This window comes from Rattus rattus, chromosome 2 (assembly GCF_011064425.1).
Source record: "Rattus rattus isolate New Zealand chromosome 2, Rrattus_CSIRO_v1, whole genome shotgun sequence".
Classification (NCBI taxonomy): Eukaryota; Metazoa; Chordata; class Mammalia; order Rodentia; family Muridae; genus Rattus; species Rattus rattus.
The window spans coordinates 52,632,120-52,704,208 of NC_046155.1; the positions used below are offsets into that span (position 1 = coordinate 52,632,120).

Genomic DNA, 72,089 nt, shown 5'->3' on the forward strand with positions numbered 1-72,089 from the left:
AGTGGAGTGGAGGAAGGCTATGTTTTGACAGGGAGGAATGAGCTGACTTTGAATAAGATCTCAAGATAGAGACTGAACCCAGATAATAGAGATATGAGGGGAGAACAGTCTAAATGTGTAAGAAATGTGGCAAGCCTTTGGGAGAAAATCCACTTCCCATCAACCTAAGAGTGGCAGGCCTTTGAAGTCTTTTTCAGAACCTGTGTGGTATTTTAGATCGCATCAGCACTGCTACCAGGATTCCTCATGTTTTGTGTGTTCGTTTTGTTTTGCTTCGTTTTGTTTTGTTTTGTTTTGTTTTGAGACAGTTTCATGTAGCCTGGGCTGCACAATGCCAAAAATGGCCTCAGACTTCTGATTCTATCTCTGCCTCTGTGCTGGGCTTACAGACACGTGTGCCACCCTACCTGGTTCTTATGCTGAGGACTGAGACCTGGGGTGGGGTGGGAGGTGCACCAGGCTTGTGCTTTGTGACTGAGCTGTATCCCTAGCTTCTAAGTGTGTTGTTTTGTTTTACAGATGGGACTGCAAGATGCTTTTCTACCTTAATGGGAGGGGCTAGGGAAATAGTATTCTGGGGAAAAATTGTAACAAGTGGCTCGTGATTCTCAGTAGCAGCCAAGAACCATGAGAGCTGATATTTAAAATAAAACTTTGTAGCCTTTTCACAAGAGTATAACTCTATTCCTTGACGTTATTCCTTGAAACCTAAAGTAGACACGCCATGTTGGCCAAACTGTGGAGAACTACTTAAATTACTAAGCCATGAAGATGGCTTTTTCTTTGACAATAGCGTACTTGATGTGGACTGTAAGTCCAGTTAAATAGACACTCGAGAACTATGCTGTGAGTCCAGTCTTTGTGAGCCACAGAAAGACAAGAGTGCTGCTTCGGGCCTGAATGTAAAGATAGCTAGCAATAGAAGTGGATCCTTCAGACGTGTGAGTGGCACAAAACCAATACTTAAAGTTTACTCTCTAGTGAATTACCATGAAAACAGGCTCAGTTTCAAAAATATTATAAGTTGCTTTAAATTTTTATGAAAACAAAACCTCCAATTTTTCCTGGTTTTTTTTTTTTTTTTTTTTTTTTTTTTTTTTTTTCGAGCTGGGGACCGAACCCAGGGCCTTGTGCTTGCTAGGCAAGTACTCTACCACTGACCTAAATTCCCAACCCAATTCTTCCTGTTTTTAACACTGAATGCATACTTATTAATTCCTTTGAAGTGGAATGTAAGGTATTACATGACTTTTTCAAAGACTATTTATTGCCCACTAGTTTCAAAAATTAGTATCTTAAGCCTTAGTATCTTAAAACCTTTATGGAATTTTAAAAAAGTATTATTCATATTTCATAACTTTCTTATATTGATGGAATATAATGCATGTGATCTGTAGTCCACATTCTGTGTATCTTCACAATGTAAAAATAGAGTAAGATTAAGTAGAGGGATTTGGGTAAGATAGGCTCTCTCTCTCCAGACTTGTTTATTAAGAGAAATGATAGGTTAAAACAAAACAGGAACACCTCATACTCTTTTAAACTTTGACACTCGCTCTAACTAGGGAATAATCGGAAAGACAGCATTTCTTATAGGAATTAATAGTATTCATATGTTAGTGTTTGTTTCTCAATGTCTTTATAGATTCTTCATTTTCTAAAGTCAACATTTCTGTTGCTGTTTTTTAAACAGACTTCCATGAATTAAATGATGAAGTTGGTTTAATGATATCTCTTCCCTATGAGTTTGATATTGGACTTCTAAAATCCTCTTTGATTTTCCTATTTTTATTAAAAATAAACAGCTTGGAAATTTGGGCTGCCTCTGTCCTCACTGTTTCTTCCCTATCTGTGTGCCAGGACAGACAGTCATCTGGAAGGTGAATGGCACAGGTCAGAAAGCACCAAGACACACCCACGCGCGCGTGCGCGCGCACACACACACACACGCACACACACGCACGCATGCACACACGCGCTCATGTTTCCCACTCTTATCAGCTACTCTGCTTTCTAAACTAAGTTCCATTTCTGTGTCCAGACAGAACCAGCAGATCTATACAGCAGCTCATGTCTGACACCGTCCTAGGTAAAATAATGGAGCATGTGTAATCTAGGTACCAAGATCTAGAAAAGTCCTTTTTAAAGTTAAATATTATAATTCTTGCCTAGATTCCACTTTGTGGATTGTTGGATTTTGCAAATAACCAGGAATGTTTGTTTGTTACTGATCTGATAAGAATTCCCAAGTGACAAACTGTTCGTTTCATTCTTCTGGTGTCCAGATAAAGATTTTGAAGATAACCAGTCCATGAAAATACATATCTTACTAAAGAGTTCACATTTAAGATGGGAACCTTGATTTGAGTCTGGCATAGCAGAGAGGTTGAAAAGTTTTGCCAAAAGATCTTAACAACTTTAAGTCTATCTAAAATGACTCAAACTTTGGAAATATGAGGTGAAGAGAATTCTAGTTCTAGAGCCAAACACAAGAGTGTGTGTGACCTTGGCTAAGTAATGTTTTGTCTCCACTCGTTTCCCGTTGGTAGTTTGAATGAGAATGGCCCCTGGAGGCTCATAAATCTGAACATTTAGTCGTCAGAGTCCCTGTCTGTCCCATGTCCCACTGCCCCACAACCATTGGGTGGACTGTTTGAGAAGATTACGAGATGTAACCTCATTGGAGGAGGTGTGTCACCAGGGCGGGCTTTGAGGTTTAATAAGCCATCGCTATTCCAGTTGCCCAACTCTCTGCCTGATACTTGACGGATCAGAGCTCCTGCTCCAGCACCGCCCTGCTCACCTGCTGCCGTGCCCCCCCACCCCCCCCACCCCCCCGGCTGCTCACGTCGTTTCTTCACACGGCAGTAAGACACTTCCTTTTCAATAAGCTGAGGTAACAATACTACATCTCAGGGGTATTATGCAATTCAATGGTTAAAACATGCTCCATCCTTAAATAGTCATAGCACAGGAGTTCAAGAAATGTTGAATATTTTGAAAACATTCCCCTCTTGCCACATTTTTATTCCAGTGTGATTTGGTGAAAACACAAGAATAAAATAATGCAAAGTGGCTGAACAAAGAATGAATTCAGGTAAACAAACCCTTAAGAAGAGGGCAGGTTCTCAACAAAAGGCGATTAGAAAGAGCCCAGTTCTGTGACCAATGAATATGAGGGACTTAGCACACCTGCCATAGGCAGAACACAGGACAGGGTACTTTTCGCAAAGGGCAGTAATGGGTAGAAGTCCTCAGAGAGAAGCAATGGGAGGGTTCTGCATTTGAATATTTGAAATTGCCCAATAGAAAAATAAAGGGATTTAGATCACCCAGGAATGAGTAGAGGTCTTCAAAATTAGTAACTCAGCAAGGCTTTTGTCTGTTTCTTAATTAAGTAAAGTCAGGGGCTTGGGGATTTAGCTCAGTGGTAAAGAGCTTGCCTAGCAAGCTCAAGGCCCTGGGTTCGGTCCTCAGCTCTGAAAAAAAAAAAGTAAAGTCAGATATCAGGGTGGAATCCAGTAGCTACATGGACTTGACACTCAGCAGCACTAAGCCAGCTTCTTCCAGGATCTCATAACCTGAAGGGACCAATCCCAGCAATGCCAGCATGCTGCTAAACCTGGAGATCTGGTGTACATAGTTTCTCTTGTAGAGAAAAGGGCAAAAATGCACGCATACAGAGCAAGAATGTCAACTAAGTGGCCACTGAAGTCCACCCTTGCTTAAGTGAAGAGGGCATTTCATCAAAGTACTATTTTATGATTTGCTAGCTGCCTAACATGTCCGCTGTGCAAGAAGTGAGCCCCGCTGCAGCACGTTTTTGTGATTGGAATTCTTGCTGAATCATCCTTCTGGGGTTTTACAAAGACCATTTCTGTTCACAATCCAACATGATAACATTTCTTGCTTCATATTTCCTCAGAAACTTTTCAGTCTTCCATACTTAGCAAAGGTTACAGCATTGTGAAAAACACACTGTCTTGTCCTTGTATCAGATGTTTTGTTTGAATTACTACTCTGTTTTTCATTGGTTCTGCAAAGCTTAACTCTGCAGAAGTGTGTTTTCCGCACTGTTATGATAGTAAAATGTTTCCTAAATAGGTATTAGTTAGCATGGAAACTCCATCGGAATAGTTTACTCATGCTACCATACCCAGTACAGCTAGATATCAGGAAGCAGCAGCATTTTATTATATCCTGAGAGTTCTGGGGCTAGAAACTCAAGATATTGCCAATGGTTCCTTCCAGAGGTTCTGGAGAGAATGTGGCCAGGTCTCCTTTCTGGCTTGACACAGCAGGCTTGTGGCAGTGTATAATCCAGCAGCTCAGTGTAGACCCTCCGTAACTTGTGATGAGTAGGATTGCTTCCTGTAAATCCTTCATTTCATAAGCCTAACCTAATGAATGCTATGCAGTATACCACAGTGTTCATAGTACGCAGTATAATAGAGTGTACTTAGAGCAGCTGAGTGCACTGACTGTGTGCGCTCGAGTGGCTGACTGAAAGCAGTGCCTTACTGCCTGCCCAGTAGCAAGAGAAAATGACCCCGGACAGAGAGAGAGGGCTCAGTGCTTAAGAGCACTTACTGCTCTTGCCTCCAGCACCCACCTGGTAACTTAAAACTGTTTATGATCTCGGTCTCAGGGGACCTGCTGCCCTCTGCTGGCCCAGGCGTGGCTGCACACAGCTGGTGCACAGACATACATGCAAGCACCTACACACATGAAAAATAAAGGAGGAAATTTTTTTTTTTCCGGAGCTGGGGACCGAACCCAGGGCCTTGCGTTTGCTAGGCAAGCGCTCTACCACTGAGCTAAATCCCCAACCCCAGGAGGAAATTTTTTAAGAAGAGAGAGAAGGGGTTGGGGATTTAGCTCAGTGGTAGAGCACTTGCCTAGCAAGTGCAAGGCCCTGGGTTCAGTCCTCAGCTCCTGGAAAAAAAGAAAGAAAGAAAAGAAGAGAAATACCCCATATGGTGAGCAAGGTGCCATTACTGTATGTTTACAGAATGTTGTTTTACTTAATAGAAACTTAAGAAAAAAACAGAGATCATCCCACTGTATTAGGCCTATAAAAAAGATCAAAATTCAAAGTATCATTTCTGCTGACTATATATTGTTCTCACAATGTCATGAAGTTAAAAAAAAACTTGTGAGTCAAACCATCCTAAGCTGGGAATTCTCTATTTCCTTTTGAAATATCCAACTTTAGCTGTAGGGCTGGCAAGACGCTCAGCAAGTAAAAGCACTTGGTAAAGAGCCCTGCGGACCAGCGTCTGCTCCTAGAGCCCGCCCCGCCATAGAGGAGAGCACTCCTGAGGTGGTCCTCTGCTCTACAGGAGCGCCTGGGCACACACATTATACACACGTGCACGTACAAATAAATCACAAAGGAAAGAAAAACCTGAAATCTAAAGGATTATAATTTTGGCAAATAAAGATTTTGAAAAAATACCTTTGTGAAACAAATTTCTGGGGCTAATGGAGAATCTTGGTTTTATGGACTTCCCTTAAAGTCCGTCGTCAGGTCTCTGTCCTCGCAGGTTCTAACCAAGGACCCTTGGAATGACTTCTAGGCTCTGTTCTCTGGATTAATGTTGCACATCTTTGCCTCACATTACATTTCCAAGAAGAAAGCAGACCATGTTCTGATTCTGTGGGCTTCCTCACCAGCCCAATTATAAAGGCTGGGCGATCTTGTTTAAACCAGACCCCTTTGTGGTACAAATCTGTTTACTTACAGCTATATTTTATCAACTATGGTAAAGGAAGCCAAAGTCTACAACTGAAGTCCTTGAAATAGTTCAAAGTCTGTTAAATGTTCGTGTGTATTTACTTCACTTTTATTTTTTAGTTGTGTGTACATGCATGCATGTGCACATGTAGGGAAGTGCCTGCAGAGGCCAGAGGCTCCCCGGAGCTGCAATAACAGTGGGTGCTGGGGCTGGACCTCAGGGCATCTTAGAGCAGGGTGCGCTCCTAACTGCTGAGCCATCTCTCCAGCCCCCTCCTCCTCCTCCCCTTCTTGACGTCAGGCCCTTGTCTCATTGCCCCACCTGCAGGCCTCTCCTATCCCACAGTCACAGGACTGCCCTAGGGAGAAGTTCAGACGTGTGCTGTATGGTAACAGCTCAGCTCGCTAGACTTTGAGGTAAAAGTTCCCTTTATATGCCCGACTCACTTTTAATAATGTGCTTTGTAGGATGGATTTCTTCAGATTGAGGAGAGTTTGAATGTTTTTTTATATCTATAATACAAGGATTTGGGAGATGGAGGCAGGAAGACTGAAAGTTCACGGCCAAAAAAACCAAAAACCAAAACAAAAGACCAAAAAATCACACACTCACACCAAAACAAGTAGCCAAAATTTTTTTAGCTTAAGAAATAGATGTAAAATGGGAGTTTTGGGATGTTTTCTATATCACTTGTATTTTTAATATTCATTTAAATTTTTTTCTGAGGAGTATGGGTAGTGAGCTGTAATATTTAAGAATAATTGACTTCGGGGTTGGGGATTTAGCTCAGTGGTAGAGCGCTTGCCTAGCAAGTGCAAGGCCCTGGGTTCGGTCCCCAGCTCCGAAAAAAAGAGAAGGGAAAAAAAAAAGAATAATTGACTTCAAACACAACTGAAGAAAATGTCAAAGCAAGGAGTTTTGATGTTTTGAAACTCAGTCCTGTACAGAGTTAAGTGACTGAAGTTCGTGGTGTCTGTGGGAGCTTGTCCTTACCCAGGAGGAGTAAAATGAGTCAACTCTGAGGAGTCGCTAGAAACTAAACTGTGAGCCTGGACTCTCCAGTGGCCCCCACCCCACCACACACCTAAGCCCTCGTCTGTCATGAGAGGTTACCTTCTGGATTGTCTCCTGGATCTCATGCAGTGACAAACTAACCTGCGGGAGGCACTCTCGTGTCACCCGTCCTCTGGTCTCCCCTTACTTATTTCATTTCCAAATATTCCATGTTGACAATAAATTATGACTGTAAACATATAGAGAGTGTGTATGAGAATAGGTGAGATGATCTGTGTAGAGCACAACATCTGGTTATGAGAAAATGAATTACTGATTAGAGTTTCGTCATGTCGGAGTGTACGTGCTTCTGTCTTGTACCCGTGTTCCTGGACTGTCAGAGGACAACTCTAGGGAGTCTGTTCTCCCTGACACCTTGTGGGGTCCCAGGTTATAATCAGGTTGTCGGGCCTATGGGCAAGCACTTCTACCTTTTGAGCCATGTAATCTCTCCGCTGACTTTCCTTATTCAACATAGTCAGGCACTGTAGGTCAGGCTTATGTGGAATGTATTGTGACCTAAGCTGGCCTCGAACTCATGTGCTGGAGTCACAGGCCTGAGCCACCACACTAGACTCCACGATTACAATGATAAGCCAGTTTCCCTCCATTTCTTCTCTTTTTTCTTTCTCTTTATTTTTGTTTGTTTAATTGGTTGGTTGTTGTTCTTCTTGAGTCCCAGTCTTGCTGTGTTAACCAGGCTGGCTTTCCCTCCGCACCCCCCTTCCTCTGTCTCCTGAGCACTAGGAATGTCTGTCTGTCACATCCTTGTGCATGTGATGTATTGTACCTAACCCTTTAGATCTTTTCCAAGCTTGTTTCATAGTAAAGCCCTCAAGCTTTCAAACTAATGCTTACTTAGTTTTAGAGGTAAAATGAAAATGTTCACATTTGGCTGATAGCCTATAAGTGATACATTAGCAGCTATCTATGCAGTTAACACCTACAGCTCCCATAATACTAAGCAGGCCTGTGTGGTCTTCTGAACCTTCCAGAAAGGCCCCTCACCCTGAGTACTTTTTCTCCTTGCTTAACTTCAGAATTATACGGATACACTGCAGTACTTTACAGCCCCATCCATAGCTGCTGGCACTTCCTCCCTCAGTCTGCTCATCTCCTACTAGTGTCTGTCCGTACACACTTACTCACATGTTTTATTCAAGAGTAACAGAGAAAAAGAGCAAGTTTATAAGGTGTATGGTCATGAGGAAGTGTAGGGTGTCGTGGGAGCGCCTGCTCCAGGAGGGCTGAGGTGTGTAGGTAGAAGCAAAAGCTCGTTATTAATACCTCTGCGTTTGTTATGCAATCTGGAAAACAAATTTGGGCTAATTCTCTAGTCGACTTCTGCTTCTAACTTTTTAAAGACATTAAGTGAAATGGCATAATAATAAAATGTTAATGAGTGCTTCCATGTCTTTAATAACTCAGCATTTAAGGAAAACTTGTCTTTTCAGTGTTTGGATCAAACCATTCTGTAATTACCTCATTTACATGTTTGTGCATACTAAGTTGATAGACCAGGAAGGCCACTCATGGACTATTGAGCTGTAGCTCTTCCCTTCAGCACTAGTCTTGTGCCAATAGCGTTATCAATTATAAAGAATGTTGTGATAGCCCTGTTCATTTATCTTTCATTGAAGAAGTAAATTTAGACCGTGGAATAAAATGAAAGTAACGTGTAACACTCACACATGTCATTACTATGATTTTGTACCAATGTATGATGCCTTGAGCATTGTACTGCTCAAATCCAACACAGTCCAAGAGAACTGGCAAGGTATCAACAGCCACTGTGGCGACAATGTGCAGTGTGGTATCAGGAGTTAAAGCGTTCCTCTTTGGGGGATGTAGAAAGTGCCCTCTGCGCTGTTTGATGGCAGGTTTCCTTGTTTCCATTTTTCTTAACTACACGTTCTGATCATTTCTCAACTCTACTGACAGCTGTATCAATGCACATGAAGCTGTGTCCAACAGATGAGAGCAACTGAAACTGAGAATCCCTGCTTAAGGCTGTGCTTTGATGCCACTTGGGCAGGGTCTCAGTTGTTTCCTAGAACTTCAGATATGCTCACTGTTCCCTGTCGGAAGAGCTGACACAATAAACAGCGCTTGTTTCTTAACCAAGTGCTGCTTTGAACTCTGATGAGTGTGATTGTTATTCCAAGTGTGGGGCAGACGGCCGAGACTTGAAAGCACAGCGTCTCTCCTTATTGGAAAACACTTAAAACTACCGAGAATTTGAAGTTTGGAAAGACGTTTTTGTAAGCAGTCACTTTGTTTAAAGCACTGTGGTGCAGGTGTGCTGTGAGCAGGTTACTTAGGAGTCGTAGCTGCAGCCAGTGCCTGCCACTGTGGGGATCTACCAGAGGCTCCACTCCAGATGTGCAAGACGGTCGGGAACTTGCCTAGTGAAATTTTTAAGGTGATAATTTTATAGGGATATAAATTGCACATCATATCCTTTTCCTATTCAAAGTGTATGACTTGGTGAGCTTCGTTGTTTTGAAGCAGACTCTCAGGAAACCCAGACCAACCTGGAACTTGCTAGGTAGCCAAGGATAGCTTCGAACTTTTGGTCCTCCTGCCTTCACCTCCCAAGTCCTAGGATTATAGGCTTGTTCCACCACACTCGGTTTATATAATGCGGGATATAAACCGGGGTTTCATGAATTCTAAGCAGATACTACCAGTTGAGCTATTCCCCAGCGAGTTTTTTCATGTCGTTAGAATTATATGGTTATCACCATAATTATAACATTTCATCATTCTTTATAAGAAATCTCACTAGAAGCCACTCCTTATTTTCTCCCAACCTTAAACAATCAATAATCCAGATTCTGCGCTGCAGGCCTGCCTGTTCTAAATAGTTCATGTAAATGTGGTCTGTGGTAACTGGCTGCTTTTACTTTTCATAGTGTTTCAAGAGTCCACATGTTGTGGAATGTCCACACTTTTTGTTTATGTTGTGGCTGGGGACTGTATGTGTGACATCTGTGGACCTGTGTACATGGATACATGCACCTGTGTTCATGCAGAAGCTGGAGAAGGATAGGGAATGGCCTGTTCTTTCACTGTCTTACTCTCTTAAGGCAGGGTCTCTGACTGAAGCTGGGCCTAGGCTGGCAGCCAGCAAGCCCAGTGAGCCAACCACAGAATGCATCTCATGTCAACCTCTGGCCTCTACGTACACACATGTATATGCAACAGCACACACGCATGCACACGTGAACCTAACCACACACATGCATATACACAGGAAAAAATGGAAGTTGCATCTCTCTCTTCTACTTACACACCCCTTGGTTTTCTGTGCAACCACACACACATGCTCTATAGATCTTTCTGTTTGGTTTCTCAACTGACTAACTTAGAATTTCTAGAGCAGCACATTGAAACCTGTGGCACAACCCAGGACTAGATCAGTCATCAGTGCCATCAGTATTTCTTTAAAAGGTGGGGAGAAAGACCTTAACATGGAAAATATCAGGATAACCATCAGAGTATCAGGTCATTAACTTACTTCATTATATATCCTGTTTTTATGTAAATACAGCAGAAAATGGTTTTCTTATTGTGGATTGCTATTTTTTTTCAAAGGGTCTGAAAGCCACCGTTCTAGGATACCACTTCTGTGTCATATCCTATTCCGTTAACATCCATGCTACATTGGTACCATGTGGATACTGGGCATGAGACTTTTTAAAGTCGAGTTTTATTTATTCTCAATGTCCTCTTCCCAGCCCCAGCCTCAGCCCCAGGGCTGAGGATCAACTCCAGCGCCATTGCTGCTAGGCAGGTGCTCCACCGCTGAGCTACAGTCCCACCCCTAACGATGCCTCTTCAGGTCTCTTATCACACTCATGTCTGTGTGCATGTATGCAAGTCAGAGGTCAAATGTCAGCAAGGTCAAGATCAGGTGTCTGCCCATGGAGTCATTCATTGGCCACACTCCTAGTGTCTTTATTTCTAATCTGAACAGCCAAAGAGTGTACCAGAGGGAAACCCACAGGGCTGACAAGTTTATAGTGTTAACTGCCAGAAGTCTTTACATTTTATGTTAAAAATTATACTTTTTCAGCTGGCAGAGCACTGTTCAAAGATATGATACTAGTTTGCACTGGTTTTCACTAGTTTATACTATTTTAAAGTTCAGGTGTGCATTACTGGTAGGGACTAAAAACATGCCTAGATAGATGGGTATGGTATTTTTAAAAGGTGTGGTCAGTTTTAAAATGAAGGGTCCATGGAGCTAAAATTTATCATTTATCATCTGGATACAGAAGTATTTATGCTTTGAGTGAATCGTTTGGGCAAAGAGTAGAGACTCCACCACTAAGGTGTTCCTTCCCTGGGGGACAGAGATGACCGATGCACAGGTTCCTTTCATCCCAGGACAGTGTCTCAGGGATTTATTGCTGTGACACCATGACCAAGGTAACCAACTCATAAAAGAAAACATTTACTTACAGGTTCAGAGGTTCAGTCCATTATCACTAAGGCAGGAAGCATGGCAGCGTCCAGGCAGGCATGGTACTGGAAGGGCTAGGGTTCTGTATCTTGATCCAAAGGCAGCAGCAGAAGACTGTCTTCTGCAGGCAGCCAGGAGGAGGGTCTCTTCTGCACTGGGTAGAGCCTCAAAGCACATCCCCACAGTGACATACTTCCGCTAATAAGGCCATACCTCTTCCAATAATGCCATACCTCCTAAAAGTGCCACTTTCCATGGGCCAAGCATTCAAAGTACCACAGGCCATGTTTAGTTGGTTGGCTGGCTGGCTGGCTGGTTTTGGATGGAGGATCAAAGCTTTCCAACATTGATAGTGAACTGACATTGGAAAAGAACCTGCTAGCTGCCCACCTCATTAATTAGGATCATGGGCTACTGGCTTCAACAGACCTAGCCAGAAGTCTCCATCAATCACTTGGTAGCTTTTTACTTCACTTCCTCTTCTGTAATGTGAACATGGTGTCTGCAGTTAAGATTTCAGTAAGTAAACAAGCCAGTCTATGTGCCTCACTCAGCCCTGTGGCTGGCACATAGTCCAGCACTCCGTGGTAGGTAGGCTACTTTTTGATTAGAAAGAACGAATAGAAAGTTTCAGAGTTTTTTAGGCTAATAATTAGCTGAAATTCCTAGACCATTTCTTTCCATGACATTTAGCTTTGTGAAAGGTCTCATGGACTACAGTCATATTTAAACTGCTCTGACTACAGAGTAAGTCCCTCTCAAGATCACACTTGAAATTAGTGTTTCCCCAATACTGCATTCCATCCTGTATCCCAGAGGGCTTTGGTTAGCTTAGGAAAACTGCTATTATAACCACATTCTACATCCCACAACTCGTTGAATCATCATGAGAAGTCTCTGTGGTACTGAATTCCAGGTGTTATGGTCCATGCATTTTTATTCAGATGCAATTTAGTTATATTGGTTAAACTATTTCAAAATGCTTTCTGATACTGAAAATGTCTAAAGGTAGGGGTAATATAAACTTTACCCTCTGCAGAGCTGATCATAAACTTACATCACTGGAAATGGAGACTGCTAATTTTTTTCTACTCTTACAGAATATTAATGTTATTAAGATTAAACTTTAAAATTAAAAGTTTAGACAATTATAGCTGCACATGCAATTATAAGAACCAACAGGGAAGCTGTGTACCCTTCATATATTTCCCCCCATTAGTAACATCTTACAAAATTTAGGGCTGGAGAGATGGCTCAGCGGTTAAGAGCACTGACTGCTCTTCCAGAGGTCCTGAGTTCAAATCCCAGCAACCACATGGTGGCTTACAACCATCTGTAATGAGATCTGATGCCCTCTTCTGGTGTGTGTGTGTGTGTGTGTGTGTGTGTGTGTGTGTGTGTGTGTGTGTGTGTGTGTGTGTGATGACAACTATAATGTACTTATATATAACAAAATTTAAATGGAAGAGGGGTGGGAAGACAAAGTCTAGAGAGAGATATCACTAAAGACCTTTGAAAAAAGCATGTGGCAAAAGGTACAGCTAGTATTGTAAAAGCGTCCTAAAAGCATCCACATCGACGTATAATTAACTTAGACTAGGAGGCACCGTAGAGTAGTGGGTGGGAGGAAGTGCCTCTCCCAGGCACCTTAGGCTAATTTTTAGCCCGGTGCTAGGAATGGGTTACATCTCTTTGAGTTGTTGGTCCAATAGACTCTAAAACACTAGAGGCTGTTGCCATTGCATTGATTACCCTACAGAACTTGATGGGAAGACCCTATTGCTGAAAACAACGTTTTTGAGTCATAGAACTTGGAGAAATGAGACTGGTACCAACTTGGCAGTGTCATACCTACTGGCTACCTTTCTTAGTGCTAGAAGATGCTATCCATGCTATCAGGGGAGGAAAGGCATCATCAGTCGTACCCAGATGTGAGCCCTAAGAGCTACAGCAATGTCTTGCCTATCAACACATCTAATTCTGGGAATGCTGGCCACTTTCTGAATGCATTTAAAGCCCCCCTCTCATGATCTCATGCCTGGCACCACAGACAGCGTCAAGAAACCGTGGCTGGGTTGGTCATATGTACTAAAGGAGAACTTACTGCTATTTTTCTGTCAAATGGATGTAGAAATAAACTTCCTTCTACATTCGTATCTTTATTCCCATGGATAGTGCATCTCACAGCCCTCATCAGAGAAGCTCATTTCTAGCTTCTCTAGCACATACTCTCCCAGGGCTGGGGGCGCCAGGAAGAATCTAAGAGCCAAGCAGAGGATGAGTAGTGAAGCAGTGTTTTCTGGACACAACAGAAAAGTTGCACATATGAGCTTGCATGGGTAAGATCAAGCCACTTACACTCCTACCATGGGTGGAGCAGGGAATCGCTAAGTCTCAGCCCTAACTACTGAGAGGAAGAGAGTCAGTTTTCTACAGGGATGTGGCCTGTGAGAGAGTCTCCTTGCTCCAGTAGATGGCCCTAAACACATGCAAACACTGGTCACCAGTGCTTTAAAAAAATGAAATTGGGAGGAAATGATGGAGGGGAAGGGGTGATAGGGAGGAACTGGAAGGGAGAGAACGGAGCGGGCTTGGTGGGAGAACATCATATGCCCTTAGGACATTCTCATTAAGACACTGACCTAAAGCTGGGTTGCAGTACCCGCTCAATAGCAGGGCTGACACTGACCCTCTTCAGGTTTTCTTGTTTTGCTCATGGTCACTTAATGCATATATTGAATCTTAACTCCACCCTGAGCATACTGTCCTCTCTCACAGGTCAGCCTCTGCTCTGTTCTCCATTTCAACAGTGTTGCCATTTGAGGAATTTATGTAAATGAATCCAGCACCAGATAACCACTGCAATTAGCTTTTTTTAAAGTGTTATATACTCTTTGATATTATAAACAAACCACAGTAAGTGCCTTTCAGTGATAAAAAGGCGACAGCATCCTTGACATAGGGATTCTAATTCAGTCAGCTTTGTGAAGAATAGACAATTGCTTCTTGATGGTTAGCCATTGCCTATAACGAGCCAGCAGGCACAAGCTGAGACACAGGGAGTCTTGTTGTTTCTGAGACGGCGGTCGATTGTTCCTAGTGTCCAAACTCAGTCACATGCCCAGTTAAGTGGTATCCTCAGAGGAGGGGGTCAGTTGTTCATGGAACTTCTGAGGCTTCTCCTTGACTGATGTGGAGATGAAGTGCCTTCTGCCTGAGTGATGTAGTCAGTGTGGCAACTGCCACAGTTCTGACATCTCTTGGGAAGTTAGTGAATCATTCTGAGGAACCTAGTCCTGTGTGTATCATACATCAGGAAATCATACCTGCTAAGGAACGGAAAGGATCTTGAGAGGGGCAAAAGCTGGGCCTGACACAAAGCCAGCATGGGGAGGTCTGCCCACGCGCCTCACTGGCAGTGCGCGGCGCGTTACTCTGGGGTGTTTTGAGCATCGTTCCCTTTAAAAACTCAGTTTGACCAAGAAAACAAGCACAACAGCAACAAGAGCAGGAGGAAGCTGAAGAGGAAGGGCAGGCCAATCTGTTATCCCCTAAGTAGCTAAATATTGGTCAGCTCGGAAGGTTCCACAGTCGACACAGGACAGATGGCATCATTCCCCATGGTTGGTCCTGTACTGAGCAGAGGTGTGGGTGATGATGTCCCTGCTCTCTCCCCTGCCTAGAGTAGGATGCTTAGCTGTTTCCTCTTCCTGACATGAAGACCTGTCAACTCTGCTGCTCCTGGCCTCCAGCTTCCCTGGGAAACAGTAGAGCAAATTAAGATGCACATATACGGGCTTAAAGTCAAAGCAGGAGAAAGAAGATGTCTCAACCACGTGACACTGGCTTTTTTTATTTGCCTGAATTTTACCAAAGTCTAAAAAAATTTATGTTTTCTTCCTCAAATCCAAATGAGTTGGCTTTAGCGTGTATTCTAAGTTAAATTAGTTTTATTTTTACATATTTATTTTGTTTTTAATTTTGTGTATTTATGTGTGTCCGTGTGCGTGTCCGTGTCCGTGTCCGTGTCCGTCCGTGTGTGTGTGTGTGTGTGTGTGTGTGTGTGTGTGTGTGTGTGTGTGTGTGTACATGGATGGGCCAGTGCTTGTGTTTTGTGGGGCTTTGTGTGTGTGCGTGTGTCTATCTATATATACAGTCAGCGTTCTTTTTCTATTTCTGTTTTTTTTTTTTGTTTTTTTTTTTTTTATATTTTTTGTTTTTTTTTTTTTTTTTTTTTTTTTTATTTTTATTTCTTTTATACATTTTTTTTATTCCTTTCCTTTCGGAAACATCCCCCCCCCTCCCTTCCTTATGGGTTCCTCCCAACCCTCCCCCATTGGCCTCTCCCCCAACAGTCTAGTTCAGGGGTTCAGTCTTAGCAGGACCTACCTCTTACTAGGATATTCATTGCTACCCCAACAGAGTCCAGGGTCACAATAGCCTTTGGGTAGTGGCTTAATCACTGAGCTCTGGTTTTGGCATTGTTGTACTCCAGTCCCTTAAATTAATTTAAAATGTCACATCATATATTTTTTTAAAATTCAGTTCATTTAGATCATGAATTTTTTCTTAGCTCTGAAATAGTAATTTCAACTTAGCATTATAATCTAATGATATTTTCCAGTTTTATTTTTTTTTGTTTGTTTTTTGGAGAGCTGAGAATATTCCATTGTGTTTACCACATTTTCTGTAAAAGGGCATCTTTCTTTCCAGTTCCTATTATAAATAAGGAGAATAGTGGAGCACGTGTCTTTTTTTATGTTGGGCATCTTTTTGGGATCCAGCCATGATCCTCAGTGCACTGAAGAACAAATGGTTGTACCAGTCTCAATCCCACCAACAATGGGCATCCATCACAAAACCTTCTCCATGAGCCCACCCTTTTTTTTTTCATTTTTTTTTTTCGGAGACTGGGGACCTAACCCAGGGCCTTTCACTTAAACTTTCGGGTCAAGCGCCTACCACCGAGCCAAATCTCAACCCATGAACCCATGAGCCCTTTTTTTTTTTTTTTTTTTTTTTTTTGCCCAGGGCTTTTTTAATTTCTTTTTTAATTTTCTTTTTAATTTTACTTTGTGTGTGTGTGTGTGTGTGTGTGTGTGTGTGTGTGTGTGTGTGTGTGTGTATTTTGCTCATATGTATGCACCACATATGTGCCTGATGCAGAGGCCAGGAAAGGGTGTTGATCCTCTGGGATTGAAGTAACAGACAGTTGTTAGCCTCCTTGTGGGTGTTAGGAACTGAACCAGCTTCTCTGGAAGAGCAGCCAGCGTTCTTAACCATTGAACCATCTCTCCAGTCCCTGAAGGTTCTTTTAAAAGAAAATTTGTTTCCAAAAGTTTAAAAGTTGTACTTGGCTCCTGTAGAGTGGATTTACCAAGGTGCTGTAGTAAGTGTCTGTGTGTTTACTCTGTAGAGAAGAAGACTTGAAGCATGAGTTCAGACACCAACCAAGCTGTGATCACCACTCCTCCTCCTCCCAGCATGCCTCACAAAGAGAGGTATTTTGACCGAATCAATGAAAGTGATCCGGAATACCTTCGAGAGAGGAACATGTCTCCTGATCTACGACAGGACTTCAATATGATGGAGCAGAGGAAGCGAGTCACTCAGATCCTGCAGAGTCCTGTGAGTTGACGTAACCCTAAGCCTTTCTTCCTCTTTGGAGCCCTTGCTAGGATGTAATGAAATAGTTGAAACTCCTCAGTAAAGAAGGGCTGGGAAAACGGTGAACTTCTGCTTAAAGACTGAGCGGACTCACGTATAAGAGCTAAGGGAAACTTTAACAGTAGCGAAGTCATTCAATAATGTAGATTCTCTGTGTGTGCTTTCTGGGTGTGAGTCCACCTAAAGACAGACAGTGGCTCTACTGAGAGTTGGAGGATAGCCAATTAAGACATCCGAGCCGAGAACAAGTGCACCACAGTCAGGACTGGAGAACAAGCTAGCTATATTCATGTGCACATTTTGTGTCCCTTTGGGTACTCTAACTTCAACATTCATAACAGTATAGAAAGACTTGAGGATTTGAGGAGCTCTGTGCTTTAGTAAGCTATTGTTAAATAACTCATGTAGGCACATATATATGTATTCCACAATAACTAGACTAAAGTGGATTATAAATTTAGCGTAAGCTGAAAATTTTGTCAACGCAGTAGTTGACAAATCATATTGGAGTAATTTGTTAAGTTTCTTCCAGTGGTTTAATGCAGTGGTTCCCAATCTTCCTTAATGCTGTGACCCTTTAATACAGTTCTTTATGTTGTGGTGACCCCCAACCATAAAATTAACTTTGTTGCTACTTCATAACTAATTTTTCTACTATTATGAATCATAATGTAAATATCTGTGTTTTCCAGTAATCTTAGGCAACCCCTCTGAACCCAAAGAGGTCACGACCTACAAAGAAACACTGCTTTAGTGGAATTCCACAGGTCCCATAAAATGATGGGAAGTGAGTCGCTGGATTTGAGAGGCAGAATGGATTTCTAAGTTTATGTGTAGTGAAGATCGCAGGACTCCTCAGGCCGAGGTGGCTCACTTAGGCTCCTGGGATCTAGGTTAGGGGTCTGCTGCTAAAATAAGCACAGGCCGTGCAGGCTGCATTTCTGGTGGCCTGGTAAATCATTTGGTTCTGTGGCCTTGTGAAGGTAATCACACAAGTTGAGTCCAAAGCCAAAGGGGAATTCCATCCTGAGTAATTTTCCCTCAGCAGTGGCCTTAATGAAAGCACTGAAAGACAAGGGACAAAGCAGTGCAAGCTTTGAAGGATTTTCTAAGTGTGGTGCCTGTTTAAAAGACGCCTTTCAAAGAAAGCAGAGACGAGCCAGAGAGAAGATGGCAGAGTTCGTGCGCTGTGCCTTGCCACAGATAGGAGCTAACTTACTACCAACCGGTTATCATAACCTGCACTGCAAAGCATTGGAACAATGAAATCCAGACCACGTTTTGTTCAGGATTGTAAAACATTGACTTTTTTTGTAGGATAAATGTCCCAGAGAACCAGTCAGTAAAAATGGGAAAAGTGCTAACTACATTTATATGCCAGATTTTTCTGTTTTCCAGTATTCTTCCATTAAAGACATCATAGCTTTGAGAATATTTTATTTTTATTTTTATTTATTTATTTTTTTGAGACAAGGTTTCTTTGTATAGCCCTGGCTGTCCTGGACGTCACTCTGTAGAACAGGCTGGCTTTGAAATCAGAGAGATCCACCTGCCCCTACCTCTTAAGGATTAAAGGTGTACACCACCACTGCTGGGCATAGATTTCCATTTTTAACAAATTAAAAGTATTGACTTTATTAATGGAAAAGAACAGGTATTTATCTGCTCAAAAGAACAGTCAGTTTTTACTCAGAAAAAAAATGAAGAGGCTAAAATTTAATTAATTAATTAAAAGATATAATTTTTCCCCTTAGAGCTTTGCCTAATGAATGTTAAATTTTGTTCATGAAATTTTGGAAAAGCGTGTGACAGTGGTGTTCACCTTTCCTTTGAAGTAGCATTTCTCAACCTATGGTCGTGACCTATTTGGTTGTCACATATCCGATATCCTATGTATAAATATTAACCTTATGATTCATACAAGTAGCAAAGTCACAGTTAACGAAGCAGCAGAGCTAACTTTATGAGTGGGAGTCACCAGGAGGTGGGGGCTGTAGTTAAGGGTAGCAGCACTGGGAAGGCTGAGAAGCACTGCTTTAAAGGGTCAGACTTTCCTCTTCAGGAAGTGGCACTGTGGCCTCTACTGGTTCCCTCCTCCAGGGAGCAAACCATCCCAACCAGCTCACAGTTAGCTCTTGTTACCTCGTGTGTCTGAAGGGCAGCACTGAGAAGCAGGTGAGCTGAGTAGTCAGGCTCGCCTCAGCTTTCCTATCAACCTGCAGCCCAGACACCTGCCCAGGCTGCTGTCACCTGAGGCTCTTCTGGAGCTCCTTGCAGAAGACTAGAGTTCCCGTCACATGCACCTTTTTTAAGGCTGCTAGGAATGGGGTATGTGTTCTCCCCTCCAGCTTCCACCCCCAAGTGCCAGCACTAACTACCCTTGTTCCTTTAAGTGCAAGTTTGCAATGTTTCTGCCTCTATAATTCTTTTAAATTTTCATTGGTCACCTACAAATATATTGAAGTCTACTTATTAGACAAATTTATAATCAATAAAAACCTAAAGCAAAGACATTACTAATTTATGTTTATAAATTTTAAATTTTAAATAAAGTTTTAAAATTTAAAATAATGTCATTTGAGAAGAAAGCAAATGAGAGAAACTAACAGAAGCAAAATGCTCTCTTAGTTAAACTTATACTGTGCACTGGGTGCCTGCTACAAATGTATAGCGGGCTGTGATCTCCAAACAACTCCAACTCAACACATGAACAGATTGAAACCGGAAGCCACCACAGAACTGGCTGAATGGTTTTGGCTTGGTTAAATGGCGGCCTTGGAATTTTAACCCAGGTTCTGTTAGGCTGTAATTACCAAAGCAGGGGCAGGTCCTGCTCACAAGACCTCTCTGGCTTCACTTTTGTGGCTTAAGCTAATCAGCCCAACCCTGGGAGCCTTTCTAGAGTAAGACACTATGGGTCTATACAAATGTGAATATTTGATTTTTGCATATGCAAATATGGAAATATGCAAAAATAGCACTTTACTCTTTCGCCAGAAATGAAAGAACAAAGAATTTGTCTAAATGTTGTGGGTATAAGGAAAAAAAGAATTGTCTTGTTTTAACTTTGAAGAAAAATATTCTCTTTCTAGGAATTTCACGGTGTTTTTCACATTTGAAGCATAGGTAGTGTAGCTCAGACACCCAACACAAATAGTGTTTAAATAACAGACATCCCCGTGCCAGAGCTTATTTCAAACACAGAAGAAACTGGAGTGCCCTTAGGAGAGTAACTGGTTAGAGTCACCACCTTCTTTCTGGTCACTTAGGAAAGTTAAGACACAAATGTTCTTTATAAACTTTATTTGTATGCCAATTTGAAGGAAAGTTATTCCAACCCTGACCGTCATATAAAGTCAGTGCAGGAGGAAGACCATCCAGAAGAAAGTTTTGTTAATTTGTTTTTTCTCCTCAGTAAAACCAGTGGAGATCTAGTTCTAGGTTAATGCATTTCTTAGTAGAGAAACTCTAAGGAAGTCAGTGTGCTCCGTCCTATCGTGCTTTAGCAGAAATCTAATCACATAATTGTACGCTACCATAGACGCAAGTCTGTGATCCCCCACCACACACACACACACACACACACACACACACACACACACACACACACACACACTTCCTCTCTACTAATTATTATGAAGTGTACTATCCAGAAGTGGGTAGAGTTCATCTGATGTCTTTAGCATGAATCAGTATTCTGTTCCCTAAGTCTCCTAAGGTAGACATTACTAGTAAATCTGCCTGTGTGTTTGTTTCATTGTTTGTTTATAGCATTAACTAAAATGATTCCATCCGGTCAGATTCTTTTCAAATTGTTCTTTTATCTGTGTTTGTGTGTTCAGGTGCCCTTGTGTATGTGAGTTCATGTGCACAGGTGCATAGAAGTCAAAGACAGTGCTCCCTCCCCACTTGTTTTTGGCAGGTAGGTTGTGTGTGTGGGTGACCTAAATCGGTCAAGTAGGCTAATCTGGCTAGCCAGCTACCCTAGACATCCTCCTGTCTCCGCTTCCCTGCGGTAGGATTACAAGCATATGCCTCCACCTGTTTCTGTTGTTGTTTTAATATTTTATTAATCCTTTGAGAATTTTACACATACCCACAAAATATCTTTATCATATTTAGTCTACACACCTCAGCCTAACTCTTCTTACTCCTTGATTTTATACCTTCTCTCTCTCTCTCTCTCTCTCTCTCTATATATATATATATATATATATATATATATATATATATATATATGAATGATACACATAAATCCCGTCAAGTCCAATTTGTGCTGACCATAATGTACACATCAGTGTGGGGCCCATCCGTTGTTGTATGGTCAGTCTGCCAAGGGCCACCCTCCAAAGAAAGGAGCCTCTTCCCTCCTCTCGGCCCCACCGCTGCTCCTAGCTAGAGATGGTGGCTTGCAGGCTGCTGCCCCCTCCATGCTGGAGTACTCAAGGGTTGATCTTGTGCAGGCACCACAGCTGCCGTGTGTCCAGAAGACACTGCTGTACCCCAGCCCTCTCCAACCTCTGGCTCCTAATCTTCCTCCTCCTCCTCCTCGAGTTCTCTGAGTCTTAGGGAAAGAGCTGTGATGAAGACGCCCGACTCGTGGCTGAGCACTCACCGCCATTTTACCTTCTGCCCCTGACCGCCCCTGACCAGTTGTGAATTTCTGCACTAACACCATCTACTGCACGTAGGATAAGGGCTGAAAACTCTATTAATCTGTAGGTAGAGAGATACATATTTAAGGCACAGATTGATATTACATTCATTTAGCACATTGTAGTAGTAGGTTCATCCCTGGGACCTATGAGTTCCTGGTCATGGAATCATGGTCGGATTTACAATACCAGGCATGAGTTTCCTTCTGTGGAGCAGGCCTCACATGCAAATCGACAGCCTGTGTGGTCACCCTCCTAGCAATTCATGTTACTATGGCACCCATGGCGTTTGCTAAGCTTCTTTCTATGTAAGTTATGGGATTGAACCACGTCTTCCTGCTTGCATGGCAGACACTTTACAAAGAGGGCATCAGATCACAGTACAGATAGATGGTAGCACCATGTGGGTTCCGGGAATTGAACTCAGGACCTCTGGAAGAACAGCCAGTGCTCTTAACCTCTGAGCCATCTCTCCAGCCCCCTATGAAACTCAGTTTTATAGTCTTACTCAACAATAAAAGAAAATAAAAGGATGCAAGATTCAGATAAGCGCAACTCTTTCAGCATTTTTTACCTAAGCATGATATACTCCATTATTTTAGACTTGTATTTGATAAGGGAGCTGTTTAAACTGTCAGTTTTGGAGACAAACTAAGTTTTCAGGTAGGATTTTAAGTTGCAACATTGAATTACTTCTTTAAAATGTATAACATGCAAAGAAGTTGAAATCTTATTTTTTTAAAAAATGATTTATCCGAGCAGAGGATAGACAGATTTTATGCAATTACTACACAGAAGAAATCAATCCTCCATTTAAATAACACTGACAAGACTGTTTTCTGAATAATAACCCAGCTAATGGATTTTGCCATCCTTTACAAAAATGGAAAGTTGGTATTATGGTAGCTGAGATAAAGTAGACATAGAAAAGGAAAGGCACATGGTTCTCGTCTCCTGGTGCGGCTGCATTGGAAGGACAGGTAGCAGTGCAGCCGGAAGACAGGCGCCCTGAACAGACGGGAGGAAGTCTAGAGTTCAGACTGGACACAGAAGAGAGGGAACGCTGGGACTTCCCCAGCGAGGCCATTCAGGAGGGGACTCCGAGAAGAAGGGTACATAAGACACAGTGATATAAAGGAAGGAATTCTATCTGACACAGCAGAATGAGCAAGCAGGCATACATGTGCACTGTAATGAGAGGATGCTGAAGGTTAGACCTGAGCGTTAGGATCTGAGGGCAGGCAGATAAAACCAGAAAACTCGTGAAGTCCCACAGAGCCAACAGGTTTGTTCATTACTTCTTTTTAAATCTTTTCCTTAATGTATTGCATAATGTATTGGTGTGCAATGCTTGGGTTTTTTTTTTTTTTTTTTTTTTTTTTTTGGTTTTTTTTTTTTGTGCTTGGGACCGAACCCAGGGCGTTTCGCTTCCTAGGGTAGCGCTCTTCCTCTGAACTAACTCCCCAACCCGGGTTTTTTTTTTTTTAAGATTTATTTATTTATTATATACAAGAACACTGCAGCTGTCTTCACACACACCAGAAGAGGGCTTCAGATCCCATTACAATGGTTGTGAGCCACCATGTGGTTGCTGGGAATTGAACTCAGGACCTCTGGAAGAGCAGTCAGTGCTCTTACCCTCTGAGCCATCTCTCCAGCCCGCTTGTTTTCTATTGGTGTTCAAGACTTACCTCATCCATCGTTTAGTACGAAGCTCACTTACCTTGTACTTCTGTTTTCTCATTGGTAAACAAGGAACCTGCTTTACACATCTGCTGTGAAAATACATGGACGCAACAGAGGTGTGGGGCACAGTGCCAGCACACAGATTGATAAACTAAAACACAGGAGATTTTTGTGTCAGTACTTTGAAGATTATAGTCATAATTTCTTGGATTATACTCTGGTCTTTGAAGGCTTTAAAGACTGTCACCCTGATAGCATTCTGGCTTAATTGTACTGTTTCTAGACTGTCACATCACCAGTCCCTCCTTTGTTGTGCTCATGTGTGAAGACGACTTTGTGCTGTGGGTTTGTATGTTGTTACTGGAGACTTAACATGCTCTCCCCTCTGGAAGCCAGGGTGTGGTGGAAGCTTGCTGCCTGCCTACAGGCTAGTGTCTGGCTGTGTCTGATGCACCTTGCTGCATGGGGCAGACATATGGCCTAGTACTCCAGGTCACCACAGTCCACTAATAACCTTAGTGCTGCATCGCCATCCAACCAAAGGCTCCTGTGCCAGGGCTCATTCAACATCTCCAGCCCAGCACACCTCTGCCTGATACTTGGTTTCAGAAGTACAGCCCAGCTCTGATAACGTTAGGAAAAGATCCTCTGCCCAAGTCAAAGTTCTACCTTTAGATGTTTATTCCCTTTAGTTATTAGCTGCGCAGGCTTGAGCATATTTTAGGAATCTTTCATGTGTTCATGTCAGTCAACTACAAAGAATTACTTTATTGACATTTGATATAAGAATGTAATTAATGACTCATCTTAAAGTGCTTTTAATATTTTGTTGATTGGTTTATTGGTTTCTGTATTAGAAACCAATGTATTATTGGTTATAACTATAATGTTATATATTATATATAAATTGTATATATATATACATTGTATATATATTTATATATTGTATAATTAATATAGCATACATTATATGATAGTATAAATATGCAATAATTATTTATTATATATTAGAGTCTTGCTATGTTACCCTGGATGGCTTACCTGGAATTTAATACATAGCCCAGGCTGTTCTCAAGATCAACATCCACCTGCCTCAACCTTTTAAATATTGGGATTATAGGTCTATATCACCATTCCTAGCCCTTTTAATATTTGAAAGTTGAGAACATTTACTGACAACTTCCTAGAATGAACTGGAACCATTTATATCATAGTAATTGTTATACTTGCTTCTGTTTTATGACATAAGTAGTTATCTGAATCACCTTCCAAAAACATGGGACAAAAATTGACATATGTGACAAAAAATTAAATGTTTAGCTTTAAGAGAATTATCATCTTTTGATGTTTTGTCAGTTGTATGAACAGGCTAGGGGTATGGTTATTTACATTAAGAATAGCTTTCTTTGTGACCTACAGAAGTCATTTAGACTTAAAGGGACAGTCATCCCTGATGTCTCCCATGACATCATACATAAGCCAAAGCTTTCGGGTGGTACGTGCTGTATTGTGGGTTATATGGAAGTGAGAACATGTTTACCAACAAAAGAACTGGTGTCTGTGTCCTTACCCCTGAGATCTATTACCTGTGTGACTTTGAATACCTTGTGAATATACATCGTCTTATTTAGCAGAAATTTCTGATCACCTTAACAAATGCTTATAGCTCTCTTAAGCAACAAGTTGCTCTTTAATCTTGAAGCCATTAAATCAGACTCCGAGCAGGTTTCCTGATTCATGTGTGTTCCCTGGGAGATTAGATGAACTTGAACCTGTTTCTAGCAAGTATGTACAACTTTACGGTGTACACTTAATACCTTAACCTCATTCCTGGTTCTTACTTCCTCCTTGGGTTTATTTTTCACATTAGCTTGACTTTCCTTGCCTATGTTTATATATATATATATATCATAATCAGTGTAGTTTTTTAACTGAATCAAAGAATGTTAATTATAGCTGCTTTCAACTGAGCATTTAAAATGGTTTTGGGGGTTGGGGATTTAGCTCAGTGGTAGAGTGCTTACCTAGCAAGCGCAAGGCCCTGGGTTCGGTCCTCAGCACCGAAAAAAAAAATGGTTTTGTTTTAAAGGGAAGATCAGGTTTTATAAGAAGAGATTGACTGGTTACCATCTATCCACGCTTTTTCTATAATTACATAAAAATTCACCGAGGATATCTGGAGATTGTTTTCTTTTCAGCCTTTAGCATGGGAAATAAAATGCGGTGCCTGTCTCTGAAGACACTGTATCTTCATTTCATTTGATTAAGAGCACCTAATGTTCCTCTCCCTAAGAGCGTCTTGCTGCCTATTTCATGTTTCATATTTTATTGTCAGTGGCGTAGTTAGAAGCCTCAGAAGAGGTTTGGGAGAGAGAGTTCACACAGGGCAGAGGTATGGGAGAGAGAGAGAGTTCACACAGGGCAGAGGTTTGGGAGGGAGAGAGAGTTCACACAGGGCAGAGGTTTGGGAGAGAGAGTTCACACAGGGCAGAGGTTTGGGAGAGAGAGTGTTGTTCACACAGGGCAGAGGTTTGGGAGAGAGTTCACACAGGGCAGAGGTTTGGGAGAGTGTGTGTTCACACAGGGCAGAGGTTTGGGAGAGAGAGAGTTCACACAGGGCAGAGGTTTGGGAGAGAGAGTGTGTTCACACAGGGCAGAGGTTTGGGAGAGAGAGTTCACACAGGGCAGAGGTTTGGGAGAGAGAGAGTTCACACAGGGCAGAGGTTTGGGAGAGAGAGTTCACACAGGGCAGAGGTTTGGGAGAGAGAGAGTTCACACAGGGCAGAGGTTTGGGAGAGAGAGAGTGTGTTCACACAGGGCAGAGGTTTGGGAGAGAGAGAGTTCACACAGGGCAGAGGTTTGGGAGAGAGAGTGTTCACACAGGGCAGAGGTTTGGGAGAGAGAGTGTTCACACAGGCAGAGGTTTGGGAGGGAGAGAGAGGGCAGAGGTTCAGGGAGAGAGAGTTCATACAGGGCAGAGGTTTGGGAGGGAGAGAGAGTTCATACAGGGCAGAGGTTTGGGAGGGAGAGAGCGTTCATACAGGGCAGGTTTGTAGCATTGCGCTCCGTGCGAGGTGTGTGTGCTCAGCTGGTTATGTGTGTGTTGCAGGCCTTTCGGGAAGACCTAGAGTGCCTCATCCAAGAACAGATGAAGAAAGGCCACGACCCGACCGGATTGCTAGCGTTACAGCAGATCGCTGACTACATCATGGCCAACTCCTTCACCGGCTTTTCTTCACCTCCCCTGAGTATGTGCCTTGTGATTCTTCATTCCCTCCACTGAGGAACACTGCACCTCCTTAGCTCCCTGTTCAGCTATATAACATACAGCTAGGTCTGGTGGCACAGCCTACAGGACCAGTACCAACTGCTCAGTGGAGAAAGAAAAGGGTCATAAAACCAAGGCCAGCCTGGGAAACTTAATGAAGACCCTCAGAAGTAAGCAAGAGGTGTAGAGATTACTCAGTGGCTGGTACTGTGCATAGGGCCACAGGTTTAATCCTCAGTGCATTTTAAAAGCTAATAACGTCTGATCCTTAGAGTAGTTTATCAGCCAGCCACTTAGTAGACTTTGACAGCCTTACTAAAATATCATAAGACACTATATGGTCACTGTCCCAGATGGAAGCATTTTAATTAATCTGGAAGACCAGTGTAGTAATTTGTGCTTTCTTTTGGCTCAGTTTCTGAGTGATTTCAGCCCATCCCAGCAGGAAAGGCAAAAGAGCTCTGACTGTGAGAGGAGAGCCTAAGACAGAACAGCTTCTCACAGCACAGGAAGCTGTCCCTGCTGGTCTACTTCTCAGCAGCTACCCCACTCCCAAAGGTTGTACAGCCTTCACCGTAGGGCACAAACTGCAGACCAAGCATTCAACATATAATCCTTTAGTGAACATTTCAGAATCAAGCCACAACAATGCCTGTAGAAGAACTGCTTAAAAGCCATTCACAAGAATGTGTGTGTTCCCCTTTCCTGTGTCCTCCTGCTGAGAGCTGGAGTTGACTTAGCATGGAGGAGACTGAGGGAAGCTGAAAGAGAGGACAGAGTCAGATTTGGAGGGTATTCTAGAGAGAGCGTCGTGGACAGGACTGGGGCATTATTCATCGCTTAGCTCACTGCTAAGAGCAGCGGTTTGTGTCTGTGACCTCCCTGTGAGTGCTAGACCCACTGCTGGAAGCCCTAGGGCATGGGCTGTGACTGTATTCAGAATCTGCAGTGGCAGGCAGGTGCCAGCCACACATGGCTGGCAGACGTCCCTCACGGAAGACACAGGAGAGATAGGGCTTTCCTTTCTTTTATGTCCCCTTCTGCCTCTTTCTTTTGTTGATAGAGATTTCTAAGTCAGATTTTATTGAATTCAAGTCTTTTTCAAACACTTGAGACCCAGTAGTAGGAGAGTGCAAGGCAGGGTATTTGTAGAACTCCAAGGGCACCATTGCCTTGGGCCTGAGGGTCCTGGGATAGCAATCTAGGGAAAGGAAGTGGGTCAGACTGAAAGGCTTCACTATTAGACCCAAGAAGCTGCCAGCATAGAAACTGAAAGCCCGAGTGAAGAGAGGACTGGTGGCTGATGATCTGAGTGAGGGCCAGGAAGGAGAGGAAACAAAGTCAGGTCATTGAAAGAGTCTCCGGGAGCATCCACGCCTGCCCCAGCTGTGTGGTTGTGGGTATGTGAGGGAGGAGAACACCACCAAGAACCCTAGGGAGCTGAGTGGCAGGCTTGACATGCTGGGGACGGGCGGGCATGTGAGTCACCTGGCTTCCAGAAAAGCAGTCTACCAGAAGAAACAAGAAATCAAAGCTTGGGCTATTTTTAAGCACTCTAACAGTGGGCATTTGTACCAAGCACTGGTTTAGAGACAAGGACTACACAGGCAGATTCTTTTTCTCTTGGTGTTAGGAAATACACTAAGTAAAGCAGATGATCAGACGATAGGCATTGCCAGGCCAAGAATTCCAGTATGGCGATGTGCTGGAAGTGTCTGGGAAGTGCATACACAAGGTCAGCACAGATGACCTCTCTCGGGAGGGCCCGTATCACCGGATGCTTGAAAAGCAGGGTGTGCCGCCTTAAGATGGAGAGAAAATGTCAAGTCCAGGAACCTGGTAAAGGTACCAAGTAGGAAAAAAGTGGGGATGCAATTGTGCTCTTCAGGGAGCAGAAATAAAGATAACAGCCTGCTTGCTATCGGAGGGGACAACGAGGACAGAAGTAGATGAGAGCACAGGCAGGGCACGTGATATTTAAATGCGATGGTGATGGTTTGGAAGTTGGCTCTTGTTTCTACCTTTGTGGGAAGACATTTTTAAACTGGAATGATTTTTAAAGCCACACAAGATTTTCTGTGCAAGAATGGACTTGAAGATTTCATACATTTAATAAGAAAACTAGGAAGAACCAGGGTTCAGGATATAATTTGGGTTGGGAAATGAAAGAAACTTATGACATGTTTGCTTTAAGTTGTTGAAATGCAGTCATTATACACGAGGTTGAGCACACAGGAGAGTGCCTGGGTGGGCAGATGTAGAGAAATGCTACCCAGGCCCCCGCGCCACGTGGGGGAGAGAACTAATGCAGACCCTGCCCTCTGAGCATCCGAGTTTCCGTATCAGGAACATGTTTGTACTTATAGGTGGCAAAGCAAGGCAGCAGGAAAGCCATATCCCATCGCCCAGTAGTAACTAGAAGTCAGGAGGTGCAAATGAACCCATTGGGAAGATTTTTTTGTGGTGATGTAAAAAAAAGAGAAATTATGTAGGGAGTAGAAAAAGTAAAGAATAAAATAATGGTGACTATAAAAGTTTATTAAAAATTAAAGTATTTTAGCTGGGTGTGATGGATCAAGCCTTTAATCTTGGCACTTGGGAGGTAGAGGCAGGTAAATCTTTGAGTTTGAGGCCAGCCTGGTCTACAGAGAAAGTTCCAGAATGGCCAGGGCAACACAAAGAAACCCTGTCTCAAAAAGAAAATGTTTAAGTGTTTTGTTTGGCCTATATATGATTGAAACTATTTCTTTGGGGTAGTTTGTAATATTTCAAATTTTGATGATCTCAAGCTTTCGACCTACCATTTATTTTATTTTTGAGACAGGATCTTATGTAGTGTAAGCTGGCCTTGAACTCATTATGTAGTCAAAGATGACCTTGAACTTGTGATCTTGCTTTCTCTACCTCCCAAGTGCACAGGTTATAGGAATGTACCACTACACACACCCAGTTGGGTTGGGAGGAGGGAGAAGAGGTGAAAAGGGAGGAGCATTCCGAGTCCAGCAGCAGGGCGAGCACTGAGAGGTGGGCAGTGAGCGTGAGCGGAAGCTGTATGCTTACTCAGTAACAGGTAGACTTGGTAGCAGGAGACAGAAGCCAGACAACTATTTGCATGCATTTTTTCCCATTTTAGATGCTTTTACATTTGACTGTCAAAATAGATATTAGGAAGTTATCTTTCAATTGATTTTCTTATTATTATAAGAAACAGCTGTGTTTCTTAGTGGCATTTTTACCTTTGGGGTCATCTGACCATTTTTTCCAAGTGAGGTAACTTGCAGTCACTCTCTCACAGGTCTAAGGTGAAACACCTCTCACCAAGCCATTAGTGAAGACAGCAACCCATTCTCATTTCTCTGAAAAGACATTGAATTAATAAGCTATAGTATGTGCTGATAATTTCAGGAGGTTGTTCACAAAGCTGGAATTCACCAGACGTGGGCTACTTGCCAGCATCTCATTGTTAGGGTAAAGGATTACTTGAGTCAGATCTCTTGTGTTTTTCCCCATTTAGGTCTTGGCATGGTCACTCCTATTAATGACCTTCCTGGTGCAGACACATCCTCGTATGTGAAGGGAGAGAAGCTCACTCGTTGCAAACTCGCCAGCCTGTACAGACTCGCAGATCTGTTTGGGTGGGCACATCTGGCAAATACGTACATCTCGGTGAGTCCTTTTCCTTTGGTTCCCTTTTCTGAAACTCTAACTAGATGACAACAGTGATCTTTACTAGAAAGTCCAATTTTCAGATTTAATGATAAATTAAACCTCATCTCCAAGGAAAAGACTAATTCCCCAGCTTTCCTCTTCCCTCTCTCTTGTCTGTGATGTTCCTTCAAAGACCAGCTGTAGAACTTCCCAGAAAGAACTCATGAGTGACCCCCTTCCTGTGATCCATAGCCGAGCAGCTTCAGTGTCACTGAAAGGCATTGGGACAGCAAGAGCAGAGCACACAGGGTTCCTCCCTGTGTTTGTGTCGTTGTGAGCACTTTTCCTCATTTGCTTACAGACAAGCATTGAAAGTTAGGAAGTGCAGATGAGAGAGCATCAGGGTCTCATCTGACTGAGGCCAAGTCCTCACTGGCGTAGAAGAGAGGCTACTGAGGGGAGGGGCAGAAGGGGGGGGAGAGGCTGGGGAAGGAAGACGAGAGAAGACAAAGAACAAAACCAATTTTGAGTGAAAAATACCACAATGCTTTGTCAACTAATAAATCCATAAATAATAAATACACCTCATCTGCTCACTGTCATCTGTTTTCACCCTGCCACACTTAGAAGGATGCTGCTGTTTGGAATAAAAACCATCGAGACCCTGAGTGGGAATGGTATGGGCAGTGCTGCAGGTTCCCACAGTAGCCGTTCCTCAGTGTCCCCACCTCACCGACATTTGATTCCCTCACAGATGGTTTTTTCCTCCAGACCCCTGTCCATTGGAAACATAAACCTAGCCACATTTATGCTGTAAATGCAGGTGACTTCTTGTTCTAAGCCCTTGGTGTTTTCTTTGTTTCTTTCAGGTACGAATAAGTAAGGAGCAAGACCACATCATAATAATTCCCAGAGGCCTCTCTTTTTCTGAAGCCACAGCCTCCACTCTGGTATTGTTCTCATCCCTGTGTTACTCTTTCTGGGTACTCTTGTGTTTAAGAAAAAATTTAGAGTTTAAGAAAAATAGGGTGACTGATGATGACCATAAGTTGACTTGGAAATATCTGATACTTTTTTCTTTTCTTGAGACAGAGGTCTCACTAGACAGTCCTAACTGGCCTCAGACTCACAGAATCCTACCTGCCTCTGCCTGCCAAGTGTGGGATTAAAAGTGTGCACCACCACACCTGGCCCCGCCTAGATTTTAAAGAAAAACTTTTGACTTTGTCCAACTTGTATACTTACAAATTGTTTTTCCAAACAAGGTTAAACTATAGTCCAGAGTTGCATGTAAACTGTCTAGTTGGTGCGAGGATGGCCCCTGCCTCGTGTCTTCTTTTCTCCATGACCCCATGCCCAGCGGCTGTCATGGGTGTGGGATACAGTTGGAACCACAGGCGCCCTGGGTGCCAGTGTCAGCAAGTGCTGGCCTTAGCTCACACCTCTGATGCAGAGCTTGAGTCAGTCAGTCCCCTGGGAGCTGGGTTGCTTAGTAAGTGCTAACTTTTGTCTTACATAGTACTTGTTTCAGAAGTAAACTGCAGGAACAAAACCATACCTTTTCCTTTACAAATTGTTTCTGGCTGCCTGTGTTCTGTGTGATGAGTTCAGTTGTTGCAACAGAGGACCATAACATCCAAAACACTATCTGGGCAGATTTGCCAGTCCCTGAGTTGGCTTTTAGGGTATAGAAGAAACGTGGTACATATATGCCAATGAAATCTATCTTTCTAATTTTTCCAGGTGAAAGTCAACATAATAGGAGAAGTGGTGGACCAGGGGAGTACTAATTTGAAAATTGACCACTCAGGATTCAGTCCCCATGCTGCAATCTATTCAACCCGTCCCGATGTGAAGTGTGTGATACACATCCACACCCTTGCTACAGCAGCTGTAAGTCAGCCATGTGCCAAACACATGACCACACAAAGTCCTGTTTTCATGCTTCCCAACACGGTGCTCCACGGTACACCCTGCTAACCCCTCTGCATACCCAGAAAACAAAAGGTTCTTGGAGTCAAAGGCTGCCACTCTAGGGAGCACCTGCAGATAAAACTGAGCACTTGAATGACTGGGCCAGTCAGGGTCGGAGACTACGTCCTAATGTACTGGATGTGCATTTGAGCTGTGTGTATCTCCTTAAACGGCCCTCAGTCAGGGTCGGAGACTACGTCCTAATGTACTGGATGTGCATTTGAGCTGTGTGTATCTCTTTAAATGCTCCCTTCTTTCCAGGAGGGTAAGTGGAGTGGGAGGTGGGCTGCAGTGACAAGCCCTGTGTATCACCAGTCCTTTCTGGGCTGCCTGGAGAGTCGGGTTCTGATGACTGTGTACAAAAACTAAATGTGGAATCTTGGGCCTGATCAATAGGTGTCTTCCATGAAGTGTGGAATCCTTCCAATTTCCCAAGAGTCTCTCATCCTGGGAGATGTAGCCTATTATGACTACCAGGGGTCGCTTGATGAGGAGGAGGAAAGAATCGAACTTCAGAAAGTTCTGGGTCCAAGCTGTAAGGTATGTAGTGGTCTGTGTCTACAGGGCTTTCTTTGTTGCTGCTGCTTTTGGGAAAGCCTTGTGAGCTGTGTGCTCATTTAACAGCTCGCCTGGGCCTCTGTTCTAGGTGCTGGTCCTCAGGAACCATGGCGTGGTGGCTCTCGGAGAAACACTTGAGGAGGCTTTCCACTACATCTTCAATGTACAGATGGCCTGTGAGATTCAGGTAGGAGCCAGACATGCCTGCTTTCTCCTCCTCTACATTCGCCAGTAGTTGGGTTTGTTTGTTTTCACGGTCCTGTTGACCAACGGCTTATTGTTCCAATAGAAATTCTACTCTATTTCATTGACAAAGCTGTGAGCTCAGTCATCCCCGAAGTTAAGAAAAGGAGATGAAAACGAAGTCCACAGGCCCAGGAGCTGAGGAGCATGACTTTGCCCACAGTCTTACTTCGCTTTCTCTAGTTACGGCACTGTCTGAGAGAAACAGGAGCTCCTACACTTCAAGAGCTGGGTGTGTTGTGTAAAGAGCTAAGACCAGGGGTTGGGGATTTAGCTCAGTAGTAGAGTGCTTGCCTAGCAAAACGAAGGCCCTGGGTCTGGTCCCCAGCTCTGAAAAAATAGAAAAAAAAAAAAAAAAAAAAAAAGCTAAGACCAAGACTGGAAGTTTTATGAGCTCTGCAGTTAGCATTCCCACTCTTCAATAACACATTGGACACCTTTTCCTCAGAGATGCTAAATATATGGAAAGGCTCTAATATCCATCCTAAAATCAAGCAGATTTACACGAAGTAAATGATAATAATTTTATTTCAAGGCCAGAAAAAGAAGGAAGAGAAAACTGTTTCTAACATGAGCAGACAGTCTCTCTGTGTAGCCAATGCTGGCCCCAGACTTGGCATCCTCCTGCTGTAGCCATAGTTAGAATCTCAGGAATGTGCTACCAGGCTGTCTCTGTCTGCTGACTTCTCTTGACCAAATCTCTTTTGCAGTTAAGGTCCTTTTCTAGTGGGGCAGTGAGAAGCTTAACAAAGACAAAGAGCATCTATCTCCTCCCTAAATGTCCTTAAATGTGAACACATCTCCATATTCCTTCTAGGACCACCTTTCAACAGCAGTATTAACTAGATAGCCATGGAGGTCCAGCAGCGGCCGGGGGAGTCCTGTGAACTGTTGCCAGACTAAAACTATGGCTTTGGACAGTAAGATCTTTGTTACTGTCCTTACAGACTGCTTATTTGTCTTCTCCCCCTGGTTCCAGGTGCAGGCTGTAGCAGGGGCAGGGGGAGTGGACAATCTTCTCATACTGGATCTTCAGAAATACAAAGCTTTCACCCACGGTGTTGCCATGACTGGAGGAGGCGGTGTGAATATGGGTTCCCATCAGAAGTGGAAAGTTGGCGAGATTGAGTTTGAAGGGCTCATGAGAACCCTGGACAACTTGGTAGGTGAAATTTCAACCTAGACTTGAGTTTCATGTCTGTGATTCATGAACAGTAAGTCTTATCTCCCTTTGGTTTTAAAACACATTTCTAACTCCTGGGACTTGAGTTTGAGCCCAAAATGGCACTATAGTGTAACTACAGTGTAAGCCCAGTGTAACTACAGTGTGGGTACAGTGTAACTACAGTGTAAGCACAGTATAACTACAGTGTGGGTACAGTGTAAGCACAGTGTAACTACAGTGTGGGTACAGTATAACTACAGTGTAATCACAGTATAACTACAGTGTGGGTACAGTGTAACTACAGTGTAAGCACAGTGTGACTACAGTGTGAGTACAGTGTAACTACAGTGTAAGCACAGTGTAACTACAGTGTGGGTACAGTGTAACTACAGTATAAGTACAGTGTGGGTAATCACAGTATAACTACAGTGTGGGTACAGTATAACTACAGTGTAAGCACAGTGTAACTACAGTGTGGGTACAGTGTAACTACAGTGTAAGCACAGTGTGACTACAGTGTAAGTACAGTGTGACTACAGTGTAAGCACAGTGTAACTACAGTGTGGGTACAGTGTAACCACAGTGTGCACAGTGTAACTACAGTGTGGGTACAGTATAACTACAGTGTAATCACAGTTGTAACTACAGTGTGGGTACAGTGTAACTACAGTGTGGGTACAGTGTAACCACAGTGTAAGCACAGTGTAACTACAGTGTGAGTACAGTGTAACCACAGTGTGGGTACAGTGTAACTACAGTGTGGGGTACAGTGTAACTACAGTGTAAGCACAGTGTAACCACAGTGTGGGTACAGTGTAACCACAGTGTGGGTACAGTGTAACTACAGTGTAAGCACAGTGTAACCACAGTGTGAGTACAGTGTAACCACAGTGTGGGTACAGTGTAACACAGTGTGGGCACAGTGTAACTACAGTGTAAGCACAGTGTAACTACAGTGTGAGTACAGTGTAACTACAGTGTAAGCACAGTGTAACTACAGTGTAAGCACAGTGTAACTACAGTGTGAGTACAGTGTAACCACAGTGTAAGAACAGTGTAACTACAGTGTGGGTACAGTGTAACTACAGTGTAAGCACAGTATAACTACAGTGTGGGTACAGTGTAAGCACAGTATAACTACAGTGTGGGTACAGTATAACTACAGTGTAAGCACAGTGTAACTACAGTGTAAGCACAGTGTAACTACAGTGTAAGCACAGTGTAACTGCAGTGTAACCACAGTGTAGGCACAGTGTAATTACAGTATAATTTGTCACAGTTTTAGGAGTCAGGCAGTGTGTACCCAATTGTTTTCCTTCCCACCATGAATACTGATTAAATATAGTTACTATACTATATTATATTCTTTTTTTTACAAATTCTTTATGTGTATGGACATTTTGCCTACATGCATGGTGTGTGCCCTTGGTACCTGTGGAAGCCAGAAGACAGCATTAGATACCTTGGTTTTGGAGTTAAAGTTGCGAGCTGCCATGTGGGTGCTGGGAATTGAACCCATGTCCTCTGGAAGAGCAGCCAGTGCTCTTAACCACTGAGCCATCTCTCCAGCTCCTATAGTGTGTTCTTGAGTTGTATCCCCCTATATACTTGAAGGCTACATTCTTGGACCAATTTCTTCCTATCTCTAGTAACCACCACTTAATCCTATCTGTGAATTCAACTTTAGGTTACACATGTAGGTATGTCTGGGTGGTATTTGGTGTTTGATGCCTGACTTTCTTCAGTTACCATAATGTCCTCCAAGTTCACCCAGATTGCCACTAATGCCAGAAGCTGTTTAGTATTCCATTGTGGATTTGCCACATTTTCCTTACTTTTCTTCTACATTGTTGTGGGTTTTATTGAGTCATAATGCACAAAGCTCAAATGTTTTTGTCTGTACAACAGAAAAATCTTTTTCCAAAGCTTACCACATCTTCATTATCCATCCCTCTGTTGATAGACAGGTAGGTTGATGCCCTGTCTTAGTTACTGTGACTAATTCTGCAGTAAAAGTGGAGCTGTGAATATCTCTCAGCCTATGAGTTTACTTCCTTCAGATCGGTATCCAGTAAACAGTGAGATTACTAGACTATGCAGTAGTTCTGTTCAGTCTATTTTAATAGGATGAGGAACCTTTTGATTATGGGTGTATTAATCCATAATCCCACCGAACAATACACAGGAGCATTTGTCTCTCTTTCCCCTTTTCCCTGAGACTCAGCTCTGATGTGCCTGATAATGGACACCCTGACAGATGCAGTTTCATTTGCATTTTTCATGGGTCTGTGCATTTGACTGTGGTCTTTTGCAGAACACCCAGGTCCTTGGCTTGTGTTTCTTTAATAGGTAGTTTTTGCTTGTCGTTTTTATTTCGCTTCTTCTGTATAGGATATTGACCACTTAGACACATGACATGGGAGCTGTCCTCTTAGATTGTTTACCATCTTCAGTGGAGGGTCAGGAGACAGGGTCTCTTTAGACCTAGGAAGAAAGACTCCCAGCTCCATTTTCCCAAAACCAATCCCATGTGTAGAAGTCAGTTCCACTGGGAGTCGGGTAGAAGCTGGACCGCCAGCTGCCGTCACTTCCAATCACGTCTTGAAACTGGCTTAGTTTCTACTGCAGTGCCCTATGGCAGCTGTGTGCGGGTTATTTCCCCTCTTGTTTTTCAGTAGGGGCCTCTCTGTGAACCATGTGTCAACGATGCAGCACTGAGTGCTTGGTTGGCACAGGCTTGGCTGCTTCCTCCCACAGGGCTACAGAACAGGCTACGATACAGGCATCCTCTAGTTCGAGAGAAGCCTCGGCACAAGAGTGACGTGGAGATCCCAGCAACCGTGACTGCATTCTCCTTTGAAGATGATAGTGTGCCACTCTCTCCCCTCAAGTACATGGCACAGAGACAGCAGCGTGAAAAAACAAGATGGCTGAATTCTCCAAATACGTACATGAAAGTGAATGTGCCGGAGGAGTCCCGGAACGGGGAAACTAGTCCCAGGACCAAAATCACGGTACGCCTCCCTTCTGCATAGCATTGGCTTCCCAAGTGCTTCACCTACTTACTGGTGAGTCGACTGGTCGACGCCTGAGTTATCAGGAAAGAGGGAAGTGCTGTCAAAATGGTGCCACTGTCTTTATCAGGTATTGGCTTTCAGGCTCTGTTCTAAGCCTCATCCCTGGATAATCTGTTTCTTCTCTTAATACGAAGTGGATACTTTTTTTCCTCCCTTCTTAGATAGGAAACTCAAGAGGCTGGCTCTCTGGTGAAGTCAGTCTGAACGGCAGCACTAACTTGAACCTTCTTGATACCCACTGCATTACATCGCTGTGCAGCTTTTCTAGCTCAGCACTCAATGAAAGCATGACCGCTGGCTTCCAGCACCAAACTGGGCCTCAGTAGCCTAAGTTAGTATAGGATATGTAGGTAGAGACTGGGTTACTTTATCTGTTTTACATTTTTGGGTTCCCATTTGTTTTGTTTTGGAGTGCATCCCACCAAACTTCCTTAGGGTTGGGAGAAGGGAGGAGGGCTCACTGTGTAGCCCTGGCCGTCCTGCCCGTCTTTGCCTTCCGAGTGCTGGTACTAAAGGCTTGTTCCCTAACAGCTCCACCAAACATTCCTTAGCTATTTAAAATTAGTTCAAACTGTCATATAAGTACATAAATTCAATATGGAAATGTTTTAAACATTTACTTTATAATATTTCTTCAGGAAAAGATACATAATTAAATTCCTAAGTTTCCTAGAATTTATTTAATAATTAGAGATTGCCAGTCAGCCACCATTGTTCTTACATTAGCCTCTCTAAGGATGAGAGTGGGAAGTGAGGAATTCTAGGAGGTCCTCAAACCCTGTAGTTCATTAGACCGCATGCCTCAAGCCCTGTCCTAATGTCAACCAAAACTAAAAAAATGTGTACCTTAAAGACACATCTGTGACTTCTTGGCTGTTGTTATCCTATGAGATTCAACACAAGAGACAGAACTCCAAATGCCAGTCAATGCAGTCGTGTGTATGTCTGTCTGAGTCATTTCCACATCGTGCTTTCAGCTGCCCAGAGGAGCGAGCTTTAATCAGAAGTGTAATTAATTAATTACTCATATGCACTGTGATCATCTTTGCTCCATCTTAAGTGACTTTTTGTGAGGCCTCTCTAGCATGAGATCTGAATTAAACAACAAGAAACTCTTAGTAAAATCTGACTGGCAGCAGTAATATACCCCCATGAGACACTACACAGCTTCTTAATGCCTAATATTTCTGCAGTGCAAAGCTTCACTCTAGAAATGATTTTATTTTTATTCTTTAGTGGATGAAAGCAGAGGATCCCTCTAAAGTTAGTAGTGGAACACCTATCAAAATTGAAGATCCCAATCAGTTTGTTCCTCTAAACACGAACCCGACTGAGGTGCTGGAGAAGAGAAATAAGGTGAGGCCCAGCCCTGTGAGGGATGCAGGATGTGGGGGGCACAGGAGATGCTTCCTGTAGCTTGGGCTCCTGTATCGGGTTCCATTAGCTACCACCCTTCCACTCCTTTTTCCACCCCAATCCCTTCCAAGACCAACACTAGGTAGGAGAGAAAGAAGGTTAGAGGGGAAGGGGCGAGGACCTCTTTAGACTACTTCCTGCCGATCAGGGGCATCAAGGACCTTGGGGCGCATCCAGGCTCCATTGTCAGGACATCTTCTACAAGCAGCCCATCAAGAGCAGACGCAGCAGCAGCAGCCAGCGGCAGGGGAGGGCGGAGGCTGCTACAGTAGCCTCCCCAGACCCTCTCGGGGCTCTCGTATTTATACCCTCTCAAGAGTCCCCAGAATTCTAAACTCTCTGCAAATGGCAAAAGTCATGCCCCTCCTAGAGCACGAGACAATCATAGTCAGTGGCTGTGGACAACTGGAAACAGCCCCATATTCCACACCTGCTGTTAAAACAAAATCACAGTCACATAACGTAACTGGGCTTTTTAAGAAATCAAAATTTTCACTAGTTTTTACCCTGTTCAGTGATTAAATCACCAGGGGTGACATCTGGTCACATGCTTAGAAATTTGAGTGCCTAAGAGTTAACTGCATTATTTTAGCTTGATTAGATCCCTCCAGCTCTGGCTAGTCATTAGAGAACTGGTCTGTGAGAAGAACATATTCAACACCTTCGTGCTCTAAAGGCCTTGTATTGGTGGGAGTGGAGTTCTCTCACAGGTCAGACAGTGGGAGACTGGATGCCAAGGGGGTGGGCATCAGTGCCAGCATTCAGATGGCGGGAAGGCTTCATGAGCATGAAAATGAGAGACTCTTACTTGAGAGTGTAAAAAAAAGCAAGCTTTTAGGAGAAGAGCAGGCAGAGGCCATCTGCACGGTCACCCCAAGAACTTGTTATTTCCGTTCAGATTCGGGAACAGAATCGCTATGACCTGAAGACAGCAGGGCCACAGTCTCAGCTGCTGGCGGGGATCGTTGTGGACAAGCCGCCCTCTGTAAGTCTGAAGCTCTACGTCTCGGGTCCCATGCTCCACGGGAGTGCCTTGCTTTGTAATTTTCTTCTTCTTTTTTCTTACTGAAGTTGCTATAAGTAAAAGTTTAAAAAAATCCATAAAACTTAAATGCTACATTTCATCCCCAACTTTCAGAGGCAAAGATGAACTGTTTGTCCTCTAGAGGACAGGAGGGAGAACTGCAGGTTCGAGGACAGCCCAGGCAGCATAGCATGACACCCATCTAAAAACATGTTATCTGCTTTCTCTTGGTTTATTAGTTTAAACCCTGATTCACGTATCAGCTGTCAAGTAGTATTTGTTTCTCACTTAAAGAGGAAAGGCACTGCCACTTCTACTGAGAGAAGCCTATAAATTATGATTCCTGATTTCAGTGATTGTAAAATATGGAGTAAAGTTCACCTTAAAAATAAGAGAGCGACACTTTTATAGATGAACATTCGTTCAGCCTGTCACACTTCCTGTTCACACTTCCAGTCCTCCCCAGCCCTCTCGGAAGGGTTTGGCTGACTTGTTGATAATCAGCTCTCAGGATTCCGTTATTGTGTTTACTATTGAGCCGGGAGGGTCTCCTATGGTTATATTGCTTCCTTCCTTACACAAACCCCGCTTGAGTTAGCATTAGCATAGTGTTTAGGGGTCCGTCACCAGAGCTCTCCCCAGACCTTTAGTGTGATCCTCAGAACCACACACAAAAGAGATTGCAAATAAATAACCTTAGTGACTTACCTGACGATAAGAAGCTCCAGCTGCAGTAAGGAGAGTAAAGGTCAGCATGGGCACTGTACATATACACAGCTACATCTGTAGAGACTGACAGCACGTCGGCCATTCTAAGCAGACGAGAAAGGAGACTGAAGTCATACAGTTAGAGCTGAAAGGTCTGATACTGAAATTCAGAAAACCACTAGGGTGTACTCTGAAAATGTATAATCTAATAAGTTAGAAAATCTAGAAGAAATTGATGAATTTGTACATACATATGGCTTATCAATATTGGGCCAAGTAGTTTAAAAACAAACTAACAAAAACAACTTAACAGATCACTAACAAGAGTCAAGACCAAAGCAGTAACACTCTCTCAAAAGAGAAACCCTTGGCCTGGAGCATCACTGTCGACGTCTATCAGAGCTTGTAGGAGACCATTGGTCCTCAGACTACTCTCATAAAATAGCAGAGGAGCCCCTCACTGGCTCTGCATGGACAGTAAGTAATGCCTCAGTCACACCCCAGATAAAAATACCATGGGGAAACTAGAGGCCAGTTTTCTTGGTGAACATAGATGCATAAGTGTTCAATACAATATTCGCAGATGAAATTTAAGACATTGAAGGATCACACAGTACGATCTAGTTGCTTTCATTGTGGGAATGTAAAGCTGGCTGGACATCTGCAAGTCAGTAAACATCTATCACATAAGCAGACATGCCGCACACAAGCAGACATGCAGCACACAAGCAGACATGCAGCACACAGGCGGACGTGTAGCACACAGGCGGACGTGCAGCACACAGGCGGACGTGCTGCACACAGGCGGACATGCCGCACACAGGCGGACATGCAGCACACAGGCGGACGTGCAGCACACAGGCGGACGTGCAGCACACAGGCGGACGTGCAGCACACAGGCGGACGTGCAGCACACAGGCGGACGTGCAGCACACAGGCGGACGTGCAGCACACAGGCGGACGTGCAGCACACAGGCGGACATGTAGCACACAAGCGGACATGCAGCACATCAATATACATCACATAAACATAAAAACTGAAAAACACGTTGATCTCAGTAGATAAAAAAAAAATCCTTTAATAAAATTCAACATACCTTCATGATAAAGTCGTGAGGAAGCCGAACATGGTGGCGCACACCTTCAATCCCAGCCCTGGGGAGGCTGAGGCAGGAGAATCTCTGAGTTTGAGGCCAGCCTGGTCTACAGAGTGAGTTCCAGGGCAGCCAGGTCAACACTGAAACCCTGAACAAAAATCCTGAAAAGTTTAGGAATAGAGACACTCTGTACCTCAACGTACTGAAGACAGTGTATATACAGTAGAGCTGTAGACACTCTGTACCTCCACGTACTGAAGACAGTGTATATACAGTAGAGCTGTAGACACTCTGTACCTCCACGTACTGAAGACAGTGTATATACAGTAGAGCTGTAGACACTCTGTACCTCCACGTACTGAAGACAGACTGTAGACACTCTGTACCTCAAGACAGTGTATACAGTAGACCTGTAGACCTCTGTACCTCCATGAAGACAGTGTATATACAGTAGAGCTGTGTACACTCTGTACCTCCACGACTGAAGACAGTGTATACAGTAGACCTGTACACTCTGTACCTCCAATGTGCTGAAGACAGTGTATAGACAGACACTCTGTACCTCCACGTACAGTGTATACAGTAGTACCTCCAGAAGACAGTGTATATACAGCTAACATTAGTGTATATACAGTGGGCAGAGGCTGCCTCCAGACAGGTGTATATACAGTAGAGCTATAGACATTAGTCAGTGGGCAGAGGCTGCAGACAGAGCTAAGACGTTCTTAGCAATGAGCAAAAGAAAGAAAGGACAGAGGAAAGGAAGGAATTCGATTATCCTTAGTAAGAAAATAGCTATAGTACTGAAAGCAATCTACAGATTCAGTGTAGTCTCACACATACACATACACACTCACATACACACATATACTCACACACATACACTCACACACACTCACACACACTCACACTCACACACACACATACACACACTCACACACATACACACACACACATACACACACTCACACACACATACACACACATATACATACACACTCACACACACATACACACACACACTCACACACACACACAAGACAGAGAAAAGGAGGAAAGAAAGATTAGAAGTACTACAATACCTGACTCCAAATTACAGAGCTGTGGTAACAAAACCTGGCACAAAGCCTCCATGTGAGTCAGTGGGCACCACAGAGAGCCCAGAATATGCCCTCACACCAATATCCAAGGGACTTGTGACGAAGTACCAAAGGTGTCTATCAAGAAAAGGCAGGGAACTGCTTACCCACTGGTAGAGGGCTAAAACTACTTCTTCACCCTGCACAGAAATCAATTCAAAATATATCAAAGACCTCACTTAGGACTTGGCGTTCTGACACTGCTGTGAAAAATGGGCTGGAGAGCTGGCTCAGTGGTTAGGAGCACTGACTACCCTTCTAAAGGTAGTTCAATCCCCAGCAACTACATGGTGGCTCGCAACCATCTGTAATGGGATCTGATGCCCTCTTCTGGTGTGTCTGAAGACAGCTACAGTGCACTTATATATAATAAATAAATAAATCTTAAAAAAAATTAAACAAAATGAAAACAAAACAAAGATTCACCTGGAAGTACAAAGGACCCCCAAATAATCTGAGTTTGTGGCTCTGTGTGGCTGAGTAATACTCGTTTATGTGGGTGCACACTTTCTGTCACACTCATCTTCTTTCATGGAACTCGGTGCTCTATTGACTTGGATGCTTCAGTAGGTGTACCCAGGAGTTATACTTGGGTCACAGGGTAGCTCTGCTTATAATCTGATAAGAGTATTTTAAAAAGCATGTGCTGCAGGTCCGTTTATGTCCAGTTGCTATGAAGTATGTAATCACAAATGAGCGTGTAGTTTGTGTGTGTGTGTGTATGTGTGTGCATGCACACGTGTGTAAATAGGCAACAGGTAAGTAAAGATATGGAAAGCACTTGGTAATGAATCTGACCTGTTGGATTTTTCGTTTGTAAGACCATGCGGTTTGAAGACGATGATCAGGGCCCACCAGCCCCTCCTAACCCATTCAGTCATCTCATGGAAGGAGAACTTGAAGAATATACGAAGACAATCGAGAGAAAGCAGCAAGGCCTGGACGGTCAGTTCATGCTTAGTTAGGTCTGGGGTCAGCGTTCTGACAACACAGAGTACCCGAGCTGGAGGACAGAAGGCCGGGCTCTTGCACTCTGTCCCAGCTCCTCTGCTCTAGACCTTTCTGAGTACAGAGAGCCCCTCTGCAGGTCAGAGGGACCTGCTCTGCTCAGAACATAATTAGGACATGGTGGTGTTATCATACAGTTTATAACACCAAGGCCCATAGGAACAAGAATTTCCAGACACAGTAAATACAGGTCTTGCTTTGAACATTGCATGCTATGTGGATTTTTAGTCACAGATCCTCCAGTACACGATTTTAATAGTTTGTGAAATCTCTGTTCCTAGCGTCCCAAGTTGACAATATAGTCATTTCAAAACCAACATTTAATGTAAAGTGCTAGGAATTTGAAAGGACTTTCCTGGACACATGGGTGCTCTGATGCTGTGGAGTTTCTCTGACTTTGCAAGTCTTTGTAAGTTTATGATAGGATAGTTAAGAACTGATGAAGAGCCAACCATAGAGGTGCATGCCATGATCCCAGCACCTCCTGGCTGAGCCAGGAGGACTTTTTGAAGAGTAGCCTAGGCTAAGTGGGAGATATTGTCAATAATAATAATAATAATAATAATAATAATAATTGTTAATAAGTTGTTAATAAGAAGTGCTAGTGCTTGAGTCCTAGCTCTGCCTTGCTCCAAAATTAAGGATTAACCTTAGCAGGGCACTGGGTTGGGGCACTGGGTTGGGGCGCTGGGGCTGGGGCATTAAGCTACCTGGAACACAGTGAACTGTATATAAAAATGTCTGGGCAAGAAGGATTCAAGGAGGAGGATGAGAAGTCTCTGATCCCGAAAGAGCCTCTCTCTGTGTTGTCACATCAGCATTTAGCTGCAGCTAGCGTCTCTGCCCAAGGAAAACAGTAACAAGAGAGTTGTTGTCTGTGCTACATACCGTGGCCTCACCTGATAGCTAATGCCAGTGACACCTGGGCCATCCACGAAGCCATTTTTATTAGTATACCTGTGCCCTTAGCACAAAGGCAGGTTACGCTACTCTCAATGTCCTTACAGGAAGGATGTCTAAGTGGCGTATTGACCTTGTTTGTTCTAACATAAGATGGAAGGAAACCTCTTTTATACTTTACATAAAATGTCCTTATTTAATCTCTTACCTTTGAAAGCCCTCGAATGATGCCAGGTAACAAATGCCGTGCTCTGGATGTCACCTTTTACATAGACTTTTGTAATTAGTTCCTTTTACATTCCTGCATAAGCTCACTAATACTCTAACCAGAACCACTAACCGGAAATTGCTAGGAACATGGAGTCTCTGCCTGGTTGATGTAGCAAGCTGAGGCTCCGTCAGCCTTTTCACTGACGGTGTGTTCTGGTTTTCTGTACTAGCAAAAGCTAAAGCATACACAGTCTTCCTCCAGGCTGCCAATACCCATGCTTCTTTTAACTCATATGCAAATTGCTGTTGACAGCCTGAAGTTTTAACACATCAGCCTCCTCAGAATCCTAGTGACTGACACGTGGGATGGCAGTCAGCATGCTCAGTCCGCAGCTGCTGCGCTTGCCGTCTCTGCGAGCAGGCCGTGGATGTGCGCACTAACTTCTCTGAAACCGTAAGCTTTGTTTTGTTTGCATGGCTTTTAACTGAACATCTTATTCAACAGACGCTGAGCAGGAGTCACTGTCAGATGACGCTGCATCTGTTTCACAAATTCAGTCTCAAACTCAGTCACCGCAAAGTGTCCCTGAGAGATTAGAAGGTATTCAATGTAACTCCCCACAGCCGTCACCTCGTAAGTCTTGTCATGTCCCATGGAAGGGATGGGACACAGCAGCTCTGTCAGTGTCCCACACGTAGGAGACAGCTGCTACCTTTACTCACTGTCGTGTGCACTGCCCGCTGTCACCTGGTTCGGCCCACCCATAGTTCTGTGAGTTTGTGGAATTGCAGTTGCCTTGCCATGCCATGCGCCTTCTAACCAACAGCACGAAGTCCTTGCAGTCTTAAGTGTCAAGCAGCCCTCAAACTAAAGAAAAATGTATGTCTCCATCTTCACCTACAGTGAGTTGATTACAGTGGAGAGGCAGGCCATCAAGCGACAGTGTTTAACGCTGTTTAATACTTGTCTTCTCTTCCCCTTTGTATTACTTAAGAAAGTTAGCTTCATGCTAGTAGATACGTATGTTATCAAAACAGTAATCTGTCCTCAATAAATGACTCTCAGAACATTCTAAAACTTCTCAGTGCTGACTGAGTCAATAATTAATCCCCACCCCACCCCAACCCCCTCCTTTTGTAGAAAACCACGAGCTGTTTTCCAAGAGCTTCACCTCTGTGGATGTGCCTGTCATTGTGAACGGCAAGGACGAGATGCACGACGTTGAAGACGAGCTCGCTCAGCGCGTCAGCAGGCTCACGACGAGCACCACCATAGAGAACATCGAGATCACCATCAAGTCCCCAGACAGAACTGAAGAGGTCCTGTCACCCGACGGCTCGCCTTCAAAGTCACCATCCAAGAAAAAGAAGAAATTCCGCACACCTTCTTTTCTCAAAAAGAACAAAAAAAAGGAGAAAGTTGAGGCCTAAGTAGTCTTTCTGTAATTTGTACATTACATTGTGGCATTGCACAGTTAAATACCATATTTTAGTTAATCGTTAATATACGGTGGTAGAGCATATTGGGGGTATATAGCAAACTGGACTTTAAAACTGGAAAGAGGTTTTACTAAAAGGAAAAATATTATTGAAAACTTTCAAATTCATCTCTTTTTCTATGTCCAAAAGTGACTGACCTTTTCAGCAGCTGCTGGTTTTACTTAGCCCTCCTGTCTTAGAGCACGGTTAGCACTGCTCTTTAACAGACGCTGCCCGGTACTTCAGGCTCTCCAGCGTAGCGTTGGCGAGGAACTGCCAGTGAGCGGGAGAGGTTCCTTCTCCACAGCTGCTTCACTTGCTGAGCAGATACACTGTTGCCATGGTTATGGACTGGACTTTGGGGTCCCCATTGTTTCCAGGGGCATTAACGAAATGCTTTAAAAGCTACAACAAGAATCTAGAACATTAGTATACATTGGCACATCATTTTTTTTAATGTTTTATGAAAAGATTTGTTTGGAATTTTACTCATAGTATGAAATTCCCTTACCTGGAGTAACTGTTTGCCAAAAAAGTCATTTTAATAAACTATGATTTTTGAAGAACTTCCTTTTTTATTAGTTTAGAAAGCCCCTTATTTTTCATAGAGGGGATTTTGTACACATAATATGAGTTATTTAGTTTAACTCTTGCAAAAAACAATTTTTGTATGTTAAAATGTTTGTATACCTTCAGTATAAGGTGTCATGTGCATTTAGCCAATCAGTTAGGAGCAAAGCATGCCTGAGGCTTCCCCTGCGCGTAATTCACGAGTCCAGGGACACAGCATCCAAAGGGAAGGCATATGAGGTCTGAAGTCGCGTGTGAACCGTGTAACGGATTGCGCTTAGTATCGCTGATGGATGAGGAGCATCTCATAAGGAGGCGACAAGGTGAAGAGGCTGAAGTGGGAGGGAGAGAGAGGGAGAGGACGGGAGTGGAGAGCGACCTGACAGTAATGGAGTCCACAGCAGAATGTGGAGATCGACTTACGGAAAATAAGGCCCAAATTTCTAAAATCCTACTTCCTGCCAAAATCAATGTCTTGGTTGACATTTGAGTTTTAAAAGAGGTTTAAAGTGTACGTCCTTTTAGAAGGCGGCACTAGAATAAACCAGCCAGTCCAATCCCACCAGCGAGAAAACTACCACATCTTGATTTTTGCAGACTTAAAATTTCTTTTAACTTCCTTTCTACTGTAAATACAAATTTAAATCTAGATTTAATATAGTTTTCTCCATTTTCCCAAGTAATGTCACAGATCACTGTAAATGAATGATCCCAATACTCAGTGAGTGGAAGCAAAACGCCTGGCGGGTAAGCTGGCATGCAGACATGACGTTGACTGCAGTGCTCCCTGGGCTGGTTCTGTCTGAGCGTGTGATGCCGCAGACGTGGCCGTAGACCTCACTAACTACTGGAACCTGTTAATCTCCGAGTGGGAACGTCGAGTCGGGAACTGTGTGAGGGTTTTATGTTCTGCATCATTTTCGTTGTATTACACATGTGTAGACACAGTAACCTGTGAACTGTCCTCTTCCATAACTTTTAAAGAAAATATATATATATATATCTAAATGAATGCAGTGTGCATAAATATTTTTTAAACACAGCAGTAAACTATTGCACCTTTTTGCTAATGCTTCTCTTTCCTTGCTTTGACATAATGAATGAGCTGTGAACTCAGTATCCTGTGGAAAATGTGGAAAAGTTATCTGACATTGCTCTTAGAGGTTATGCTAATTAATGTTAAATCACAATAAACAGTATTTTAAATACATGCATTTGGTATAATGAAGCTTCTGTTCAGGAGTGGTTTCTTCGTTTAGACTTTGATCTGCCAAACTTGATGTGAAACCGTGAAGTGATAAGATTGTCCTCTGCGGTAAGGCGGCTGCATAAGCTCATGTTCAGTGTAGTTCAGAGTCCATACATCTGTCTGGGCTTGGTGACACATGACTTTAGTCCCAGGACCCAGGAGGCAGATGGATCTCTGTGAGTTCCAGAAGAGCCAAGGCTACAATAGTAAACCGTGTCTTGAGATATTTTTATAGACATACGTGCACCACGTCCCACACATATTTGCGTGCCTTGGTTAGGTATGGGGGCCTAAGGATGCTGTGTACTAAGCTCAAGCATTGAAATTGTGTGGACAACAGTAGCGGGAAGAGCAGAAAAGAGAACGCCCGTTCCTCTGTTAAAGTTCGATCTTTCCCTTCCCCTCTAGTTCTTGCCCAGTTACATTTCCTATGTGTCAACCATCAGAACATGAAACTCATTTGTGTCCTGGTTTTTTTCTACTTAAAACAACCCACCCTAGAGACTTAGGGATGCAGGCATGGAGGCTTAGGAGCTCAGGCCTCAGCTCTGTGAGGCCCTATCTTCAAAAGAGAGAGAGAACCACACCCTCAGAGGTTTTCAACCAAATCCCCCATGAATAATTTATTTTGAATTTTTTCTACTTTGTCCTAGAAATGGAGTGTAAGAGGAAGACATAATAACCGGAGGTTCTAGTCCGGCTTTTTCAGTAATTACCTATTACAAAACAGAGGACTTCAGAGAACAGATTGACAATCTCGGGCATAATAACTTGGTTCCTCAGCTGGTAAATAGCCCAGTGGTGAAAAACAGTGTTTCCGATCAAAAGCCTGCTTTCATGAAGCAGCACCGACCGCCGCCTGTGCTCTCACCTGAGCGTAGCTCAGCAGAACTATTTTTTAAACTCACACTGTGCTTACATGCAAATGGTCTTGGCCAACCTGGCATTTTAAAAAGAAGTTTTCTTTGTGGCCACTAGGGGGTGTGACTAACCTAACAATCCAGTTTCCAGTTCTTGCAAGCTACTACTTTCTCAGACTGTAAATACCATGTTCCTTGTGAGGAACTTGGATGTCTTTCTTTCGTTGCTTATTCTCACGAGAATGTTCCTCCGCTCAGTTGTCTTAGCAGTTCCTAGTTCACCAGGACACGTATTGCCCACAGCAGTTGTGATGCCTGTAGAGAGTTGCCTAGACAGTACAGGTTCATGCTGGTCACCATGTAGCACTTCCTTCTTTTTACAAAGGAAGTGCTTGATAAGGCCTGTCCCTGTTATGTCTCTTTACACCAAAGACCGTGGTGTACATAATCTTTGTATCCCAATAAAGCAGACAGTAGTGCCCCGTTCTGTAGACAATGACTCAGGTGTGGAGAAGATAGACCGCAAGTCCTGGGTTTTGACCAAAGATTTGGATCCCCAGAATTTGCAGTTCCAGCTCTGGCTTCTTCCCACGCGGCTCGACTTAGTTGTCTTGTTTTGTTTTTAGAAAAGAGCCAAGTCCAGCACGGCAAACTAACAGCCAAGTATACTTAGATAAAACACTGACTTTTGATTTGAGAGAAATGGTCTTCCTCACAGTCACCTCAGAATGATGCGCTGTGGTGGGTCCGCCTGGAGCGTCAGCTCTTGGGTCTTTGTGCGAACAGAGCAAGGTGCCTATATCTGCTTCAGGGGAGCACTTGGCCCTGGGGCACCAGGTCCTTCTACCCAGGAATCCGAGGTGACCAACATTCACAGGCAGCTTTAAAACCTGCAGAGATCGCTTGGTCTAGACATGAATGCAGATCCGCAGTGACGGGAGGGAGTTACTGAGGGGAGAGTGTCTGTCACGTGCTGGAGTGGGGAGAGATTGTTTGGAGGGGCTGGTCGTAGAAGAAAGTGGCAAACTTGGTTTTCAAAGGGGTTCATTGCCAGGAAATGGCTGTGAGGCAGCAATCCCGGGTCCACACTTGGTGGAGGGAGCTGCCTTTAGTTGTTACCTTGGTTTCTGACTTGGAGCTGGGCGAGTGTGCATCAGTAGTGCAGCCTGAAGTGCGGGGAAGCCTCTAGGATCAGATTGTGTCTGTGGTACTCAGAGGCCGCACACTTCCCCCACACACCACGAAGGGCACAGAGGCAGAGTTGAAGCATGGGTCTCCACATCCGAGCCTCTCGCTTTCCGACCATGATATGGGTTAGGGTTAGGTTTTAGGGTTAGGGTTAGGGTTAGGGTTAGGGTTAGGGTTAGGATTTAGGGTTAGGCTTAGGGTTAGGGTTAGGGTTAGGCTTAGGGTTAGGGTTAGGGTTAGGGTGGCTCTGTTGGAACAAAGGCACCTAGCTCAGGATCGGGTAAATGCTAACGTTTCTGCAAACATTGGAAATAGGAATGGTGGGTAAAGGACATGAATGGACCAAGCCTGAGTGCATTACCACTCACTGTTCTCTTAACATTTAAACTTAGTAGGGGATCTGCGGTTTGGAGCACCAGAGGCCTGGGTCCCGTGGCTTCCATCTACAGCTCCAGGAGATCCAACGCCCTCTATGACCTCCAAGGCACCAGGCACATGTGGGGCACAGACATACATTCAGGCAAAACATTCATACACATAAAAACAAAAATTTAAAATCTAACAGAAAAGCTAACTTTAACATGTTTTTAAGCTATTAAATTCTCCCTGAATTGTTTAAATATTCAGTATTCTCTCCAGTTAATCATAATGCTGTTTTCTTTCCATGTGGAACTTAAAAGTCACTTCTGATTTAAATTACAAATGAACATTTTGATATTCCTAGTGCCTAGCAGGAAGAGACAGAAACAGAGAGGAGAGAGACAGACAGACAGACAGACTGACTGACTGACTGACTGACTGACTGACTGACTGATTGAGACTACTATTGTTTTGAGACCTGTAGAATTTCTGCCAGGAAGGCTTGACCCAGAGTCAAGGCTATTGAAATAAGCCAATTTTTACTTCTGTTTTATTGTTATATACTTTAGGGTTTTGCCCTTCTCTACAGCCAGCCTTGAACTTGATTCTGAGGGCGTGGAAATCCCTTATTTTCAGTCTCGGATAACGCCCGTCATTAGGCAAGGCTCCTGCTGAGTGTCTCGCCTTAAAAATACAGCATCGGTTTTGCTCATTTCGCTGCTCACGTGCAGCAAAGAAGGTTTCTGAGAAATGATTAGATTTTTTTAGTATGATTTTGAAATGGTAACTAAGGACCACCAGTCTGTCAGACAAGTGTCATCAAATGACAGGACTATGAACACCATTTGCTTGATTATTAGACTCTGCTCCTCAGAAGCCGGTGTGAGAGCCCAGCTTGCTGTGCCCATCTGTAATTTCATTTCCGTGCTCAGAAGACTGAGGCAAAAGGGTCTGAAACTTAAGTCCAGTCTGAGTTATATAGTGAGACCCACTCCCTACGAGAGAGAGAGAGAGAGAGAGAGAGAGAGAGAGAGAGAGAGAGAGAGAGAGAGAGAGAGAGAACACACTGGGAATACAGCTCAATGATAAGATCTGTACCTAAAATGTGCACAGCCCTAGGTTGGATCCCCAACTGCAGGGGAGTTCCTACATGAGAGGAAACAGGTTAGGGTGGGAGCCCGCGCCCACTTCCCCTTGTTGATACTGTGACCCCATCTTGCTTTCACCTGTGCAGGCATTGCACACTGCCTCAGTCTCTGTCAGTCTGTCTATGCATCAGTCCTGTTGGTTTGGACATTTTGGTCTTATTGGTCTCTCTTGCTTGTTGTTTTGAATTCTGGTTTTCTTGAAGGAGGTGGCGTACATGTGTTTCTTTTTGCTTGGTTTTGTTTTATTTCATTTTTAAGAGAGGACAAAGTTAGGTTGGTAAGAAAGTCAGGAGGGTCCTGGAGAAATCAGAAGAGAAGAAAAACAATCTAAATGTATTGTGTGACAAAAATGATTTTCACTTAAAAAAGAAAAGGTTTGCAGCCCAGCCCTATAGCCAGGGCAGTGCTAGGGCCTCTCCAGTGATTGCTGGCCAGGCTGTCGCCCTTGGAGGGAGGGGCCTTTGCTTCACAGACAGGATCCAAACAAGCCACCTCCTTCCAGCTGAGCTGTCGCCTGCGAAGGTCCCCACCAAACTAGGGCTCTGTGCTGCCACTGGGCTGTTCCTGTTGGGTAATGCAGGGTGGAGTGCAGCGCTGACAAACATGACTCCAGAGTGGACGGCCCCAGCTTTATGGCAGAACATGTAGATACAGCCAACTCGTTGAAGCACACGCAAAACTTCCAAAGTTTACGAGACTAACAAGTCAGACATCACTTTCTACCTGCTTGCTACTGGGAATGCCAGCTTTAGTTGTTTGAACTGACAGAAAGGTCATTTGAGGAAAAGAAACCCAAGAATGTATCCCAAATATAATTCACCAATCCACAGAGGTAGGGATGGGTAAAGCTCTTTTCCTTCTGAGTTTCTCGGGTTTGCAGGCTTCTCTACTTATATACATTGTGAGACGGCATCCCATTTTTTGAAATTAAAACAAACATATTCTCTCTCTCTTTCTCTCTCTCTCTCTCTCTCTCTCTCTCTCTCGCACACACACACACACACACACACACACACACACACACAAACATACACATACATACACATATATAAAGAATAATAGAGGCTTTGTTGAAAATATTCCTTAAATAGCTTTGAGTCAGGATTGTGTGTATAAAGTGTTTTGGCTCCGTCTGACCTTTAGGTTAATATTGAGCAAGAGAGTGCGTGCACATACACTTGCCAAAGAGCGAGTGTGGCTCAGTTAACTGCAGAGCGGGGCAGACGGGGCAGACGGGCTGGGGCAATTCTGGCATGGTTCCCACTCACTGAGCAGGTCAGGTTTGAGGCCAGCGTGAGGTGAAAGAGCCACTCACCAAGCTCAGGCCGACAAGTGAGACCCAGAACCTCAGAGGGGCACCCACGGTGGCAGCTGGTAAAGTGCTCTGTGCTGGGGATGCTCCTCCCCGTCAGTGTCTTAGTAAGAGCACAGGGCTGCGGCAGGAGACCCAGCCAGAGGAAGCTGCAAGGACAGCACCGCCTTGCTTTTCTGCGGGCTAAGGTGAGAACCAAGGCCGGACCTCAGGTCTAAGGGACCTCAGGTCTAAGGGACAGGGTGCACAGGGACGGCTGTTACGAAAGGGACTCAGACTTACGGAAATTGCCTATGAAGATCCGGTTACCACTGAGGAACCAGAGACCAGGCAAAGTCGGCCCTGGCTGCTGGGTGCTAACGACTTTATGTGAGTGCTGTAAAGAGAAGCGAGGTGCCTGCCTCAGTTTCTCCATCAGCATGCGCTAGTCCTGGAGACCAGAGCCAGGCGAACACGTAGATGGTACTTCAGAGGCAGGAAAGGCCTGGTTGGGTTTTCACAGGAAGTGGCCTATGTGATAACGACGTGCTGGACTACAGGAGGGTGTTACACCAGAGGAAAGACTAATTGAGCAAAGGCCAAGTGCTACCCAGAGCTGTGGGGATGCTCTTCTGTTCTCTCCTAACTAGTTTCGAGTGTCCGGAAGTCATTTCCCATAGCGCACTGGAAATGCACCTCAGGAGCACTGCTGGGCAGAAGAAGGTCAGCGTGGCCAGGGCTTCCAGTTGTGCTGTGAAGGAGCCTGGGTTCTTCTGGCTCACCCTTCATAACCATCTGTGCTCACAGCTTCGGCCACGAGTCAGAAACCTCTGACCTGTGTTGCCACAGCTGCCCAAGCAATAACATCTCAGTCCCTCCCCCAGCCCGATGTTGGAGGCTACCCTGCAAGAGCAGATCTGCATCTGCAGGCATGTGTCACACAGTGGCCGAGCCACCAGGGTTACCACACAGGCTCACACCCCTCACCCCCTCAACCCCCACCCCCCACCTTCTAGCTGCCTTCTCCACTTGGCCCCACTGGAGGAAGGTATTTGCAGTCACCATAGTAACCTCTCCCTGCTCAGTGCATTCTGAGTGCTATCATTGGCTAGCACTCGACACACTGAATCAAGAGGATCTCAAGTTCAAGTCCAGCCTGGGCAAGTGAAACCTTGGCTCCAGAGCAAATATATAAGTCAAGTCTAACAGATAGAAGCTCACTGGTGTGTATAAACTTTGGGTCTGATTAGTTTCACTGTGTGATGATTTTTATTTGTATGTTCTTTATAATAAAGTTGTGATAATACAATAGCCACCCCCCAAAAAAAAAATAAGAATTTAAAATAAGACTTTGCTGAACTTGAACAGTACCTGAGGACATAGTTACCAGCCTGTCCTCAGTCAGCGCCGTCCATTCAGCTCCAGACAAACAGGGACTCAACCGTGCTGGGCCAAAAATAGACCGTCTTTTTTATTACTCGTGATTGGTAACATGATTCACCTTGGTTATATGGTAATGACATGTACATAAGCCAAAGACATTTTCACAATTATAATTAAAATCATATTTCTTTAAAAGAGGGCTTATGAACAGGCCGGCATGCGTCTGCTTGGTCTCCATCTTGGAGATGCTCTGGTGACCGCTAATGCAGACCGCTAACAGTCTGGAGAAGGGTCAGAAAGAGGTCCACATCAGTGCTGGGCTGATTGCTGATAGGGCTACTTCTTCCTCCTCTTCTTCCTCGTCTTCTTCCCCTCCCCCTCCCCCTCTCCTCCCCATCCTCCTCCTGTTTTGGTTTTGGTTTTGAGTGTGGTAGAGCCCAGACTAGCCTAAGGTGCACAGTTGAGAACAACCTTGAACCCCAGATCTTCCTCCATTTCCAAAGTGGTGTGATCACAGGCCTGTGTTAGCAGGCAGCTAAGTATGCCGCTGCCCTTGTTTTAGTTTTGTTTTCTTTTATTGGGTTTTGTTGGGGGAAGAGTTGGGTTTGGTCTCTTTGCTTTTCTGTTTTTGACACAGTCTCTCTGTAGACCAGCTGTCTTGAGGCTCACTATATAGACCACTCTGGCCTCAAACTCACAGGTCTGCCTGCCTCTGCCTCCGGTGTACTAGGATTAAAAGTGTGTACACTATGCCAAGCCACAACACCTATGTATATATCATAGTCTAATGGTTGTGTATAGAATGGGGAAATTTTTGAAAAAGTCTTTCCTACCATCTGGTACCAAATTTGCCTTGAAATTTAATATATTACACACATTTGTATGTATAAGAAAAAACAAACGAAAAAAACCCACCCAAACAGTATGTCTTTAACATGTGCTGCCACTCCTTTAATCCCAGCACTCACAGGTGGATCAGTGTGAGCTTGAGACCATCCGGGCCTACAGAGTAAGTTCCAGGACAGCCAGGGCTATAGGAAGATCCTGTCTCAGTGCCCCCCTCACCACCCCCCAAAAAGGTGCTTTCTTGGCGGTAGAATGTGACTTAATCCTCGACTCTTCAACCAGCATGAGGACACACGTGTACCCTCAGCACTCCGGATCCTGAAACCAGAGGAAGACCAGTTCGGAGCCAAGATGGCCTGCAGGGTACCAGACAGGGCTGCAGAGCAACAACACACTGTCTCAACGAGAACCTTTGATGAGGGAAGACTTTAAAGATCACAACTTGTGCCAACTGAAAGATACTGAGTAATTACACCAATGCCAAATGGTAGACTTCGGAGTGCAGAGAAGCCACCATCTGTAATGAACGGAGACAGTTTATATCATGTTTGCATGTGCATGAACATTCCAGAAACGGTAGACACCACAGGGGCGTTCAGTAAGAAGCAGAATAAGCCTTCACAATGAACCCTTGTTTGTTCTTACTGTGTTTTCTGTCTGCTACCTATGTCTAAAGTGATGTCTTCACGACGCAGTGCCTTTTTTTATAATGCCTAGTGTCCCTGAAATCGGTCAGGAAACGTTCACTATGGAAGTGAGCCATCGGCACGGCTGTGTTTGCCATCTCAGAGATGCTCAGTGTGACCTGAGTGGGTAGGCAGTTTCAAGGTATCAGCCACTCTACTGTGCAGTCAGTCCTATTTATCCAGAGGCCTTGTGTCGAGTGGCTGTCCTCGTGAAGAGAGCGACCTTCTTGTCCCGGCTTCCAGGAGCTTACAGCTGTGTTTCATCTTCATTTTCTGGTACAGCCGACCCACAACCACCATCCAGTTCTATATTTATGATGCTCCTGTCTCCACCTCTTGGGGGTTCTAGGGAATACACCTGGGCTGGCCCACCGTTTATGACGTCATCCTTCACCATTTATGACTCCAGTCATCTTCAGATCCACCCACCCACCCCCCGCCCCCATTTCCATCCTGTTTCACTTTTACCTATTCAATTTCAAAACCTCTTTGGAAGGCAGTGGGTATCTAATGCTAGGTAATAAATCTCTCTGAAATGCAGATGTTTAAACAATGCGCCCTGAAGGGGGCTGGAGAGATAGCTCTGCAGTTAAGAGTACCTGCCACTCTTGGAGAAGATTTAAGTTGTTACACTGCCACACTGGGTGTACACGTAAGGTCAGACTGCACATTTGCTGCTGTATCTCGATTTCTATGAGGTTGAAGTCAGAAGACGTTGCAGCTAGGATGTCAGCCAGAGCCATCTGAGAACCTGGCCAGGCTTGAGCATTGTTGGTATTGATGGTGGACAGTAGATGTTCCCTGTGTGGACTTCTCCTGATTTTCTCTAGTGTCCTTCTGACAAGGTTGTTCCCAGAGTGGGAACCGTAGCACCTGGGCAGCGGTCACGTGCCTTCAATTCAGGCAGGTTTTATCCATCAAAAATGAGCCACTAACTAAGTAGTGCATACCTGTAATCCCAGCATTCGAGAGGCTAGCCTTGGCGAGCACGACAAGGCCATGAGAGACACTGGGCCTGGTGACATACTTCCTCCAACAAGACCACACCTCCTGACCCTTTTAATCCTTTTAAATAGAGCCACCATGTCATGACTAAGGACTCCCACACATGAGCCTGTGAGGCCATTCTCATTCAGACCACCAATCAGTGACATTAGGTGACAGCAGAGCGAAGGGAAGGTACTCTAAGCCAGATCTCTTCTGTGTCATGGGTGTTTGTGTGTATTTGGTTTCCATGGTGGGGCTGGATTCATAGGATGAGGAAAGTGGAGCTCTGGAGAGGAGGAAGAGCTTGCTCAAGGTCAGGGCCAGTGACAGAGGAGCAGATCATCCACATCAACCCAAGACCCCTCCCATGCTCAGTGGAAAACAGCTTCTCCGAGAACTTACTGCTTTGACTGTCTAAGCCAAGGCCATTCTGCCACCAGAGAGAAATGAGATTAGCATATGAAGATGAATGAGTTCTGACAGCCGTTGGATGTGCTTGTAACACACAGACCACACGGGCGTGGAGCCCCCTCCAGCCGTACCCCTGTGTCTCCTTTTACCCATGTTTCCCTCCTTTAACCCCCGGCTTGGAGAAGCATCGAGCTCCTCATCATGGCTGCTGGCAGCATGGAAGCCCACAGGGTCAACAGAGCAGACTGCTGCTGAGCCCAGAGGTATGGGAGGGCAAGGCCCTCCTCCCCCGTATGGGGACAGAGCCAAGTCCAGCACGGTGGAGATAGGACACCCCATTGGCCCTGGTGCCTTGCTGTCCTGTGGGCACCTGATAAGGCCAGGGAACCACCCACTCAGCTTGTGTGTGCTTCCAAATATAGATTTCTCCCCACTCCGGCCATAGCCATTACAATGTTTCTTCTAAAGGCCTGGGAGATGGAGCTGGTCCAGGAGAGGGCTCGCTCGCATTGGTGTGAGCTTAGCGTCGGGACTTGGGGGACAGGAGGCAAGGCTGACTTCCCACTTCCACTTCCTCTCAGCAGTGGCAGTCCCGTCCCCCCGGAAACAAACGTTTCTGTCGGATATTCTTTTCATTTCACCAAGGCTCACGTCTGGAGCATTCTCCACCGGTACTCGGCGAAGGCACAAGTGTCTGCACAGAGAATTTCCCCGATGTTAAAAGCCGAAAGGCCAGGACTCTTACTGTTGGGCCTGAGGCCCAGGTAAGAAGCTTGTCTACTGACCTATTAATCTGGATCCAGAGGCAGGCAGGCATAATGAAGAAGGTCAGTTTACCAAAGCGGCCCGGCAGGAAAAAACTGCCGGTAGGGAGATGAGCAGTGTGACCCGATACCTAGGGGAGACTTAAGACTTCTGACACCCATTGGTTGCCAACAATGATCTGGCTCCCAGACAGCGCTGTCTCCGGGTGTGGCTCAGGCCCCTCCCTGGGCGGTGGAAGAGCAAAGGGAGAGCTATCAGCAGAGGCTCCAGGCTTTACTCCCGTAGAGCAATTGGGTCTTGGTTGGCCTGGATATGAGGTGTAAGTGTTCGGGCAAGTTGCCCTATCCCAGCAGGCACTTCACGGGATGGGCCGGAGCCACCCTTTATGGAGTACAGGGAGCCTGGGAGTCACCAAGTCTGTAAACCTACCACTGGCCGACTATATCAGACCTTCATCCTGGCCTTCAAGCCAGCAATTTAGAACTGACCTTAGCTTGCCTCATAGCTGGGTTGGCCCCTTCCTTGGAAGCTCCAGGATATATGACATTCGTGAGTAGGTCAGGGTGAGTCTATATCTTGCCTGCTGACCAGGCCTGAGTCAGTGTCAGTCTGTCCTGTGAGCCCCTGAACCAACCTCTGTACAACGGCCTGTTACCAAGTCACCCTGAGCCCCTGAAAGCATCAGGCGTGGGCTCTGGAGGGGTGGCCTAGTGGTAGGGTGGACGGAAATGACAGCCAGCCCCAGGCTGCTGCGCGTTGCTCCTGGCTTGGCAAATGCCATCTGGACCATCACACTCCTCGGACTATGAAGGTGTCAGGCTATGGCCGCCTACCCTGTTCACGAGTAAAGACCTGCAGGCCCATGGAGATTGAACACTGTGCCCAAGCCATGATTACGTGGGGTGGGAATTCCAACTCTGCTGTCGCTGACTCCCGAGTCCCACGCGCCACCGCCTCTCTGAGAAGAGCCATGGCTTTTGTGCCCATCGTCCCCACGTTTTGCCCTTCTGCATCTCTGCCTTGCCTCCTCCCATCCCCCATCCAGAACACAGGGGCAGTGCAGCACCCTCCTGCCCTAGAAGCTGCTCAGGTAGCCCATGTGATTCCCTGAAGCAAGACAGGCTTTTCTAGAACAAACCGGGCGTGTGTCCTTTAGGAAGCTGAGCCCAGCCTAGTAAAAGGGTGCTGGGTGCCAGGCGCCCTGGGCTGTGATTAGGCCGGACAGACTCTGCCCCAGAGGATAGCAAGGCAGAGGCTGTGGCTTCGAAGTAGGTGAACTTTGGAGCCACACGCCCTGCCCTGACAGCCTCGTGACCTCAGTTTTCTGGGCTGTGAAGTGGGGATGAGCTACCTTCCTCATGGTCTCCACACTGGGACAGAAGGCAAATGCGAGCTAAACTCCTGGCACTCTGCTGTCCCAACTCCAGGCATCCCGATGTCAGTTAAAGGCGCCCTGTGAGGCGAGACCCTTCCTGGAGTCTACCTGCTGTCCCCACCCCCCCCACCCCCACCCACGCGTCTTCCTGTCTCCTTCCTCTTCCACTTTCTTCATAGGTGGCTGGAAGTCTCCCATAGGCCAAGGAGTGAGCCTTGCCCTCACTCAGGTAGAACCACTGACACACCTGTAACACTTTGCCCAGAACGGTAACTAAGCCAGGTCCTGAGTCACCCAATGAACTGTGCTCCTGACAGCCAAGCCTGTGCCCATGGTCTCAGCAACACCCCTCACCACAGGCTTCTACCCCGCCCCCGTGAGCTGAGATGGCTACAGAGACCATGGCCATGGTCATTTTAGCTGGAGACGACACTGCAGGTTCCTGTTCTTCCTCCTTCTCTCTCCCCATACGCAGAGGAAAGAGACACAGGGAAGGGCGGGGACTACCACGCCTGGATGGCTAGCTTTCGGTGTGCAGGGTACTGGGGCTGCCTAATCCACAGAGAGCAAACAGGGTAGACTCTGGGTCTGAGATGAAGGGGAGGGAGTTCACTGGGACAAGGTATTGGGAGGGGTCTTGGGAGAAGACCAGATGGCTCCTACCATGTCCCCATCTGGGTCTCTGCTAACTTTAAGCCAAGTGAGCAGGGCCAGGCAGACAAAGGCACTTGAAGGAGGTGTGGCCTGAGTGGAATGGTGGAGGAAAGCTTGACTTTCTCCTTCCCTACCCTCCCAGTTTGGTACTCCACTCTGGATGTCGCCATCCCCAGGTGCCAAGAGAGAAGTCCCAAGCTCCTACCTCAGATGAATTTTATATCCTGTCCACTCGAATGGACAGCCCCTCCTATGAGGGAAGCCCTGGGTAGCACCAGGGAGTCTCTTATTTTGACCAAGGGCCTGAGGTCCCTGCAGTCCTGCTGATGTCAGAGCCTAAAAGACTCAGGGCTGCTTGGAAGTGTCTAGCCTTAACCACTTGTCTTGGGACCCTTACTCCCGAGTCTGGCCCCCAGCAGAAGACGGAGCTTGGAGTGAGGAGAAAACAACTGCCTGCTCTAGGCCTGGGACTAGGTACCACCTCCCCTCCTGTACCGGGATACACAGCTTTTTACCAAACTTAGTAGCCTGAGGGACAGACAGGATCAGAGGCACGTCCATTCTCTCTGGAAAAATCGTTCCTCCGTTGCTTCTCCTGGGATCTCTGGAGAGTCCCTGCCTACCTCCTCCTGGCCCACTGAAGCCTACACCTTCTCAGCCACCTAAAATCTCTCCTCTCTTCCCAGGCCCATCCCAGGCAGCATGCAGCTAAGTCCTTCTCAGAGAGAGCCAATTCCTTTCAGCACGGGTTCCCTCATCTGTAACTGGGAGAGTGAAGTATGTATGGAGGTAGACCCGCCATCCCTCCCCCTGATCTCGGCAGGTGCTCTGGAATGTAACTCAGAGGTCATAAGGCCACTGAACCCCAGGACAATATCTCCGAAATCTCCCTTTTGGCACCTTTTTCCTGGCCATCGTTGAGGCCTAGTCTACACGTCTGTTGCCCACCTGAATCATTTAAACAACGAATTCATTGGCGCCCCTCCTCGTGCCCACTCAGACCCCCACCCCTTTCCCCTTACTGCTCCCAGTCTGGGCCCTGCCACCCAGCCTCAGCTTTCAAGAAAGAGCTCTTGAAAGCACAACTCACAGTCCTCCCACCGTAGCCTCACGGCCCTGTAACTTAGCTTAGAAATGAAGTCTAACCTCCTTTCCATGCAAGGTAGTTGTCGTCAGTGATCTGGTCCCGCCTGCCCCTTGGCTCTACTTCCACATTGCCACCCACTGCAGCTCCTTGCTCTGTCGCCTAGGCCTTCACGTGGGCTCTTTTCTTGCCACGACTTCACCTAGCTCGTGCGGGCAGAAGGGCGTCTGCCACGTGCAGGGTATATGCCAAGCACTTGCACGTGCTATGAGCATCCCCTCTTGGTAGGATCAGGGCTAAGCAGTTAACATTCAGATCCATGCTGTGCTTGAACCCAAGACCTCCTCTTCCTGCTATCATCTGTTCCAGTGTCCCGTTCTCTCCACAGCCTTCCATGGCTCCAGGCGTGGTGGCTGGATCTGGCTCCATGTTTTGTAGGGGACTGGGTGTTGTGTGATGGTGAAACTCTTCTGTAAGGGACCATGTGGGAATACTCGTGGGATCACTAGCTCCTGTGTCCAGGGACTAGTCTGCGTGTGGTTCAAAACCGGCTGGGGAGCAACCTGAGTGACCGTGGTTTCGAAAGAGAGATAACCTAAGTGCCCATGATAGGAGAGAAGACAACAGGAGTTACCAGTGGTACAAAAGGTTGGTGTGGAAACATTTTAAAAATGATGGATAGTGGGCTGGAGAGATGGCTCAGTGGTTAAGTGCACTGTCTGCTCTTCCAGAGGTCCTGAGTTCAATTCCCAGCAACCACATGGTGGCTCACAACCATCTGTAATGGGATCTGATGTCCTCTTCTGGTGTGTCTGAATATAATATATGAGCAGGTATAATATGCTCATATATATAACAGAAATAGATAATTTTTTTAAAAAAGATTGATGTATAGCAACAAAGAAGTTATGGAACTCAAAACAGAGCATTTGATCCCATGTGGGCCATGTGTGTGCATGCATGTATGTGCATGTGTGTGTGTGTGCGTTGAGCATGTGCATGTGTTCATGTGCATGTGTTCATGTGCAAGTGCAGGTGTGAGCATGTGTGCACATGTGCTTATGTGTGCGTATGTGGGGAGGGGGATTGCCAGATATAAGGTCTTTTCTGGGGCAACATAGATACATTTATCCTTTCGTGGGCCAGGTTAGGAGGCTCTATCTGAACATTCTAAAGTCTTCAGACAGTAAATAAATATCAGATGTGTGGTTTCTAAGCCAAGAGAATAGGAAATCATCCTGTCTGCTTCCCGCCTGGTTTACAGTGTAGCCAAGAACCCACAAACTAGCACGAGGAAGCTGAGAGAGTGGGACAGGGTAGTGTTCCGTCTCAGGGAGGGGCTGCAGGGACATCGGAATTTACTTTATTCTTGTCCAGTCTGTCTGAGTGTTGAGACTGAGATCCACCACTCCCTCTTCAAGCCCTATAAAATGGCCTTCCTTTGGAACGCTCACCAACCAAAGCTCTGAGGTCAAAGCTAATAAGGACTAACGGGGCTTAGAGAACAGCCAGCTAACCTCTGTGTGTTAGTAGCTATTATCAACATGATTAGATTCAGAACCAGCGCAGAAACATATCTGTGAGGATGTTTCTAGAAAATCTTGAGGCAAGTGGGAAGCCCCGCCCTGAACGTGAGCAGGACCATCGGTGGGGTTGGGTCCCAAACTGACTAAAGAGAGCTGAACACCAGCGTCCACTTCTCCTTCCTGACTGTGGCTTTGATGTGACCACCTCAGTTCCGCTGCCATGCCTTCCCCACCGGGATGGAAAGCACCCTCAAACTGTGAGCCAAGATGAACCCCACCTTCCTTAGGCTGCCACTCACCAGACATTTGATCTCAAGAAACAGCAACACACTTCTTAAGGTCACCCAAGACCCAGAGGATGGGGATACTCCTAAGAGGACCCTACAGCCCCAGGAAGTCACCTCTCCTTTTGATCAGAAAGGTCACAGAGACCCCGCAGGCTGCACATTGTGCAAAGGAGGGAGTCAGTGGAGAGGAAATGTTCCCTGTGCTTATGAGGGACACTACAAAGTCCACCCGACCCTGAGACGCCCCAGCAGATGCAGCAATGGGGAATGGAAAAGTTAAGCCCAGGGCTCTGCTGAGTCCCTGGGGAGCCTGGCCTGACCTTGACAGGAAAAAGGAGAGCGATCACTTTTGACAAGCTATGTTTCGAAACACTCAGCCCACCAACCAAGAACCTCAGCTTCATCCAGTTCTGCCAGGGGGCCTGGTAGGATTAAAAACTTCCAAAGGTACCGGGTGTGGTGGCACACCCCTTTAATTCCAGCACTTGTGGAGAAGACGCAGGAGAATCTCTGAGGTGGGGCCAGCCTGGTCTATGTAGCACGTTCTAGGCCACTAAGGCAACATAATGAGACCTTGTCTCAGAAGCAAACAAGCAAATCAACAACAAAACACAATGACAACAAAAGTCTTCCAAACACCTCCAGATGACCAGCTTCTGTGAAGTTTAAAGGGTCTTTTCCAGGTCTTAGTAACTATTCCAACAGCAATTAATCTCCCGGGAATTAACTGCTGACTAGGGTACTTTCCAGAAAGTGAAAGGCAAAAGAACCCAGTTGGAACTGTACAACAATCACTCAAAGCGGGCCAGCTTCGGAAAGGTAAGTCTGCGGATCACACCCTGCGGATCACACCCCGCAGCTCGAGCATGTGGATCCTGGGGACCGGATAGCGCTCGCTGGCTCGCACAGCAAGCACTTCGCCCACACATCCATCTCATCCGAGTTTAAGGTGTTCTATTCCCTATCAAAACTAGTCTGTCTCGGTTCCGAGTAAATAGAAATCTATTAAAACAACAAAAAGGGCATTCCTGCTCCATCTCCCCAGAGTTCCGGTCCTGTGGACTGTTCTCCCGCAGAGGTGGTACACCCCTAGAACCCGCAGCGGGAAAGCATGCGCGCTCGTCCAGAGCCTTGCCAGGCTGGCAGTCTGGACTACACAGCTTCTTGGGGCAGCCACACTGGTGGGCAAAAGGGGATGGGGAGAGAACAAAGGCAGGGTCTACCTCTGTACCCTGCTGCTTCCCACCTTCACCTTCTCTTTGCCTTCTTTCTTAGATGCTATTTCCTCCTAAGCTGGGGAAGTACCCAGTGGGCTATGAACAGAACGTTAGACGCCGTGAAATGAAAACAATCTTCAGGATCAACAGGAAGCCCAGACACAAATCAGGAGAAAAAGCGTGCGGGGATGGGGTGGGGTGGGAGTGAGGGAATGGTGGGGGAGCGGGTAGCGTGTGCTGAACTTGCTCTTATTTTAAGTGGGCACGGTGGTGGTGGCGGTGGCGGTGGGGAACTGAGGCCAGACACAGGAAGCTGGGTTTCCCAGCCTCAGCTTTTGATGGTTTCCTGGTCCCCTTGGGCCTATTGAAAAGAGGCCCACTGAGGTGATAAACCAACCCTTTCAAGTTGTTGCCTTTGTCTCTGAAAGATCTATTATGATCATGCAGAGCTGCCCCGAGAGAGGTTCCTCAGGAATAAGACCCGGATGTGTTAACCAGGGGCTTGGCATTGCTGTAAATAGTGCTGGGAGTGGGCTTGGGGCAGACACTCCGGACAAGGATGGTCAGCTTCCATCAGGCGCTCTCCCGGGTCAACTACTTGACTTCGGTTGTTAATCACGAGCAGGAAAGGTACTGAGCTAGCGCCTTGGTCTGCTCCGGGCACTGTGACTAACGATCGGGCTGAGTGGCTTATAAACAGAAGCCTCTTTCCTAAAGTACACGGCTCTGTAATTATTTGTTTTTGAGGTGCTGGGAAATGAACCCAGGGTCCCACAAGTTATGTACAGCATATACTTCTCCTCTGAGCCACATCCTCAACCCCAGAAACTTCTTTCTCACAGAACTAGAGGCGGAAGACTCACTCAGAGAAGCTTTTCATCCAGTCTTCTGTGGTAGCGCTGTCTCTCCCTCCCTCCCCCCTCCTCCCTCCTCCCTCCCTCCTCCTCCCTCTCCCTCTCCCCCTCCCCCTCCCTCCCCCTCCTCCCCTCCTCCCTCTCCCTCCCCTCTCCCCCCTCTCCTCTCCTCCCTCTCCTCCCCCCTCCCCCCCTCTCCTCCCTCTTCCTCTCCTTCCCTCTCCCTCTCCCTCTTCCTCCCCTCTCCCCCCTCCCCTCTCCCTCCTCCCCCCCTTCTCCCCTCTCTCCCCTCCCTCTTCCTCTCCCTCTCCTCCTCTTCCCCTTCCCCTCCCCTCTCCCTCTCCCTCTGTTCTAGCAGGCACCAATCCCAGCCTTAGAGTTCTGCTCTCATGGCCCTATCACATTCAAAAGTCTTCACCTTCTAACCCCATCACAGTGGGCGTTAGATATCAACAGAATGAGTTTTGAGAAAAATAGAAACGAAACTCGAATCTCAGTCTTGTAAATTATTTGCTGTGTGATTTGGGGCAAGCTATCCGATGTCTCCGTTTCATCACTGAAACGTTAGCTCAACGAGGTGCTGCATGCAAAACCGATTCCTTTCGATTTGAAAGAGCGGTTGCTGATCTGACTCCCCTGGGAGCATGGGAGAGCATCTTGGGGGCTGTGATAAATAAAGGAGTTGTGGTCCTCAGCAGGGTCAGGGTGGAGCTTAGGGGTTGTTCAAAGGCCGGGCCACAGTGACCCCTACCCCCAATTTGACTGTTCTCCCAGCATGCCCGTCCCTGAGTCCACCAACTCGACACACCTACCAAGTGTCTGTCTTACCCCTTTCTTCTTGGTCCTCCAGCAGCATGACTTACAGGAGAGCTCCACGGCTGGAAGGGATAGGAGGGCGGGGAGCAGAGCCTAACGTGGCTTGCAGCCTGCCCGGAGCTTCGAGACCCCATACAACCTTCTCCCTGCAGACTCTGTTTACCCAACTGTAAGGAAGGACTAATTAAGAGAACCTTTCTCTTCATCTGGGCATGATGGTGCATGCCTGTAATCCCAGCACCCTGGAGGATTGTGAGTTCAAGGCCAGGCCAGCCACCCTGTCTACAAACAACAAACAACGAATACCTTCCTCCAGGACGGTGTTTTGTAGAGCAAGTGAAGTGTAAGATTACACAAATACAGTCTGTTCCCACCGAGTTTTGCTTATTTATTTTTATTTATTTATTTATTTATTTATTTATTTATTTATTTATTTATTGCTGGCATGTGACATTTAGTGCCCAGCGGGGCTGTGGCTCCTCAATCAGGTCTTATTGCCATTGACAAGCTCGCCTCCTTGGAAGGCACTGGCCGTGTGACAAAGCAAACACAGACTCCTAGGCTGTGTGTGGTGGCGCATGCCCTCATTCCCAGCACTAGGGAGTGGGAACAGAGTTCAAGGCCAGCCTAGCCTACATAGGTTCCAGGCCAACCAGGGCTGTACAGTGAGACCCTATCAAATAAATAAACTACATATAGGTTCTTAGAGCTCATGTCGCCTGCATAGTCAAGCTCTAGGAAGGGAACCCCGGCATCTACACTGGATCCTCAGGTGCCTCAGGCAGCCAGGAGGCCACGGCCCTCGGGGAAGCACGGTCGCACTGGTGCTCCTTGTCACCTGCTGAGGCTGCTTTGACTCATTACCCAGACTGTCCACTGGCCATGAGGTTCCTTCGTTCAGCAATATGCAATAAGGACTCAGTAAAGGAGGTAAGTACATGCTCTGTGAAGCAGCAGGACCTGAGTTCAAATCCCCAGGACCCACATAAAAGCTGGGCCGTGCCTGCAACCCTAGTGTTGGAGTGGGGAGACAGGCAGCTCCTCTGAGCTTAGTGAGAAATCCTGTATCAGAAAGAAGGTAGAGAGTTTTCTGCACTCTCACGGGACCAGAGAGCAGACACTGCCTCAACCTGCTGAACCATGCCAGCAAGTTTGTGGGCCTGTACGTGCCTCAGAAATGTTCCTAGAACAACTGTATCATTGGTGCCAAGGACCACGAGTCCATCCAGACGAATGTGGCCAAGGGTGACAGGCTCAGAGGCTGGTTTAATGGCCAGTTTAAAACCTATGCCATCTGTGGGGCCATTCACAGAATGGGCAAGTTAGATGATTCTGTTCTCCGTGCAGCTAAGGCTGATAGAATTGTCTCAAAGAACATTTGATCAGAAGAAATCAGGAATACTTGTCATAAACAAAAGTGGGAAAGTAAAATCAATCAATCAATCAAATAAGGTGGAGAGAGACAGAGGGAGACACCTGACATCATCCCCTGGCTTCCCTATATGTTCGTATGAGTATGCCTGTCTGTCTGCCACCCTACACACACACACACACACACACACACACACACACACACACACACACACTATCCACTCAGTGTTTCTTGCAATCCCGCAATCCCAGCACCTGGGAGGATGAGGCAATAGGATTGAGTTCCAAGACAGCCTGGGCTATGCAGTGACACCATGTCTCAAAAAAAAAAAAAAAAAAAGCAAAACAAAATGCCCAAATAAAAATCCTTTTAGAAATGAAAACAGGAGAAATGGCTCAGTCGCTAAAAGCGAATGCTCTCCCAGATGATATGAGTTCGGTTCCCAGCCCCACGTTAGGAAACTCAGTCTCCTATAACTGCAGCTCCATGGGATCCCACCCCCTCTTCTGGCCTTCATAGCCACGTGTGCACACCTGGAGCACAGATACACACATAAATAAAAATAAAACAAACCTTATTTTAAAAGGAAAATAGAGCAATGTGTATCACAGGCTGACTGAACAAACCAAGGGTAGACCATGCAGGATGGGGCCGCCAGCAGGGATGGGGTCCGGATGCTTGCCACGCGCAGGTGAACCTTGGAAACACCTAAGTGAAGGACGCAGGTCCCGAGGGACCACATCTCGCCCAGCTTCACCTCCACTCACCACACTCAGCCACACACGGAAACAGGAAGGAGGTAGGTGCTTCTGCAGGGCCGGGAAATAGGACGAGCGCCCACGCCCAGACATGATGAAACCTCCTACGGTTGAGTAGTGCAACACTAAAAGCTGGCCCAGTGCGTACTTCAGATGGGTGAAATCGTGGCATGCAAACTAGACCTCAATAACTCTGCTATTAAAAACAAAGAGTTAATTGTGTCGTATATCACCCAGGCATGCTGGCCCACACGGTTGGCCCCGGAGGGAGGCAGAGGCAGAATGATCTCTGAGATCAAGGCCAGCCTCTTCTACAGACCGAGTTCCAGGACACTGAGAAACTCTGACTTGGAAAAGAAAAGAAATTATATATATCAAATATCAAAAGAGTGAAGATTGTGATAAGGAGTCTGATTTTTTTGTTTTCCTTAGTAGGTTTTAAGCTTTGCAGTTTTTCAAATTTATTTAATTCTGTATTCTTTGACAGTTTCTTCCACATTTATAATGAATTTTCATCCTTCTCCATCCCCGTTCTGTCTCATTCCCACTCCCTCTCCTGCTGAAACCCTCTGACTTTCCTGTATGTGAGTGTGTCTGAGTGTATAAATATGTAGGTATAAACGTGTGTGTAAATGTGTAAGGGTGAATGTGTGGGTGGGTGTGATTATGTAAGTGTGAGTGTGTGAGTGTGTAAATGTGTGAGCATGTGTGTGAGTGGTTGTGAGTAAGTGTATGCGTGAATGACTGTGTAAATGTGTGAGTGAGTGTGTACATGAGTATATATAAGTGTATGTGTGTTACTCTGTGTGTGTGTGTGTGTGTGTGTGTGTGTGTGTGTGTGTATCCCACTGAGCTTAGTTAGGGAAGTTATTTACTGGAGTAAGGACAACCTGTCAGTGGTTACGCTGATGAACGTGACCTCCCCTCTCTCTGCCATCATTAAATCTCACCAGACCCTCAGGAAAGAATGGGGCTTCATGAGCACTGCCCTCTTCTGTCTGTCGGGTGTGCGCTGGCTAATCAGTTGCTATAACCAGGCGAGCACTTTACAGACCTTATTCCCTCCTCAATAAAATCTTAAAATGAAGATGGGAGGAAGGAAGAGAAAGGAAAGAATTAACAATGCAGGAGAAGATAGAGAAATTTTCCACATTATTAATTTAGCTCTTAAGAACTTTATTTTTAATCAGAGAACCAGAATAATCTACTTAAAGTTTATTTAATAAACCCTATAATGAAATTCTTCTGTTTATCTGTTTTGAAACGGGTCTCACTGTGCGGCTCTGCGGCTGTCCTGGAACTGACTCTGAAGACCCGGCTGACCTGGAACTCACAGAGATCTGCCTGCCTCTGCCTCCTGAGTGCTGGGGCTAAAGGCGTGTGCCACTGTGTCTGATTGAAATTCTTGAAAAACAAAATAGTGTTCTAGCTCTGAAGTCTGGCTTCCCAGGTTGGAATCCCAGCTGTACTTGTCCCTAGCCGGATGATTTGGGCAAAATTGTTACTCTTGGTGCTTTGTCTCCTTCTATGGTCACCGATGAAACTGCATAAATAAAGTCTTAGTACCTGGGCCGTGTTAAGTGTTCAGTAAACACTGGCTGTCACCGTGTTGAGCCAGGCAGAGTCTAAGCCTGTGCTGTCTGACGTGGAAGGAGCCAGCACTTGGAGTGGAGACTCTGAACAGAGTCATGCTGAGAGTCTAACCCATGACTGTGTTTCAAAGACTTGGTGTGCAAACGACGTAGTGACTTTTAATACTGGTGACACAGGAATGGTATCCTGGCTTAAATGAACTGTAGTGACATCATTTGTTGATCTTTGTCTTTTTTAAACAGGGTTCCTAGGAAATTTACAACAACACAGTACACAACCGAAGTCACAAATAATGGCAGAAGTACGCAAAGCTTAACCTCCTTAGCTCAGGAGCGAGCGCCGGCCGTCGGCTGGTGCCACCTTGATTGAGTGTTGCACCAGAGCGTCAAGGCAGGGGAGCTAAGAGACCGTAGGAAGTGAGAGGCATTCAGCCTGTAAAAGAAAGAATGGAAGTTTTCTACTTATGTCTGTCTGTCTGTCCACATAGACAAGTGATCTTTCACACTGAAGGTTCTAAGACGTCTCCATCACTCAACTCCACTGCCCCGAGAAGGAGCTAGAAGATACTTATAGCTTGTTGTTATAACTTATGAGTTCAATACAAAAATCCCCACCTGACTTCTATGCAGCCATCCATAGGCTGGTCCTGAAATTAATGTGGAATCTGAGGAACAGATTAGCCAAACAAACAAACAAACAAACAAGCAGCAAAACATAGAGAAGAAGCGGAGAGGACACGCAGTTCCCAAATGTAAAACTTACCAGAAGCGATGGTCCTCAGCGGCACCGTGCGCACCGACCTGAGGATGGGCACACAGAGCCACAGACCAGCAGGATTGGGCTGGGCTGCCAGAACTCCGCCTCACAGTTGGGGCAATTGATTCTCAACAGGATGCCAGGGCTGCTCGACAGGGAAAGAAGGAGATCTTTCAGCAAACGACCTGGGGCAGACAGAGCCCTATGCCGAAGACCGAAACCGGATCCGCCTCCGTACCGTATGAAAAATTAACACAGGTGATCCAGGCTTAAGAGCTGCCTCCAGAAAACCCTGGACGGAAACACGGGATAAGAGTCGGTTGCCAGGAGCGAACGTGTGCTCCCATGTGTGCCGTCCCGTGCTTGCGGGGTGGAGGAGGGAATGGCGGCCATTTGAGGCCACTCTGGACTGTATAGCAGGCCCTGCTTCAAAAAGAAAAAACAAACCAAACAACGAAAAAAAAGGTTTAAGATTTTAAGCATCTGGAGAGATGGCTCAGCGGTTAAGAGCACTGACTGCTCTTCCAGAGGACCTGAGTTTAATTCCCAGCAACCACATGGTGGCTCACAACCATCTGTAATGGGATCCGATGCCCTCTTCTGGTGTGTCTGAAGACAGCGACAGTGTACTCATATAAATAAAAATTTTTTTAAAAGATTATGAGTATCAATGGTGTATTGTGCATCATGATTAACGCAGATATGATTAGAGTACACATGGGGCAGGGATGTGTGTAGGTAAATGCAGGTTCAGTCCATTTTACACGAGAGACTTCATTATCTGACGGTTTGGACAAGCGTCTATAGGGTCCTGGCGTGGTCCTCCCACCCCTGCATCCACGGGCAATGTCCGGACTGGGCAGATCTAGAACTACAGGAAGATGTGTAGCTTCCACGGCAAGGAGAGCGCAGGGGTAGGGAGACTGATGACGGGTGTGGGATTTCATTGGGATGACAGGAACGGTTTGGGACCAGGTGGCAGCTGTGCAGCCTTCTGAGTTTACTAAAATCCACCGAAAAGTCTCCTTTTTAAGAAGTGAGTCACATACAATTTGAGTTATATCTAACTTGGTGGTCGAAGAATTACATATATATGTCTCACATTTATTAAAGCCCTTATTAAAGGCCTATTAAAATTTTAGTTTTGGGATTTAGCTCAGTGGTACAAACATTTTTTTCCCCATTAAAAAAAAGAACTTTTAGTTATTTTTTTTTTTTTTAATTACTTCTGTTTTTTTTTTTTGCTTTTTGTTTTTGTTTTTTTTTTGTTTTTTTTTTTTTTTTTTTTGAGACAAGATACTGTCATGTAGCCCAGTTGACCCGGAGCTCACCATGTAGACCAGGGCGGCCTTGAATTTGCTATGATCCTTCTACCTCTCCCCAGACCATTGGTGTGCAGCACCACACCCAGCCCAAGGTCCATGAAACTGAGCGAAGGCACCAAGATTTCCCACAAGGCTCCTGCACACCTTGCCACTGTCAATGTCCCAACCGGAGCAGCCCATTCCTTATACTTGATGGGACTATGTGGACACACCATCACCCTCCAAAGTCTGAGGGCTACATTGGGGCTCATGGTTGGTTTTACAAAGTCTTTGGGCTTTGGTAGTGGTCAGGTGCCCACCATTGGAACATCAGACAGGACAGTTTCACAGCCTGAAGAATTCCCTGTGCCTCATATATCCCTCTGCCCCCCAATCCCTGGCAGCCACACCGAGTCTCCTAATAATCCCACAACAGTGCCTTTCCCAGAAGGCCGCAGGGCTGGCGTCACTGTCCAGAACCTTTTTCAGATTGACATCTTCCACCCAGCACTGTGAATTCATGTTTCTTCCATGTCTTTTCATGGCCAAACAGCTTGTTTCCTTCAGA

At 45.4% G+C, this 72,089-nt stretch overlaps 1 protein-coding gene across 1 annotated transcript; it reads left to right on the forward strand.

Annotated features, from left to right (window-relative positions):
* Nucleotides 1-16,659: 16,659 nt before the first annotated feature.
* Add3 (adducin 3) lies at nt 16,660-47,959 on the forward strand. Its single transcript, XM_032892186.1, is given in 15 exon segments — nt 16,660-16,887; nt 26,377-26,515; nt 30,050-30,201; nt 31,053-31,133; nt 31,927-32,076; nt 32,554-32,697; nt 32,804-32,902; nt 33,938-34,120; nt 36,881-36,896; nt 36,899-37,137; nt 38,437-38,556; nt 39,515-39,601; nt 43,406-43,529; nt 45,208-45,303; nt 45,844-47,959. Coding segments are annotated over 15 exon segments (2,115 nt in total). The 5' UTR covers nt 16,660-16,692; the 3' UTR covers nt 46,134-47,959.
* The last annotated feature ends 24,130 nt before the right edge of the window (nt 47,960-72,089 follow it).